The 72,089-nt window shown below is 34.6% G+C and overlaps 3 protein-coding genes across 3 annotated transcripts; all 3 read left to right on the top strand.

The window, feature by feature from the left end:
- The first annotated feature begins 18,165 nt into the window (after positions 1–18,165).
- LOC145034252 (serine/threonine protein phosphatase 2A 57 kDa regulatory subunit B' beta isoform-like) lies at positions 18,166–20,252 on the top strand. The gene is made up of 2 exons (XM_078982628.1): positions 18,166–19,722; positions 19,803–20,252. Exons 1-2 carry the CDS (start codon positions 18,541–18,543, stop codon positions 20,115–20,117), a joined length of 1,497 nt encoding a protein of 498 aa, XP_078838754.1. The 5' UTR covers positions 18,166–18,540; the 3' UTR covers positions 20,118–20,252.
- A 23,050-nt stretch (positions 20,253–43,302) lies between these two features.
- LOC145034240 (carbonic anhydrase Nec1-like) lies at positions 43,303–45,621 on the top strand. The gene is made up of 7 exons (XM_078982617.1): positions 43,303–43,561; positions 43,737–43,954; positions 44,356–44,462; positions 44,667–44,769; positions 45,023–45,190; positions 45,277–45,330; positions 45,421–45,621. The coding sequence occupies exons 1-7, from the start codon at positions 43,465–43,467 to the stop codon at positions 45,499–45,501; spliced, it is 828 nt and encodes a 275-aa protein (XP_078838743.1). The 5' UTR covers positions 43,303–43,464; the 3' UTR covers positions 45,502–45,621.
- Positions 45,622–60,307: 14,686 nt separating this feature from the next.
- On the top strand, positions 60,308–62,798 carry LOC145034231 (carbonic anhydrase Nec1-like). The gene is made up of 7 exons (XM_078982610.1): positions 60,308–60,481; positions 60,637–60,854; positions 61,401–61,507; positions 61,635–61,737; positions 61,879–62,046; positions 62,143–62,196; positions 62,320–62,798. Exons 1-7 carry the CDS (start codon positions 60,385–60,387, stop codon positions 62,398–62,400), a joined length of 828 nt encoding a protein of 275 aa, XP_078838736.1. The 5' UTR covers positions 60,308–60,384; the 3' UTR covers positions 62,401–62,798.
- Positions 62,799–72,089: the final 9,291 nt, after the last annotated feature.

Below are 72,089 nucleotides of genomic sequence, written 5' to 3'. Positions count from 1 at the left end.
TCTCATCCTAGGTTTGCCCTAGTGAAAATCTTTGACTCTACCCGATCTAGTCCTCAGCTGCTGAAAGCCTCCTTGTAATGCCAATTAGCCATCACCTGAATACCATCACATGCGGCGAGGCTCAGATAATCCTTCAAGTAAAAGACTCGTCCCTACAACGGTGAGACTCAAACAAGAGTTGCGCAATAGGGCCAAATCTAGCACTCTGAGATTATTCAACCCTGTTCACATGTGACATGACGTATTCACCTAATGGCTAACTCCCATCACTCAGAGTCCCACAAAGCACAAAGCAAACAACATTCAGACACAGGAGACTACTCAAGCAATTCTATCCTATTAACAAGAAACTGTATTGGCATACAATGTTAAGCTCGTATTATCAGGCATAACCTAAACAGGCTATCGTTCAGCTGTATACTCAAAACTAGCATGCAATTTCTCAAAAAGTTAAAGCACATATAGCAAGCACATAAGGCATCCTCCTAGATCCTTAGTCCTATTCTAGCATGATGTTCTACTGAAACTGAAATAGATAATCACACTATAACTTGTATGGTAATTTGGGAGTACTTACTTGAGCTCGGCTGATTGCATGCACCACACCCTTTTCCTTTTATAAAAACTCTTCTTCTTTCTAAGTTCTTTTTAGAAAATCTTTTTCAAAAACATTTTTCTTTTGAAAATCTTTACCATTTCCTTAGTTTGAGTTCAGACACACCCGGAAGTGTATCCGAATCCCTCAAACCAAGGCTCTGATACCAACTTGTAACATCCTAAAAATACGACCCAAAATTTTTTGTTTAATAATTACTAAAAACATCATGTCAATATCATAAAATAAAACTTATACATCAATATCTCAAAACCATAGCAAAGTATCGTGAGAAAACTGTATCGAGACTGTATCAAATCACATCTATGAAAAACTAAAACAACTCCCAGGACAAACTGAAGTTGTGGTGTGTGCGATGCCATCAACCCGAGCCCTTCCTTTTACTTGCGGAAGTACCTGAAACCAAAACTGAAACTGTAAGCACAAAGCTTAGTGAGCTCCCCCAAACTACCACATATCATACAACAACATATAACACATATTGGGCCTTGCCCACTGCAACAGACCGAAGTCTGGAAACTGCATCGGACCGAAGTCCGGAACTAACCAGGGCCTTTCCCTCTGCATCGGACCGAAGTCCGGGACTAACTGCATCGGACCGAAGTCCGGAACTAACTGGGACCTTGTCCCCTGCATCGGACCAAAGTCCGGAACTAACTGCATCGGATCGAAGTCCGGAAACGAACTAAGCATAACATAACATAGCATAAACATATCAAATAGCATGAACACATAAACTGCATACTGCATCGGGTCATAGCCTGGAACACATAACACATAAACACTGTCTGAGCCACGAAGGCATCAAACATACTAACTACTGCATCGGACCGAGGTCCGGAAACTACTACTAATTAAATGGGCCGACATTGTGGCCTTAGACCCGTTCCTACTGGAAGTAAACTCACCTCGTGATGTTGACTGCTGAACTCCTGAATGAGAAATCCCTGACTGCTGCTTCGGCTGCTTCCCAGCTATCATGGGAAATAAAATACTAAATCAGAATAGGGATTCCTGTATGGGTAAAATGACCATTTTACCCCTACTATGGTCTGGGACACAAATATGGCCCAAATCCTTAATTCCTTCTAAGTCCATCTATGGCCCCACTATAGGCCCACTAATGGCCCACTTTGCTATATTGGGCCTAGAACCCTTTTATTGGGCCTTACTCAAGCCTAATACTAACTCCTTGGTCCTTAGCAACTGAATTCTGATGGGCCATAAAGGCCCAAGGAACCTAAGCCTAAAACCCAGCCCACACCGAGGCCCAATACTCGAAGCCCAAACTGATAGCGTACACCAAGGTACGCTGAGCGTACCGGCTGCTGGCTTGTACGCGGCGCGTACTTCCTTGTACGCCCAGCGTACAACTCTGTTAAGCCAACATCTCATTAAGTGCTTAATAATCCGATCCAGAAGCTACAAATCCAGATCCTAAGCTTATTCCATGACTTAAGCCATAAAGTTGCTTACTTGATGGCTTACAAGTCTCATAGAGGCTCAAACTTCCACAAATAACATCCTACTTCCATAAAACTAACTAGATCTCATGCATGGTTCCATATAATCCACAAAGATCGAAACTTTACTGCTATGGGGACTCTTGAACTTCAAGGATAGCAATCCCAAGCTCCAAAAATGAAGTTGCAAGATAAAGGTCCTTCCTTTGGACCAAAAAGGTCCAAACTTCCAAAAACTCCTAGATCTAAACTTACAAGAGGAAAGTTGGAAGCTTTATACCTCTTTTGAATGCCAAATGAAGGAATGATCCCAGATCAATGAACTCAAGGTGCTCAAGTTCTTCTTCTTCTACTTCTCTTCTTCTCCTTCTTCACAAAAATAAGCTCAAAGATCAAACACACAAACCATGATCAAAGGGGACGAACTAGGGTTTCTCTGGAGTGAATGATAAGTGAGGAGGCCAAATGGGAGGCTATAATGGGGTTTAAATACGCCTCAACCCCTAAAATTAGGGTTTGCTACCTGGTCGCGTACGTTGGGCGTACCATAATGTACGTTGCGCGTATGCTCAGCCTCCCTGCGTTTCATTTAATCAATACGCCCAACGTACAGGGGGGGGGGGGTTACGCCCCACGTACGGCTTATGGGCTGCTTACACTTCGGCCCAAAAAGAGGTTCACTCTCAATAGCAATTCAATTATAGCCTAATAAATAAACTGAAAAATTAAATAAATTTATACATCGGAAACGATCGTTATATATATATATGTACACACATAAGATTTATCAAGTAAAAAAGAAAACCATTAAGTTTTTTTATAAAGTCTTTTACATTATCTTATCTCAAATAAAGCACAAACGAACACAATAGATTCCTTATAACCATAACACTTAAGTTGAAGTTCATATTATTATATTATCTTAAATGTTGTCATTATTGTATTATCCAAATGTTACCATGGTGAGTTGTTTCTAATAAATACAATCTTCTTTGTTAAGGCATTATTATCTTATGCTATTTGAAATTTGTCCTTTTAAATTATTTTATTTTAATTTGAAGTATAATATTATGTAATTCGTAAAACAACTAAAAAGTAGTCATATCTTTAGAAGTCATGAAAATGGAAAAAAGTGTTTCCTTTTATATCAAAGAAAATCTATGTTTTAATTTAATAAATGAGGAAGGATATACTTTATAATCCATGATTTTTCCAATAAATGCATGGTTTGTATACGAATGAAATGAAGCGTCATCCAAATTTTTGTTTATAAAATGGAACATATTTCTATAACATGATTATAACTTTTTAATATATGTGAATAATACATAATGACTACCAATGAAAAAACATTAACATGACTTGCAATAATATGAGAAAGACTATTATAATGATACATGTTCTAACTATATAATATAATTTTAAAATATGTAATACAATTAATATTTATTGTGAACTATTTATCACGTGGTTTTTAAGAACCATTTGGGTAGAAATTATTCAACCAAATAAAACTAATCACACCCATTGCTAAAAATAACATTATTTGTACCCCGTTGAAAGAAAACCAATTGTCACCTAAAAACTAAAACTGTTCGTTTTATGTGCATTAAAAAATCTAAGTCAAAACACCATCAATCGACTAGAATATTACTTACGAAAATGTTATGGTTTTTATAATAGTTTAACTTTTTGGATAAAATAATTTAAATGAGATAAGTCACTCTTCCTTTTTAATATAGCTTTTGAATTGACATTAATCTAAATAAGATTATCATATAATAGAGATATGATCAAACGATTTGTTTATACAACGATATTTCATATTATTACAATTTTTGCAAGATGCTTAGTTTTTTTTTTTTATGTAGTTACATAATCATGTTCCATTTTAGGATCAAAATATAGGGATGTTAAAAAATCCCGTGAGACCCCGTTCCCATGGGGACCCCATCCCGTTCGGGAGATTTTTTTTAAAAAAAATCGGGGGCGGGGGCAAGGTTAACCCCCGTTTTAATTTCGGGGGCGGGGGCGGGGGTAGGAAATCCCGTCCCGAAATCCTCATGGGGACCCCGTTAATAAATTACACATATATTTACGTATATTAATTATTATATAAATATAATAAACACTAACATGATTTTGAGTTTCCAAAATTCATCAAAAAACATGTTTTTAAGTTGTTAGTATAATTTTTGAAAATGCCATAACTTTTTTATTTTTAATATATAAAATTCTACTATAAATAATTATTTGTTACCTAAAAAATAGCTTATTTTAGCCTAAATAACAATTTCTTTTAGTCCAAAATGAATCGGGGGCGGGGGGTAATAAAGGGGATTCGGAAACGGGGGCGGGGGTAGGGACATTAAACATTCCGGGGGTGGGAGCGGGGGCGGAGGAACAGGGAAATTTCGGGGGCGGAGACGGGAGATGCACTCCCCGTCCCGTTTGCCCCTGTTGACATCCCTATCAGAATATGCTATAAAAATCATTAGGAGGTGACCGGTGTACATGTTCGATTCAATAGTTTTATTCCATAATCCATTATCTAAAAAAGTTCCTTCATACCATTTTACAATTGTTACTCATAACATATTTTTATTTTCATCGAAAACAACATGCCGAAATAAAACTAATTGTTTCCTAAAAAATATTCGTTGAAATGTATTATTCATCACCTCATCCTCTAAAAATACTAAACATTTCAATATAATCAATAATACAAAATCTCTTTATGTTACATTATCTTATTTTTTTATTTTGTTGGTTTTTTATAACTTTATGTATATTTTTTATATGTTCCCCGCGTTTTACGCGGGTCATAATCTAGTACATTTTAAAAAGATATTTAACCTAACAAATACATTTTAAATAATAGGTAACTAATTAAATTAAATAGTAAATTTTTATATATAATGATAAAACCATGAGATCGTAATATTAAATGGTTAGAAAAGGAATGATATCGAATTAATTAGTAAAACGATATAGATATCTTTTATTTCAATTAACACTATAATTAAGTAATTATTTTTATATTAAATCTATTTGATAAAAAAACTAAAAATAAAAAGGTATTGAGTATATTTGCTTGGCCTTGGAAGAATCTTTTTTTGAACTCGGAACCATGTTGAATCAAGACGGTTCATATGAATACCAACATTTAGGCAGGGCGGCTTCTGTTACACCCACCCATGTCTCTCTCCCCACAAACCAAAAGAAACAACACACTGAAATAAGTAAAATTAAGGCCTAATTAGAGAAAATAATTATCTAACTACCTATAATATGATCTTCTTTTTAATGTACAATACTCACTTAGATTTTATTTAAGAGGTTCCATATTCGAGTCATGTGTTATTTAACGCTTATAGAATTTTGTCTATTGATGGAAAGATCCAAAGTGTCTCTTATAATCTGAAATGAACACTTTACCTGTATGTGCTGCATAATAGTGCTAAATATGCAGAGTCAAAGAATTTCATTCCAACTTGTCTACGGATCCATGTGTGATGTTTATTTCATATGTTTCGGACAATTTTTGGCATTTCATTTTTTTTAAACAACTACCAATATATTCATAATTCTAGCAAATTGCTAGAGTTGAAAAAAAAAATACAAAGGGTTCATTAGCAAAGCATTCCAAAGCCCATCGTGTTTGGAAGTTAAATATTTTAACCGATAAAAAAACTTTAAAACAATACTGTTATATAATCAATTTTAAAATCTCCAAATCATCGAGCCATCAACCACCAAGTGACAACAATCGCTTCTAATAGTATTCTCTTAGCCGAAATCAAAATTTGATCACTCACCCAAGATAACCATTTTTTGATTGAAGATGACAGCAGGAGTGTCCCCCCAAATCGGCCGTAAGGTTATGCATAAGAAAGGTGGGTCCTAGGATCCATTTAATTTTTTTAATTTATCTAAAAGTTCTATAGAAATTTTTTAAGGATCTACCTTAAAAAAATTATAACTTACCTTACCTATAAAAATCTTTGAATTTGTTCAGTAATATATATATATATATATATATATATATATATATATATATATATATATATATATATATATATATAAATTAGTGAACCATGTGGTTTCTGTTCTCGACTCGCCACTTACCGCGAGGCAACTAATGACCAAACTGCCATTGCTAATTTTACACTTGAAAAAATATATGATCAGTTGATTCACCCCATACACCATAAGTTAGACAAAAAAATAGATTGCTAACTCTAAACTTTTTTAGAAAGATCCAACATTAGTCTCCACACAAATATGTTTAGCTGCTTAGCAAATACCTTAAATCCCTCGTCGAATCCAAAGCCCATCAAAACTGATATGGCGACTCCGTTACCACCACCCCTTGTAGCACTTCAACCCTACCTTAATTACACATTTCATTTAGCGAAACATGGCTCAAAAAATTGATAGCATCTACCATATATCAAACTATCATATACCAATTATTATGTAACATTCACAAAATGGCCAGAGAGTTTTGCCATTTTTAGATAAATTAAATTTTAAAAAAATAATAATAAAACAATATAAAAAAAGTAACTAAAAATTATATATAAAATATATGATGATAGAAATAAACCGAAAGTTTTGTGGCTATAGGATACCGTCAAAAGGAGACTCAAACTTCTTTGACACCTACTCACCTATTATAATATCAACATTAATAGAAACATCGATAATGATATTAGCCATTTATAATTTGGAAATACACCAAATGGATGTGAAAGCTTTATTCTTGAGTGTAGGCTTGTCAATTTAGGCAGTCGTTTCGTGTATATGCATAACACAACACGATGCAAACTGTTTTTGCATAACCGGAACAGGACACGACACGACATTGTGTTTTTTTTCCTAACACGAACACTATCAAATTAAAAAACCGACAAACACGACTTACACGACAACATGACAAAAGTAACATAAATTTCTTTTGTTAAAGGTACCATTCCGGTGCCGACGCACACATACTCCCGTTTTTCTCCCCACCGGCAACCCTCTTCCGATCCCGCTCCTGACCTCCGCTGCTGACGCCGGCTGCTACCTCCATTTCCAAGCTGGTGGTGCTCCAAGGTTTCTGAATCGCCGGAAGTTTCTGAATTTCTTTGTGAATCGCCGAAAGTTGAAGTTTCAGTCGTATGAAATTGGTTTCTGAATATGAATATGTGTTTAAATTTTAACTATTGGGATACAAATCAACATTGACTGATTATGATCTTGCAATGACCTATGAAATCGGCATCTGTTCTAAAGAAACATGAGTGGTTCTCGGCCAATTAAATCAAGCATAATTAACTAATCAAACTTTACAAATCAAGGCTGCTGATAATAAACCATTTTGGTTATACAAATGATAGCTTTCAAGCAAGCATCCTATAAGTTGAAATCAAATGCCAACTTAACTGCCCACCATGTGTTCGATAAAATGTCAAAGTGAAATTTTCAAATACTACAACCATATTTTTAACTCTATTCAAGTTGTTTTATTTCACGTCTCGCGCAAAACCATGACTTTTATTATACAAAGTTCCTTAAGGATATTTATCCCCCGATTTGGAATCAAGATCGACTCTGAGCCCATCACACTTGCTTTCAAGGATATGTAACGTTTCTTCCCAGTGATTTCTTCATTTGGTGCACGCCAACTTTTGTTTGCGGTGTTTCCATCATAGGTTTTCGGCGTTTTCTTCAGGGCTTCAGTTCGAGGCTTACTTTGTTTACCTTTTCTTTTCATGGCTGCTTCTTCTACTTCTTCGATTGGCACTTAGCCATATCCTTTTTGCGGGTTTCATTGTTGTCGGGATGGCCAGGTGGGGTCTAAGGGGATTTCTCGTTTGATATCTCATAGTAAGAGGTTACACCTTGCTTCTGATGAACATAAAAATGTGTTGCGGGAGGCTATCTCTGGGGACCATGGATTGTATACGGATGTAGAAGAAAATTTAAAGACATTTGGTCAATGGATATGTGTTAATTGTATGAATATTCATGCATTGAGTCGCTATTGCCACCACCCTAATGGCCTCATACAATTTACTGGTGGGGTCAACGACATGAGTGGACACATTTTTGGCATTTCAAAGCCAGCTTCCATAGGGCATGAAACTGTAGTACTTGAAGGGATGTTGTGTTTCTTGATCGTGTTTTCAAAGAACCTATCACGACCGTCAAAAGTATCCCTCATAGTTGTCGTATGGTTTTCTCCCAAGCGTTGCAAACAACTTTTAACAAGGTGGTCGCTCACCCCGAATTTGTTGAATCATAGGTTAGGCTATTGTTGCTCCCCCGATGTACTTTGTAGTTGTTTAGGCCAACGAACAGACAAGAACGTAGGTCTGGGAACAGGAAATCATCCCAAAATCGTTGTATATTGAATTCTTTAGCTACATGGGGGAAAGAGGGTGGTATTGTCACATTAAATGAAAATATGTTCGACAATGCAAGTCTTGGCTCATCGGGCGAAAGCGCTGATCACTTTCGGGATGGCAGAACGAAGGACAACACCAACGTTAGACAACGTCTCCATAAGGTTGCTGATGGGCATTTTACAACAGCAGTGAAAGTGTTGTACTCCTTGGGTGTTGCTTCACATGACATGGAAACTATCAAGGCATTAGAGGCTAAGCATCCATACAAGCCACCCCTATCCATGTCGAACACCATTTATTCTGAGCCTCCCCTTATAGAAGATATTGATAATGTCCTTGGTTGTATTAAATTGTTTCCTAAAGGAAATTCTTGTGGGAGAGACGGCTTGAGAGCTCAACATATTTTGGATGCTCTATGTGGGGAAAGGTATGCTATAGCCACATATCTCCTACATGACATCACCATAGTGGTTAACCTGTGGCTAAGGGGAAGATGTTTGTCATATCTAGCAGAATTTGTGGCGTCTGCACCTCTTACTCCGCTCCTAAAACCTAACAATGGAATTTGTCCTATTGTCGTGGGCACTATATGGAGGCGTTTGGTCTCAAAGGTTGCTATGAAAGGAGTTGGTAAAGAAATGGCGCAATACCTTAATGACTTTTAATTGGAGTAGGTGTGTCGGGTGGTGCTGAAGCTGTACTTCATAGTGTTAATAGGGTGTTGAGTGCACAACATGATTAGGGATCTCTTGCAATGCTTACTGTGGATTTCTCAAATGCCTTCAATTTAGTGGATAGATATGCCTTACTTCACGAGGTCATGATGAGGTTCCCTTTCATTTCCTTATGGGTCGAATTCTTATATGGTCATGCAACAAGGTTGTACTTGGGAGATAAGCACATTTGGTCTACTATTGGCGTCCAGCAAGGTGACCCTTTGGGACCACTTCTTTTTACTCTTGTACTGCACTCACTTATACATAAAATTAGAGACAATTGTAAGCTTCTTCTTCATGCTTGGTACCTTGATGATGGGATAGTCATTGGAGATTTAGAGGAGGTGGCTAGACTATTGGACATCATTAGGGTGGCAGGCCCAGGATTGGGGCTTGAGCTGAATATCAAGAAAACTGAGCTATTTTGGCCTTCAGGCGATGGTAGGAAGCTTCGTTTAGGTTTATTCCCTGCGGACATTGGCCGACCGTCACTGGGGGTGAAGTTTCTTGGGGGGGGGGGGGGGGCTGTTAGTAGAGATGCGATTTTTATTAGCGGGTTATCCATGAAGAGGGCTGACAAGGCTATTGATTTGATGTGCCTTCTACCACAGTTACATGACCCCCAAAGTGAGCTCCTTTTGCTTCGATCTTTCATGGGCATCACCCAACTTTTCTTTGGTCTGAGAATGTGCCAACCCGCTCACATGGAAGAGGCTGCTTTGTGTTTTGATAAAGGGTTACGTTAGGGATGAGCAAAAGGACCGAACCGGCCCGAACCGGACCGGAACCAGGAACCGGCTTCGGCCAAAATCAAGAACCGAATCGGCCCGGCGGTTCTATCGGTCCGGTTCTACCGGTTCCCGGTTCCTATCGGTTCTTGTCGTGTCTTCAAATGTTGGAACCGGTCATTGAAAAATAGCATCATACGGTTCCGGTTTTTGCCGGTTCTACCGGTTCCGGTTATATCGGTTCCGGTTCCTACCGGTTCCCGGTTCCAAAAATCTACAAAAATAACGTCCCGGTCCCGGTCCGACCGGTTCCATCGGGTTCCAGTTCCGGTGCCGGTTCCGGTTCCGGTACCGGTTCCGGCCGGTTCCCCGGTCCATTTGCTCATCCCTAGGTTATGTGATTCGATTGAAGATATTGTGGTTTGTGGGGGCCCGTTCTTTGGGACCTTCAATGGCGACTGGCTTCGTTACCAATTAAGTTTGGTGGTTTGGGGTTGTACTCAGCAGTAGAGGCTTCCTCGCTTTTGTTGCCTCGCAGGCTCAATCGTGGGTGTTACAAGACCACATAATAGTGACATATGTGGTATGGATTCAGATTATGTTTGTGCTTTGGACTGTCTTCATGATACGATTCCGGGCTTTGACTTCAGCGGTTTCACTAATAAGGACACCGCCCCTCCAAAAGCCCAACATTCATTGGCGAGTTCCCTTTTTAGTAAAATTGTCCAAGACATGGAAGTTCACTTAGACATGACGATTAGGCAGAAAGCTATTTTTGAGTGTTTAAGGGCCCCACATGCTCAGGATTTTCTTATGACTATTCCTATTGACGGTGTTGGCCAGCATATGTCTCCAGTGGAGTATCGTGCCATCATCAAGTATCGCCTTATGATCCCTTTATTTCTGGCTAGCGAGACTTGCCCTGTTTGTCGTAAGGCATGTTTGGACTCGTTTGAGGATCATGCAGTTCATTGTAACGAGCTCCTAGGTTTCAACTACCGACATGATCTGGTTAGGGATGTTCTTTTTGACATATTTAGATACGCTGGGGTTGCTGCCAAGATAGAGGCACCTGTGAACTTTCTGACTGACCCATTGGAAGGAAGATCAACACTTAGACCAATCGATGTTTTAGTATTTGGATGGGTTGGAGGAAAACTTGCATGCGTGGATCTAACAGGGTTTTCCCCTCTTGTGGGCTTGGGGAGTGGAGTTTTCACGGTGGGGCAAGCTACTTTAAAATCTGCATCAAGCAAAGTGGCAAAACATGAGAAAATGTGCATGGAAAATCAACACACGTTATACCCTTTGCATTTGATACTTTCAGTTTCCTTGCGCCAGAAGCTATGGAGCTACTCAATAGAGTCCAACGGATCATGCATTGTAATGTTATGAATCCAAGATCTATAGATGTTGTTTTTAAAAGAGTTAGTTTTGCCATCCAAAAAGGGGTTGCGGCACAGCTTGTTGTTCGTTTACCCGCTATGTCTATGTAAAAAAAATCTATAAAACAATAATCTTTTACGAAAAAAAAATCATGCTTAAAAATCGAAAAACACAACAAAATAACAAAAAATCCCAATGTCCTCAAATTAATTCATGCTTACAAATGACAAACGCGACGAAAAAAATCATAAAATGATACTAAATGTCCTCAAATTTATAAGATAAAATGGAAATGCATTCATCTACTCGTGTATATCGTTGCTATCCATTTTCATGCTATCATCGGTAAATTTTTCTAAAGATAACTCTTCATCACCTACAAAACAAAAGACATAATATAAACTTAATAAAAAATTTAATGCATCAAATTCAAATGTTCGGCAAATAAAAAAACAAATACCTTTAATTCCAAGCAACCAATCTTTAGTACAAATTATATCCTCAACAATGTTGTGCTTCAAAGACTTCGATATTGATTAAGAACACGACCACCATTGCTAAAGGTCGATGTGGATGCTACAGTGGAGACCGATATGCTTAAAATATCTCGAGCCATAGAACCAAGCTCCGGATAACGATATTGATAATCCTCATCCATGTCACTTCTTGGTTCATCTAAGTACATCTTCAACTGTGACTTTTGAGACAAAGCAAACTTTGTACTCTCATAAGCCATTAACTTCTATGAAAAAAAAAAAGTTATTAAGAGTAAAAAAATTATACATTCAATTAAGAATTGCAATAACAGATGTAAATAGTAAACAAATAGAATCAAGAAAGCAGATGGAATAATGGTTGATATCGATTTCCGTCTAATGATTTGTTTTTGAACCTTCACGATTTCTGTCTGATATCGACAAAACAGATTGAATCATGGTTGATTCCTTGTACTAATGATTAGAGATAATAATAGGAGGTGAACTAGGGTTTGATACTTGTTTGATGGCAATCAAAGTTAAGCAGTAAATAAAAAACTATAGATATATGACCGATTAGCCAAAATCAAAACGAACACATAGCATGGAACTTCGAAATTATACATAATCTTATGTGTATGCAGTGTAAAAAAAAACCATAAACAAAATCTTATAATCATACATGATACATACACATTACATACTGCAATAAGAAATTTTATTTCAAGAAAAAAAACACATAGCAGGGACTTTCGAAAAATATACAGAATTTTATGTGTGTAGCATGTGAAAATCATACAAAGTATTACTTGACCCTAGTGATTGATGAGGAATCAAAGAAATTGTCAGCATAGCTATGATGAAGAATAGAATAAATGGCAAGTTGTTGTGTTCTGAAGAGCCAAGTCGATGTATTCTTACTCGAGGTCGATTTTAATTGATGATACATAAGATTGAAGTATGAAGAGATGATAAAGATGAGTAACGAGACTAGAGAGAAACCATAATTTACTCAAATATAAATAACCGGGATGGAGATTGGATAGACGATACAATATGAACTGAAGAGCAAAGAGGTGTGAATGGTTTAATCAATTTTCCAGTGCGGTTTTGATGCAGAGCAGTCATGTGATAGCTTATGCTTTGAAGAATTTGAAGCTTCATGAGGCGGATTATCTCACCCATTATTTGGAGTTAGGGGTGGTGGTTTTTTTCCTTAATATTTGGCGTCATTACTTGTATGGGGTTCGTTGTATCATCTACACGGACCACAAAAGTCTGAAGTATTTGATGGATCAACCAAATCTGTAACATCCTAAAAATATAGTCAAAAGATTTCATTTTAAATCATTAAAGAAGAATCCATAACTCATAAAATAAGATAATAAAATCACATGTCGTGTATCTCAAACATCATATCAAAATATTGTATCAAATCCATGTATCAGATATCATAGTCTAAAATATTACAAACTGAAAACGGTGGTGTGTGTCATAAATATATAGATATGTACCAAGGATCTGGGCATTACAATTCACTCCCACTTGTCTTAGACTTCGTCCTCGAAGTCTACTGTCTCGAATAACTTTGGGTAGTGCTCCACCATTTCCTCCTCGGGCTCCCAAGTCCACTCAGAGCCCTTGCAGTGCTATCACTACACATTTACTAGCTCAACCCTCTTGTGCCTCAGCTCCTTCATGTTTTTATCAAGAATAGCTACTGGTCTCTCGATGTAATTCAGGTTGTCATCAACCTGAATGTCCTCTAGCGGCACAACCACTGAGTCATACACTAAAAACTTCCGTAACTGGGAAACATGGAAAGTGTTGTGGATTTGGATGAGCTCTGCTGGAAGATCCAAGCGGTACGCCACCTTACTCACCCGGGCTATGACTCTGAAGGGGCCGATATACCTGGGGCCCAGCTTGCCCCACTTCTGGAACTGGATGACACCTTTACAAGGTGACACCTTTAGGAGGACCATGTCGCCCACCTGAAACTCCAAATTTGAATGCCGCTTGTTGGCGCAGCTCTTCTGCTGACTCTCAATAGTCTAGAGCCTGCTGGATCCGTTTTGTGGTCTTAAGTACTGCCTCAGTACTCCCCATGACCCTCTGACCGGCCTCACCCCAACATATTGGGTCCTACACTTCCTCCCGTAGAGCATCTCTAAGTGAGGTCGGTCTATGTTGGCGTGGTAGCTGTTGTTATACGGAAATTCTGCTAATGGAAGATACGTATCCCAACTGCCACCAAAATCCAAAACACATGCACGAAGCATGTCCTCAAGAGTCTGAATCATCCTCTCGCTCTGTCCGTCTGTATGGGGGTAAAAAGCGGTGTTGAAGTGGATACGAGTACCCATATCTTTGTGGAACCGCTTCCAGAATCGAGAAGTGAAAGGGGCATCCCAGTCTGATACCACCGAGACAAGCACTCCATGTCGTGCCACGACCTCTCGCACATACATCTCTGCCAGCTTCTCGGCCGATATGCTCTCCTGGATTGGGATAAAGTGAGCACTCTTGATCAACCAATCCACGATGACCCATATCGAATCAACTCCCCATGCGGTCCTGGGAAGCTTAGTAATGAAATCCATGGTAATATCCTTCCACTTCCACACATGAATATCTAACGGTTGTGTCTTGTCGTGAGGCCTCTAGTGCTCTGCATTGACCTTCCTGCATCTCAGGCATCTCTCAACATACCAAGATACATCCCACTTCATGCAGGGCTACCAGTAATCAGGGTGAAGATCTCTATACATCTTTGTTGTGTCGTGGCATGTTTTGACATGCATACTTGAATGTTGCATTAGATAAATAGACATATATGAATCAGTCTGAAGGTTTGTGGTGAAATGTCAAGAAAATAAAGTCTATAAATTAGTCAAGTCACTTTATGGACTAAAACAAGCTCCAAAACAATGACATGAAAAGTTTGACAATACACTACTATCTACTAAATTTAGAATAGATGAGTATGATAAATGTGTTATGTCAAACATTACAAGAATGACTATGTCATCATATGCTTGTGCATAGATGATATGATTTTAATGGGTATTAGTTTAGATACTTTAAATCGACCCAAGAAAAATGCTATTGTCATGAAGGACATAGGACTATATAATGAATTTCTTTGTGTAAGAGTTCAAAAAAGTCCAGAAGGATACACTCTTACATAGTCCAATTATATTGAAAGCATATTTAAGAAGTTTGGACACTATAATGACAAGCCGATTTGATCATTCTAGTCATCCTAAGAAGAATGTAGGTGACAATGTTGGTCAACTATAATATACTCAAGTTTTTGGAAACTTGATGTATATTACGAATTGTACTAGATCGAAATTGGCATGTAGTAAGTAGATTGAGTAGTTACTTTCATAATTTTGGGAAAGATCATTGGTATGCATTATTTAGAATGCTTAAATATTTTAAACATAAAATAAATTATGAGTTGGATTACATGAGATATCTCATTTTTAAAGGATATTGTGATGCAAATTAGATTACTAATACCTCTGAAGGTAAATCCATAAATGGTTTTGTATTTACACTTGGTGGAGCTGCTATATCTTGGAAATTATCTAAAAATAACTATAAATACACATTCTACAGTGGAAATCATCTAAGAAAACTCTAAATATACATTATACAATGGAAACATAATTTTTACCTTTAGATAAAGCCTTTAAATAAGTTGAGTAGCTTAAAAGCTTTTCAAAAGGGATTCCTTTGTGGCCTTTACATGTTATTGCTATTTGTATACATTGTGATAGCATGACTACTTTTACTATAACATAAAATCAAATACACAATGGCAAGTCGAGACTTATTACAATAAGAGACTTGCTGAGAATGGAATCATTTCCATTAGTTACATAAAATCAAAGAAAAATATATATGATCCTTTAAAAATGCCTTAGTACAGAGCAAGTTCTCTTCACATCGCTGAATAGGCTTAAAGCCAACACAATGAGTCACCAACTGTTAGAAACCTAACTTAGAAACATTTTAGATCCCATGGTTTAGGCTCAATAAGAAAACTAGTTGGTGAATAATCAACGAAAAACAAACACAAATGTATGCTCACTCCTATATTTATTTTGCATTTTCTGTTGATGATTTGAGGTCATATCTTTGGGTGCTGATACGACTAAGCTCTCTAAAAGTCTCATGAAGAAATGATTGTGCATGACCGAAATAAACACCACAATACGAATCAACCTATGTTTACATATGATATATGTGATGCGTCTTGTTTGTTCTACTACAAAAGTGTTCAAGACTTTAGTTTCTACTCATTAAGTAGATCTGATTAGTATTCATTATGAAAATTTTAAGTTTTATAAGACCTTTTCAAATTCATATCATTTTTAGCCTTCCTAATTTAAATATCAAAGTTATCTTATTTTCTACTTAAAATGTAGGGTATCATTGGTGTTTGAATAGAAAATATAGGTATTGTTGGAACTCTGTTTTGGTAAAATGACTTGTGAAACTCATCCTATATGGATAGAAGATGTCTTCGATACTTTTGCCTTTTCAGTTAATTAAAACTAAATGGATCAAGTCGAGGAATAACAAAATTTGGTCTTAAAGAATGACATTTGGCTAGTCAAATTGGGCTTGTATTAGACGACTGGCAAATCCAACGGATCTAGAAAAGATTTCAACTAAAGTCCGATATTTTAAATGAAAATAATATGTAGTTGTATTTAGGCTTTGTAACCATCTTTTTAATAATGAAATGGTTTTAGATAATTTATAATAGTTAAAACTTTGATTGGTTTAAGGTAAGATGTTGTTTTTTTTTTAATGAGGTGTGTAAAGGTAAAATATATGCTTTTTTTTTTAACTACATAAATTATGGGGAAAATGTCCAAGTTAAGTGGGGGCATGTACCCACTTGGTACATAGTAGATCCGCCATGTACTAGACTAAAATATAATGTAGACTAAATTAAATCTTGATTGATTGTTTTATTGTTAGAAATAATGTCTATTTCCTTACAATCTTAATAACAAAAAAAAACATTTTTATTAAAATATTTTTATATAGTATCATAGTTAACTATGTTAATAAAAGATTTAAAGTTTTTACTTGGGGACTAAAGTTGATATTTTTGGAACTTGACAGTAAAGGTTGAGGGGCTGCCGGGTATTATTGTGAAAGTAGAGATGCAACTTTATAAGGATTATATATGGGAACTTGGATGCTAGTATGTGTGGAGCTTTAAATGGATGCACTAAAGGTTTTGGAACGTGTATTATGACAAGTGTATCCTCTTAATTCTTAAATGATACGATTGTATTCATACATGTATAGTGATGAGTACTGTATTCTTATACGCTATATATAGACGGAAAAAGACTTAGGTTTTCATTTTTAATCTCACAATATACTTTCCAGATTATCTATCCGATGCTCTTTCTATTAGAACTCTTAGTTTGGGTTTCGTTTTCTTGATCTTTGTTAGGACAGAACAATATTGAGGGAATAATGTAGCGTAGGATTTGTGTAGCGAGGATCTTGTAAATAGATTCGTTTTTAATGAGAAGTTGATAGTTTTATATTTTTTGACATTTATCTTCTAGATAAATCCCTATTAATGCAATTTCTGTCTTAGGAAACTGCAATCACAATTCTCAATCGTTTGATTTCGTGTTTGTAATATGTTATATACATCTACAATCAAATACATTTTTCTTATTCATTGCGGAGCTATTTACATGAACAAGTTTCACAAAGCCTAATCTTGAAATCGTTCATATGAATAGTTTCACAATGAATGATTTTTCTGAAACAAGAATCATTAATTATAATTTAAAACACTATATGTTTCCAATATTATTCCTATGATTTACCAAAAAAACAAAAAACAAAGCTAGAGAGGAAATGTAAAGCAAAACCCCACCATTTCACACCAGAACATGAATAGTCAAAAACTAAAAATGTGATATCAGAAAAACATTTCAAATGAACTATAGTATCCTAGAAGTTTCAAGATCCTTAAGGTTGAAAGAGATTTCAAACTGTTTTTCTTATAATATGAAATGATATTTACAACCACTTAAATAGCGACATTTCTCATTGGACCACAATACAAAATTGATTGCCTTTATGTACAAAATTCAGCAAAACATCATTTTGTTAAAAATCTTTTTTCTATTCTCATACTCTTATGATTTCCTCTTTTTCTTTTAATATCAAAGGAAATTGAAGTAGGAATTATGATGCTTATTGAGTTGTTACAATAACCATAGTTGGAAAGTTGAAAATAGATAAAAATAAATGGCCATGAAATGATTTAATATAATTAAAGGAGTCAACTTTATTAGGAAAGTGTGAGCCTTCAATATGTGTGTCCCTTTCAAGCTCCAATCGCCCCCTTCACCACATTTCAAATTATATCAACTTTGGTCTCTCTCACTCTCACTCTAATCTATCTTTTCTCTCTCCATTCTTTAATTTGATCGCCACAAATCACCTCCGCCTGCCGCCGATCGCCACCATCACTCCACCGCTGCATTTCCCCCACCACCACCAATCAACTCCGGGTTCAGATAATGGTATAACAGACCCCTTCTACTCCGTGTTCGTTTTTTAATTGCTAAAAGACTGATTTAGGGTTTTTATTTCTTTTGACTGAATAACAAATTTTCTGTTCGGAACTGGAAGAAATTAGGATTAGTGATTTGTTGCTGAATTGATTTGGTTGGATTATAGTTTATACATACACCATAGAAATATGTTGAACAAATTTATGAAACGAGGGCAACGGAAGCCCTCGAAATCTGATACTGATACTTACGGGTTTACTCCTCCTGGAAACCGGAATTCCGAGTCTGTTTCTACTTCCAATGTTGTCGTAAATCACGCCTCTCGTGGTGGTGCTCCTCCTGTCGCGAACAGTATAGGTCAACAACAACAGACGCCAAGTGGAACATCGATTCCTCCTCCTCCAACTGGAACTATTGAACCCTTGCCGATGTTTAGAGATGTTCCAGTATCGGAACGACAACACTTGTTTCTCCGAAAGTGTCAGGTTTGCCGTTTCCAATTTGATTTCACAGACACGTTAAAAATGGTTCGGGAGAAGGAGATTAAAAGGCTGAATCTTGTTGAGCTTGTGGATTATGTCCAATCCGGTTCTGGTAAAGTCACCGAGATCAATCAAGACGAGATGATTCAAATGATTTCATCAAACATCTTCAGGTGTTTACCACCGAGTTCCCATGAACATACAGGAACCGAAAACATTGAAACAGAAGAAGAAGAACCTTATCTCGATCCATCATGGTCACATCTCCAACTCGTTTACGAGCTTCTTTTAAGGTATGTCGTATCATCCGACACTGACGCCAAAGTTGCAAAGCGTTACATCAATCATTCCTTTGTTTTAAAGCTACTAGACATGTTTGATTCCGAAGATCCACGTGAACGTGAGTATCTGAAAACAATCCTACACCGAATCTATGGCAAGTTTATGGTTCATCGCCCGTTTATCAGAAAAGCAATCAACAACATCTTTTACAGATTCATCTATGAAACACAAAGGCATAACGGAATTGGTGAGTTATTGGAAATACTCGGGAGTATAATCAATGGATTTGCATTACCAATGAAAGAGGAACACAAGTTGTTTCTTGTTAGGGCTCTTATTCCACTCCATAAGCCTAAGTCAATTGCTATGTATCATCAACAACTTTCCTACTGTATTACTCAGTTTGTAGAAAAGGATAATAAGTTAGCAGATACTGTTATAAGGGGTTTGCTTAAATATTGGCCTATTACTAATTGTCAAAAGGAGACTCTTTTTCTTGGAGAACTTGAAGAGGTTTTGGAAGCTACACAAGCTGCTGAGTTTCAGAGATGTATGATTCCTCTTTTTAGACAAATAGCTCGGTGTCTTAATAGCCCTCATTTTCAGGTTTGAGAATTCCGTTATCTTTTTTAATGTGTCATAAATGTGTACATTTGTATTAATTTATGATTTTTATATTTTTTTAGACAGCAGAGAGAGCTTTGTTTCTGTGGAACAATGAGCATATTGTGAGCTTAATTGCTCAAAACAGAAACATAATCTTACCAATTGTGTTTGAAGCTTTGGAAAACAATATTCAATCTCATTGGAATCAAGCTGTTCATGGATTAACAGTGAATGTGCGTAAAATGTTTCAAGAAATGGATTTCAAATTGTTTGAAGAATGCCAAAAACAGTTTGTTGAAAAACAGGCGAATTCTCAACAAGCAGAAGAACAGCGTCAGATGACATGGCAAAAGATAGTTGATGCTGCTGCTGGTGGGACCCACCAAATACACTAACAAGATAGTTGATGATGTGTTTGTTTGTTTGTTTGTTTGTTCTACGGATTATGTGGTTAAACATCAAAAGATTATTTTCCTAAAGGAATGGTGTAATTCTAGACAGCATATTATTAATATATACTTTTTTTTTTCTTTGTGGAATCTCATAAATATGTATTTGTTTGATTATTGGTTTTTGATTTCTTCATCAAGTAAAAAAATCAAATCGTTTAATTTTAAAGTTCTTAGATAATTAGGATGAAACATGATTCTAGAACTATTTCTAGTCTACCTTCTTATTCAACTTTCAAACTATCTCAGCATTATTAATTCGACCGAATAATACTAGAATATAACATACATTGGTTCATTTTTGAATAAATATGTACAAGTTGTGTCGTTATATATTTAATAATATTAATTAATAATACAATAATAAATTTGTAAAGTGAAAGTTGAAAAAAACACGACTATGAGTTGAAAAGAACGACTTTAAATAAAAGTTGATAAGTGTATGTATCCCTAAAAAGAAAAAATTCATTAAGATTGCGTATCGACGACTACATTTTTATTGACAATTTTGGTGTGAATTGATAAGTTACATTATTGAACATCTAATAACTTGTTTATATTCTTATTCTAGCATTGAATTTAAGTTCATTATAAAAGTTGACCTTGTGAATGATGAGGCTGCGTGAATAGCCTTTTCGTTCCTCGTTTTTTTTCGTAATTGTGTTCTAGAACAAAATCAACAATTTAACACGAAAAATGGCCGAAAGTTTATTAATATTAATAATAGTTTTCTTATCATTACATATTTAGTTTTAGTTACCAAATTACCCTCCATTTCCCGATTAATTTATCACCATTTTATTACTAACTTATAGTATCCCAACAATTGTGTAACTACAACATTAGTCACCATCAAGGTCATTGCCACGAAGCCCTCTCGGGTTTGGTAGTCTTATTGCCAACATGGACTAAAAAAGTTTTGTAAAATAGCATTTATTAGGGTTTTAAACATCATATGGCATATTTTTGATTATTTAAATATCATATGACTATGTGTCTATGTGTAAAGTAAATTTAACGGAATTTACAAAACTTCAGCATTGTTCTTATATATTTATATTTTGATGTACTTCAATATTACTTTATTCATTGCACATATTTTATTTCAAAGTTGATGTTTTGAATAAGAAAGTTGACTTGATGCATTGGGCCCGTCCAACTACTATTCACATTTATACAACCATTCGTCCATTCCCATTATCCCATATATGCATATTATTCTATTTGTTTTGGGCCTACTCGTTTTCTGAATGTTTATTATTTTTATTTTAAACATGATTAAGGTTTTTAATCGTATGAATCCTTGGGTCACTTGGCGTATTTGGTCTCTAATTTGTTTTTCTTTATATTTTGTTTTTATTGCTTCTTTGATCTCTAATCTATTAATGATCTTTCTATACTTATCTACTTATTTATTTTTTTTAATCATTTTTTTAATATTTATATAACCTTCTGAAATCAAATAGCTCAAGACTCTGAAATTAAAGAACTCAAGACTTGTGTTCTTTGTCAAGAACTTTGAAAACCAAAGCAACCATCTGATTTCCCTTCAATAAATTCGGTGCCATTGCCACGATCTTTTGGAATGGGATTCTTGTTGAAACTTTTGGTGCCATTGCTGGTTATTTTTATGAATAAATTGCATATTTTTTTTTTTTTTATTTTTTTTTTTATTATTATTATTTTTTTTCATAGATTGCATCTGGCTGTTTTAACTTGAAACTATAAATTAAAAAAAAAAAAAAACTTCACTTCAGAATAAAGTAAAAAAACGGGTGTTATGGTTTTGAAGCAACTAGTACTAAACTAATAATCGATTTTGAAAAATATAGAAAGCAGCCAACGATTTTGACGCTGAGAAGACTTCGATGCAGAACTGGTTGGCTCTTCAAAATATTAATTTTGTTCAACAACTTTCAACTACTTTAATGGAGGTTTGGAATGAGAACTATAGCAACAAACCAAAAGAAACATGGTTGGTTAATTCGAGCTCAAGTTTGATCAATAACCTTAGAGTAAATTACACAAATGGTCCCTATGATTTCATGTAATTTGCACGTTTGGTCAATAACTTATTTTTTTAACTCGGAAGGTCCATACTGTTTGTTTTTGTTGCGCGCTTGGTCTCTGACTTATCTAAAAAACTTATTTTGCCCTTGATTTTTTTAATTTATTTAAATAAACACACCTCCAATCTCATTTCCACTTCACTTTACCTTACCTTACCTGCCTCACTTTACTTACATAGATTAAAAAAATCAAGAGCAAAATAATATTCTTAGGTAAGACAGGAACTAAGCACGCAATAAAAACAAACAGTAAGGACCTTTTAAATTAAAAAAATAAGTTAGGACCAAATTACTTCAAACCATAGGAAGCATTCGTATTACATTATGTTAAGCTAAAACTCAGTTTTATTACTCAATGATTCTTGATGATGCAGACTCAAGTTCAGCTTGAGAAAAGTTCTAGTTTAATTCGGGCGAACAAATATCCATTAGAACTATGCTTTGAGCCTAAATATGACAAACTTGAATTATAATTTGGAAGAGCTTCAATATATCTATTATTATGTTTGATAAAACAAGTTCAGTTCAATATTGAACAAGAAATATAAAACTTTGTGTGATTATCTACCCTAATAAATAAATAAGAATGATTTTGTCACACGTCCTTTTTTCATTTTGACACTAGTTTATATATATATATATATATATATATATATATATATATATATATATATATATATATATATATATATATATATATATATATATATATAGAATTATTTTATATCCACTTGTTATTTTTATAGTTTTATTTATTTATTCAAATTTCACCTATTAAATTCCACCTCATATTAATTAACTAGGTATGAGACCTATGTATTATATGAGTTTATTTAAAAGAAAAAACTAAATATAAAATTCTAAACATTTGAAAAGTTTGAATTTATAAGAAAAATATTGAATTATAAAAATTAAAATGTTTTTTTCTTTAAATTTAAACAAATGGTTTAATTAAATAAATAAAGGAAATTATTGAAGCTTTAATTTTGTAATTTTAAAATTAAAACGAAAGTTCACTAAGAAAATTAATATGCATTTATTATTACATTTAAATATTGTGTAGAATTTAATAAAATAGAAAAACCATAAAATAACATGTAGAATAAAATTAATTCAAAATAACCATAAAATGATATTTAACAATTTGACAATTTGAATGAAAGTATGACAAGTGACAAAAAAAACATTTATTTATTAGAGTAAGATTTTAATAATATATTAATTAACTAGTTTATAACCTGTGGAAACCACAGTTCAAAAAACTAATTAAATCTTCTTAGTAAAAAATGATAATTATTAATGAACTATGTTAAATAAATAATTTTTAAAAAAATAACTAATTAAGAGATACTTTTTTACTTATGTAAAATTATAATTGTTGATTAAAATAAATATATGAAATTTAAAAAGTTATTTAATTAGCTATATGACATCTTTTTTATGTAATTATATATATATATATATATATATATATATATATATATATATATATATATATATAATAATAATAATAATAATTTTTTTAATTATAGTAATGTTTTAATTTAATGTAATTATTTAATTAGTGTGTTTTAAATACAAAGAAAGTATCAGATTTCATAAATTTAGTAGATTTATCTGTATTGTTAAAGTGTTTAGTGTATATGTGACAATTTTTAAAATAAAAAAGCAATAGAGTGACATGTGGTATATCATTAATTAGGAGCTCTAAAAGCATGACACATGACAAACCAAAACTACTCTTTTATTAGTATAGGATGTACATAATAACTTTCTATTTGTGAATTCTTCTTTCTATTTATTTATTAATTAATGCACATGTATATTAATGTAGATAGTACATTTGTGAATTCATGTTAATTAATTCTATTAGTATATATTAATTATGACCAAATTACATAAATGGTCTATATGGTTTACCAAATGTCATAAATTCAGTTGTTATTTATTTTTGATGAACATGGTCCTTGTAGTTACCAAAACTTACACTAATGATCTTTTTTTGCTCACATCGTTACTTTTGGTCTTTTTAATAAACACATGTAATACACGAGTCTTACACTTAGTAAGTGAATATATCTTATTAACATATGAAGTTAATTTGAAAAGTATTATCCCAAACTACCGGGAATAGGTAATCCAAACATTACACCTGAGGCAAAAAATGCTTTCAAAAAGATATAGAAATTTAATTATAGAAAGATTTTTAACAATAAATTTTATTAATGGAAATTGAACACTAGACATTTATGTAAGACACATTTTCAAGCAACCAATAAAAAATTAACTTTAAATTTGTAAATTATTACTTTCTTATAAACGGATTGTGTTAAAATAAAATAAAAACAATTAGAGTATACACAAAAACATAACAGACAAATGTTACCACCGTCATTTGTTTAGATCAAGAATCGATAAACACACAATACATGACAATTTAAAATGCAAAGAAAATAAAGACAAAAAGAACTAACGTGCTTCACACAATCAACTACTCTACATTTATATACTAGAGAGAGATTATGGGAATCATAGTCGGCACACACATATTCAGATTACAATTATAAATGTACAAAGAGATATATTTATAATAACAACTTGATCTAAAACTACTTGTGTGCCAAACCCAAAACGTCATCAATTAGTATAGCCCTAATGTTCGAACACCACAAAACTGCTCGTTAAGGACCACAAACATTGTTAATAAGAACCACAAAGCTTGTATCGAGCATTAAAATTGTCGCCACAAACATTGAGGAAAGAAAAATTAATCCTGGGGCATTGCCCTTACACCCTGGGGCGTCTCCCCCTTGACCTATTTGCTTTTTCGAGAGTGAGACCCCCATTGCCAAGTTTTAGTAACAACAATGACATCAAAAGGAATATCAGGCTCCATATTTCAACATTATTAAGTGAACTTAATAAGATGTACAATCATGGAAATAATGAACAATTGATGATATGATTTTGATATGACACCTTATAAATGTTATATGGAAACAATCAATACTAGATCAGACTAAGCCACTTTGAGGTGTATGCTCCACATAATACCCTTGGCCCAAGCTTGTCACTAAACCCTAATCTCCAATATATAAGTGATATTCTATATTTATGTGCTTGATTCCACGTTTATAGGTTTTAGAGAAAAAATAGACATTCGTGCCACTTAACACCTAGATAAACCCATATATTCTCTCGTAACTTAGGCCCCGTTTGATAGTTGTCGATAGAAAAAATGCTGATCGGAAAAAGTCTGTATGAGTAAGAAATTCCAACTCAGTAAGAAACCATGTTGTTTGATTATACATCTGAATGAATGTACTGATTGATGCAAAATGACCATTTTACCCTGATGCTCTCTATGTTTCTATGCAAAATAACAACAACAACAACAACAACGATGACAACGCCAACAAAAACGACAACAATATTAATATTAATATTAATCAGTGTCATACATTATATAAAACGTTTGAGCAAATGTAACTCAAAAAAAGTTCTAGCATAGTGGTAATGATGTTGCCTTGTGAGTATGAAATGTGTAAAGAATGGAAAGTAATGATAAGAAACGGAAGTAATAACAAGAAATGGAAAGTCAAGAAAGAATGAACGTTGCCCGGGCCATGATGCCTCATAAGAGGTCTATAGGAATCTACTTAGGTGATGTCTCTCCTTCGTGAAGTAGATGTCCTAATTAGCACGATGCCTTGGTGGATTGATTTTTTCTTTCTACCTTGGTCTAGACTTGGGGGTACCCTAAGTATAAAAATTGGCAAATGTTTAAGACCAGAATTAGCCGTTGATAAAAGCGAAAGAAATGTAGAAAGGTGTATTTTGAATTGAAATGCAAAGAAATGAAATGATTTAATGACGTATATGAAAAAGATTTTCCATTGAAAATGCTTGAAAATGTTTTATAGTCTAAAACTATGTTTTGCAAAGAGGAAATGTTTTTGGTGAAAATGTGATAAATGTTTTGGGTCACAAACCCACGTAGCTCACGATACATTATTGTCTTACATATATCTTTTAATTCCATGTATCTCAGGTTGCAGTTAAGGACAGAGGATGATAAATAAAATTTAGAAGTCAAGAGATAGAGAATGGTGTGGAACTTCTTAAGTTCCTTATTTGTTGTGTTGATGTCGTTCTTATTTGCTTGCTATGGTTTGTATGATGCTTAATGATAACACCTAATGGTTGTAAATGATTTTGTAGGGCCGGTTTTTGTTAAATGAGTTAATACCCAAAAAGATTTTAAATCCATAGCATTTTAAAGTTTGAAAAAAAATTGGCGAGTTACATTATTGAGGCCCATCGACATTAAAGAGACGAAGATTAGAAGCTTTCGGATCAGAGTTCTATTTGTGTAAATCCTAGCTTTCACTAGAAACTCTCTTTAAGTTAGGCTACACTTACTATGCTTTAAGTGTAACTTGTATTTATGTTCATAGTCGTTGTTATGAGTATATATATATATATATATATATATATATATATATATATATATATATATATATATATATATATATATATATAAGATTTATCAGTAATTCCAGTCGTGATACTAACTGATCTACTTACGGGAGAGGTGTCTAGAATGGTCACGTTGGCTTGGGTGTTGGATTTCAGAAAAGTTATATGCCGAAATGATCATACCTCCAAACTGTCATGCTTGACCGATCCTTATTTGATAGAGCTATCAGTATTCATTGGGATTAGTGATAGGTATAGCCTACAGATTTCCATAGGAACCAATTAATCGTAACATTATAGGTTGTTCTTGTTGAGTATGTTACATGTTAGAGGAATCATCAGTAGATTGCTGTCAGTCAACCGAGATATTAACTAGGAGACTTCATTTCACTATATTATGTATTCCGCTATATGTCCATGTATGTTAGGATATAGGATCCAGTAGAGTAGAGCCCAAGGTGTAGTTTCTATGTACCTGTAAAGCCGAATGTGTAGTATCAATATGCATGATTGTTGGTATGCTTAAAAGTTAGTGATTGTTGATGGTGGAACAAACAAATTACGGGAGCCTATAGAATCGTTTTTGTGTAGTTAGGGTTGATGGTAGAACAAACAAAGAAAGAGAGCCTATAGACCCATGTAGATTTAGTTAATGATGGAACGATAAAAGTACATGAGTGGTGGTTGTCGAGGCCAACACAAATAATAACCCTAAATATTACACACTAAAATAGTGTATAGTGGTAAAGGGATCGAATCCACGGAGATTGGTTCAATTTATAACTCTATGAAAAATCTCTTTGTAAAAATACTTGTGAAATAACAATAAAAATAAATTGGGGGGGGGGGGGTTGATGTTTTGAAATACTTGAAACAAACTAGAATTAACTGTGATTTAAATAGACAATTGCAACAAAAATAAGAATTTGATGTAAAATCAATAAGGGAAAGATGGTTGACTTAAAGTTTTCTCACTTTGACTTTTGATGAACATATCATTAGAATCCAATAGTGCAATACTTTGATTTAAATCCTTAATTTGGTTATAGTAATCCAAGGAGCTTGAGATTACCTAGACTTTTCTTAATTGTTGAAATGGCTAGAGAAGCTCATAACAATTTCCTTAGTCAAAGTCACTAATTCCAAATAGCATGTAATTAGTGAAAGTCAACTAGCATTAAGAACCAAAAAATCACCAAATCCAAGAGGAGTCAATTGCTTTCACCACCATGTTGGAGGAAATGTTTTTATGATTGTGTGAAGCAAAAACAACACAAAAATCACTTGTTGCTTGCTAATTTGAGGATCATTTACTTAATCAAGAAATTAGCCAACTAATCACCACAAACATATTTAAACTCATGAATAAAAACATACTAGTAGTGATAATATGATGAAACACAAAACATTTCCATAAAGATTCAAGAACAAGTTCATAGATTCTTCAACATCCAACAAAAGTTCAAAGGATTCAACAAAAAGTCAACCAAGATTTGTTTAGCCAAGCATGGCTAAACTCAAATGAACAAAGTTAGATAAGATTGTACCAAACATTTGACAAGATTCAAGAGGTGAAAAGAAGATGTTCTTCAAGTGTTCTTGGCCTCCAAAAGTGCTCCAAACTCCAGAGAGAAAAGCTCAAAATCGGACCTCCAAGATTATCCTAAAGAGGCACACCAACCTTCCCAATATAGAGCTCTAAGCAAAATCCCGAAATTGCCCTTGTCAGGAATCCACGCGGGCCGCGGGTAATCTTACGCGGGCCGCAGGTACTGACGGGAATTTTTGGGCTTCTTCAAGTCTTGGGCCCCCACAGCTAATCCATTGGTCCAGTTCGAGTCCAATCAGGTTCTAGCCCATTTTTCTTCAATGTTTCTCCAATTTGAGCCCAATTTGTCTTTCCACATCACTCAAAACTTCCGCAAACTCCCAAATATTGATCTTGCATACTCAAGAATTCTCCCGCATCTTTCAAATTTAAAGCTCAATTCTTCCAAGCCTTCAAGCAATTGACAAGTCCACCCCATGAATCACCTTCATAGCCATCAAGCATGAAATCTCCAATTCCCTTCAAGCCCAATTGCCTCCCAAGAGTGCCGCCCCGCTAGTTTCCAAGAAAAATCTGCAATAATGCTCAAGAAACTAGAAAGTACCCCGAAATGGTCATAAAAATAACAAAAAGGGAAAATATGCATGGAAGTTAACTAAAATGCGAATGAAATGTACTAAAATAAACTATAAAAAGAAGTAAATAAAATGAAGACTTTTCCCGTCAGGAACACTATTCCTGAAATATGAAGTGGCCGTCATGCTCTAAGTCTCAGCAGTACACAAACTTTTTTTTAATGTGATACCGTCAGGAACACTATTCCCAGTGGTTTGGTATCAAGACTTTTCCCTCATTTGGACAACATGTATCTCGATATCCTTGGTTTTCTATCATTACATAGTTTAGTTAATATATTTTTCTTTGGTAATTGTACATCTTTTTTTAGTTGACCAGGTGAAAAAGGTGTTTAATTAGTGGCTAATATGACGGTTATATGAAATAAATAGACTATTGCTAAGGATGGGAGGTTAAAAATGAGGAGGATGGTGAAATCAAAATTTGAATAAAAAATAAAACATGATTTTGATTGTATCACCGATCAATCAAATTCATATATATTTTCTATCGAGAATTTCCATCTTATGGACATTCAAACCCTAAGGTCGGAGGGTGTGAGTGCGGTAAAGGATGTCATTTTCACCTCAGCCTTGACAAACATTGCGCCTAGCCTATGGTATCTCTTCAGCTACAAAGTGTTGCACTTCCTCCTCCTCCCTCCATCTCTCTCTCTCTCTCTCTCACACACACACACACACACACACCTTCTTCTGTTCTTTTTCTATTCTTGGTACATCACTCCTAGTATGTGGAAAATATGGTGTTAAAGTAAGGCGGATAGTCTTTGCCTACGAACCATGACATGACACCCTCTATCCTAAAAGAAAATATGATGCATGGAATCTCAAAAACAATTTGAAGATTTTTTAAAGTTTATTATATTATAAGTTTATTTTATTAAGATCTATCTTTATTAGGAATTATCTTCTAATTTGATAAAATCTTTTGAATTTATATGGTTTTTAAAATTAGATGATTCATATCCTAATTAGGAGTCATATTAGGGTTTCTAGATTAAATAAATAATATAGTTGTCATAAAATTATGTAGATTTTGATAATTTAATAAGGTTTATGAAAGAATTTGTGAAAATTATTAAGAACATCGATTGTTCTTATTGTTCTTTGTTACCGTTGAGTTCAATCATTTCCGATCCCTATTAATTTGCATCATTTGGTATCAAAGCCAATCGAGATGACCAGTCGTAGAAGATCTCGTGTAGCAGTCGGCTGTAGTGACACACAAAATATACATATAGAGCAAAAAACATTATGATCGAATACTTGTGACGACGAGTGCAAGAACTCGAGTTGCTATGAAAGCAAGAAACAATCTATGCGGACAAGGTTTGAAAACTCAAACCTTGAGTTAGCTTAAGATCAATGTCTGCTGCTAATGAAGATCTAGTCAAGTCTGGTAAGCCAGTCTTGTCTTGGAATAGAGATTTTCAACAAAGTATTCAAGATATAAATGATTAATAAGTATGAACAATGTAAAGTGATTTAGGAACAACAAGAATGTAAAAGAGAGTGATTTGACTGAATGATTATTGGTATTGATATGATAGAGAATGTTGCACTTATATGTATGTATACAATCAAGCTTACATCTCCTTAACTAGACAAGGAGTGTGACAAATAATACAAATCCCATAAAGTGCATCGACTAGAGGACAAATGAAGATCAACAGATTGTCCAATCCACATCTGTTGATCTTGTCCCATGTACTATACAGTAAAACAACTACTAAAGGGAAAACTAGTACTAGGAACATTTACTTCACAATACAAACTCAGATAACAAGCTAACAAAAGGACGTGTCTCTGACAGATCTACACTTCGAAACTGGTATAATCTCAGAACTCTTATACCTTTGGAATTGGCTTCACTTAGGATTTCTAAGGGATCACTTTTCATGTATCAACAATCTCCCCTAAGTGACCTTAGCAATGATTTGACTCATTACTTCGCTTCATTAAACACAAATACATAAGCACTTTGAAGCCAAGTTCGGACCTCAATGTATAATCTAGTATGTTTAATAAATCTAATTTTCACATGTTCCAAAAAATCAATCTTGGCCGCATTAGAGATGAAGTTTTGAAGGATCTTGGTAAGAACAAGATGTTTCTCTAGCACTCAGAAAAATTACTTTTGATTGGTTTTCTTCTCTTCTTGAGGTAGATGTAACCAAGTTCTGGTTCTTCGATGGGTACTTCAACTAACATATGAGCTTCAGGCAGTTCGGTAGTGATTTTGTCTAAGAGTTTTTCTGTTCCAAAGAGATATTGATAAAATTCAACGATGTAGTCCTTTAAGTAGCAGCTAGTTGAGTTGCAGCATCTGATGCTTAAATCATTTGATTGACGATCTTGGAGGTGAGCAACAATAATAAGAATTTCATTTGGATTTACCGAAGGAAAAGTCTGCATCTATGATTGTGATTGTAGATTCTTTTTTCCGAGAAATGTAGTATCTATACAGGAGACAATCAACATCAAACTAGCCATGGACTTTTCTACCATGACCAACTATCTTTGTCATTCTTTTTCAAGACCACACTTCCTTTTTTGGTCGTGCGTTGGTAGAATAAAAAGTGTACAATCTCTCAAGTTCAGTTCGAATGATAGTTTGAGGATCATCATTTGGGTGCAGAGGTGCAAACTTGATGTAGTAGCACCCATGTTGAGAGATAGCAAGTGCAGTTGATCAGCATCTGAAGTTGGAGGATCAAAATACATAAATGTCACAAAATGTATATCATGAATGATCCCTTCTCGGGAAAGAGGAGAAATGCTTAACATTGGATTTGGGTTGTCTTTAAGCGCTTGAATCTGAATGCTTTCTTCCAATGCTTGATCAATTTGTTTCTTTGACCAGCCCTTGGACTTTCAAAACGTCTTCACCGAGCTGTCCGAATCCATAGCAATCTTTTTGCCTTTGTCTTGGGGATTGTCACCTTTGTCAAAAATGGAGGAGATGATTTGACGACCAGATCCAGTGATGAATATTACGAATATTGGAGGAATCAGAGGCTCTTCAAGGATATCATCCAGTTTTCGGGTGGGAGAACCTTCATCAATTTGAGCAATCCTTGGAGCATGACTTAGAGGAAGCATGGACTGAGTGGCTCAAAAGGCGCAATCGTAAGCTTAGTTTTGAGCTTATCCATTTCTTGATTATGCTTGAACACATTTGCTACAGATGATGTCGAAGAAACCAAGGAACATTTCATCTTATCTACTTCCGAAAGAACTTTGACAAGTTGTAACTTGATGGCTTGAAAATCACATATTAAACCAAATCTTAATCTTCTTCAACCTCTTTAGTTTCAATAACTTCCATTTCAACAACTTCCTCATCAGAAGATTCATCTCAGAGCACAAAATCTAAGATGGGTTTCCATTGTATCTTTCTTCTATCCCCTTTTCACTCTCTTGCATGGGACGACCCTGCCTCCAATGCAAATACAGACTTAGACTTGAGTGCCTCCAATCATTCAAAAACTCATTGAAAACTTGTATTAAGTTGCTTAGTGAGTGCATCATATGCCTTGGCTGTAAGAGTTTGAACTTTGAGGTGGGAAAATGTTTCATCAAGAATAACAAGCATCTCATAAAATTTCTTGTTCGGAACATCCATAATATTCTTAGTTGAGCAAATAAGCTTGATGAAGAACATGAGTATGATTGATAAGTTTGTTGATATCAATAATCATATCTTCATGGATTTGAAACATGCTGGTGGTGATGGACATATGATGTTCGAGACTGTCATTGTATTTTTGCTCGACATCTTCGGCAGTATGCTTGAGCTGAAGTGACATGAGCTGGTCTAAATGATTGGCTCGATCAAGTTTTAAGGGTCCAACGACTTGGATCTCGGAAAGTGATTTGAGGATAAGATTGAGCTTGAAGTCAAGACCTGTAGATTTCTGATCAAGTTTTGAATCAAGGCCTACAAATTTCTGATCAAGTTTATTGAATTTGGAGTTGGCTGAGGCAATATTGTCTCAAAGCTCCAACAGGGCGAAAGGATCTACAATGTTCTCATCTGAGGATCCTGTATCCAAGGTGGAAACTTCATATTTCTTATCACCTTCATTTTCATCATTATTTGGCTCTGTAGGCTTGGAATCATCAATTGGAGTATCTTGAGCTTCATTATCTTGATCACCTTTCAAGGTGCTCTTAGGAGGAGGTCAGGAGTGCTTGTTTCCTTCAATAGTTTCTACCTCTTCAGATTCATCGGAGGATGACAAAAGACCAAAATCATAATGAGGTTTCGAGGAAGATGGCTTCTGTAGAAGATTGAAGGTGGTGGGGATCAGAGGAGCACCAACTAAAGTGTTATCATATTTAAACATGATATCATTAGAAAGATCATCTTCCGAATTATGATCATGAACTTTTTCACTTGTAAACATTGTAGGATCATCTCCAATTTTTCCAGGAATGGGAACCTCGATACTTGGAGTCTTCTCTATGGAGTGGATGAATGGTTGAAGCTCCTAGTCTCTTTCTTCATTTGATGGGAAGGTGAAATGAAGACGAATTCGGAGAGCTCATTGATGCATAGAAATGAACATATATTCAACTTATTCTATGGTGAGTTCTGAATGTCTTGAATGAGCCCTATCTACAAAATCTTACCAATCGGTGTCAAAAATACCTGATCATCCTTTATGTAAATCAGGTATCAGACTGGTTATGGCTTGCAAAGTAGGAGGCACAACTCCTGCTTTAGTAATCTTGGAATCAGAGGCATGGAAATCTGATTGTGTAAGTGTAGCAATGAGAGGGATTTCTGAAATGACTCGTGAGTATGTCCCAGGGGGCTTCAAGGGACTTTGTTCAATACCTGCACCATCTTTTTGAGAAGATAGGGGTGGATTATGAGCAAACTCCCCTACGTGTGTGTGCAAGTGATTTTGCAGCTCCGAAGGGTACTTCGGAAGAGTGGCCAGATTGGGTAGGCGGAGATCCAGAGTCATATCAAATGCCGATTTGTGAATCATTTTGAGAGGCTTCACCGACTTTGGTTCTCTTTTTGGCTCAGACTTTAGAAGTGAAGGGTTTTGATCATTCTAACACTCCTATGGTGTAGATGAAAACCTATAAACCTTGGATATATGTTTTCACTATTACACATGCAAATATTCAATATTCCAAGGATTTATCCTAACTAGCATACTATGAAGCAACTATAATACAAGAATCTAGTAGAATGACATACCTTTTGATGGTGCTTGAAGTCTTGAACCTTTAAGAGCTGAGTGCCTTAAGTTTTGCACCTCAAACGGTTCACACAACACCAAGAACCCTTGGAATAACTAGAGAATAAGGATACTTAGGTTCATACTCATGAAATCGGCTTGTCCTCTTTTTGTATACACACACTAGTACCAATTTCATGAAACAAGGACCTATTTATATAGTGTGGAGGATTAGGGTTACATTCATGTAAACCCTAATACCCATGACCTTTCATTTCCATAGGATCGATGGGTTAAAACACTCTATGGACTATCCATGAAAGCGTAGCCCAACCTAAATGAACTTGGCCCACAACATATATATGTAAGAGTCCATCTTTAAGTAGTTCCTTTTTTATCACTAAATTAATTCTTGATCAATACCAATTAAATAATATGATTTCATATTAATATATTAGAACTTATAATATATTAATATAAATAGTATCCTTTCTCTCATTTTGTCTATCCAATTGTTCCGATGCCATGCAACCCAAATGGACCATGCCAAGTAGGTTCGAATACATACCAATAATAGTAATGGGCTTATACACTAATCTAACAAGAAGGAGATGTTTATTACTTGACAATCTTTTTTATGCATCCTCTGGAGGTGGTGAATTTATTATAATCCGAGATCGGGGTCAGATGTGTTGGGTTGAACACAACCAAGATCTCGAGATGATGTTTGAGATGTGGTGAGTTGGATGAAATAATGGACAACATATGCTCATGTAGATGTCTAATAGGTCCAAAAGTATATTGACTCGATAACCTATAAGTCTTAATAGTTTTGAAAGTGCAGTATACCTCTTGGATGTAAGAATTGAGAGGAATGGAGTCATGCCTCTCGGGGTATAGCTGTTGTAGCGCCAGAGCACAAAATCTCAGACTCAAAAGTTCGTTTGGCTTCCTCTTGACTGCGAACTTCTGAAAATCTTTCCATAGCACCTCTGGTAGGTCGACGGTGTTAGCTCTTCTAGTGAAGATGTTGTATACCATGTATAGCTAGTCTTTGCTCATGGTGTCTGTACCATCATGTTTTCTGGATAAACCTTGAAGAACCAGGTGCATCAAAATGGTCCATAAGCCAGAAACAACTGATTTCTTAAATTCCTTTGCCTTCAACTCCCCATTGCAACCGATTTGGTTTAAAAACGATTGAAACTCTTCATATGTTGGTTCCTGTACTCGAAAACCTTTGGGGTTTTTTATAATTCACATAGCCTTGAGGAAGGTAGGTTTGTGAACCAGTACAAAATAAATTGCTCTAAGAAGACGATAGCCAAAGTGAAAAGTGGGAACATTTAGATTCAAAAACCTTATATATGTTGAATGTTTTGGGTCGGGTCGAAGAATGAAATGATGACACCCAAAAAATCGAAACAGGTTGCATTTAATGTATATCCCAAAAGGGCTTCATAAATGACTGTTAAGAACAAAAGATGGGATGTTTGTTTGTTCAAAAAGGGTAACCGTCTATTCAGTTCAGAAAACACTCAGTACTTTATTGAAACATATGCCAAATCGAGTTTATTGAGAATTAAGAGGATAAGCGTAAAGAAAATTACTGTTAATATATTCATGAAAAATGTTTTGGAATAAAAACTTTAATGATATCCTTAAAATTCATTTATTGTTGATAATCACGGAATAATCAGATTCCGAGATGGAATGTCATAAGATACTTCGGAAAAAATATGAACACTTCATTAGTGCATGATATAGAATTCAAGATAACACAATCTCAAATTGAATATCAGAGGTACAAATGCATAAAGATCTTGGAGGACAAGTTTTGAAAAAGAGTTGAAATTTTGAGAGATGAAGGAACAAAACTCGGAATGGGATAAGTAACGAAATCACATTACCATTTCGGATTTGAATTCCGAGGTGTACTTCAGAGATATCTTTCCGAGGTGAAATATTTCAGGATATATGTTATAACTATATCAGACTAAGCTTCACATGATGAGGAGGGCTGAAAAACTTAAGACTAAAGGAAAGGTTAGATGAAAATACATATAATGATCCTTTATTTCTGAGAAGAAACAATTCGTAGGAGAAAAAGTTTTAATTCAGAATTATTGAACTTTCTAATGTTTCCATTAGAGAGTGAAAACTTCTTGGAAGAATTGAGGATTGGGCATCATTATTTCCATTTTGTTCAGAAACCCATTAAATTTGTTTTAGTTCAAAATTATTGAACTTTCTAATGTTTCCATTAGAGAGTGCAAACTTCTTGGAAGAATTAAGGATTGGACATCATCATTTCCATTTTGTTTAGAAACCCATTAAATTTGGTTTTGTCTAATGCCTTAATAAATACATCAACAATTTCATCATCGGATGGAACAAAAATGAGCTTAATGTTACCTTTTAGAACTTGATCATTAATAAAATGGTACCGAATATCAATGTGCTTGCTCATGGAGTGCTGAATTGGATTGTGAGAGATAATAATTACCCTTTGAGAGTCATAATAGATAAGAATAAGTTGAAATCGATATCCATAGTCCAAAAGCTGAGATTTCATCCATAGAACTTGCGAGGTACAACTTGCAGCAGCATTGTATTCCGCTTCAGCTGTTGAAAGAGCAATACAATTCTGTTTCTTGGATGGCTAGCTAACCAATCTTCCAACCAAAAATTAACAGCCACCAGAAGTGATTTTTCTATCAAGTTAAAGTCCTCCATAGTTTGAGTCGGAATAGGCTTGAAAAGGGAAACTTTCATTTGCAGGGTGCTAAATTCCAAGGTGCTTAGTTCCTTTGAGATATCAGAAGATTTTCTTGACGAACAGAAGATGAGACATATTCAGATTAACCTGGAATCTAGCAGACAGACATGAAGAGAACATGATTCCCGGACGACTTGTAGTGAGGTAGAGTAGCGATCCAATCATTCACCTATACTTATTTTGATCAATAACAACACCTGATGGGTGAGAATATCTTGTGTCTTAAACCCATTGAAAACTTTGCAAAGGCACATGTGTCCATAGAATATTTCTTCAGAAGTTCAAAAATGTATTTCTCTTGATGAATAAAGATTCCTATTATTGGTCTATTTAACTTGCAGTCCGAGGAAGAAGCTTAATTCATGATTCATACTCATATTAAATCGACTAACCATTAGCTTTGCAAAATCAGCAACCATCGTTGGATCAGTTGATCCAAAAATGATGTCATCGATATATATTTAAACTAACATGAGATGGTTTCCATTCTATCTTTGGAATAATGTAGGATCAAGAATTCCTCTTTGAAAACTAGAACACTTCAGAAAATCAGTGAGTGTCTCATTCAGTGGAGCTTGCTTGAGGGCATAAACAACTTTTTGAAGTTTGTAACAGTAGTTCAGATATGAGAGATTTACAAACCTATGAGGCTGTTGAAGATACACTTCAGTGTCGAGTTCACCATTGAAAAAATCACTTTTTATGTCCATTTGGTAAATTTTGAAGCCTGTGTGAGCAACATAATCAAGCAAGATTCGGATAGCTTCAAGATGAGCCACATGAGCAAAGATCTCATCATAGTCGAGTCCTTCAATCTGAGTAAATCCTTTGGCTACCAATCTTGCTTTGTGTCTAGTTATGATTCCAACGTCATCGAGTTTGTTTCAGAAGACCCATCTTGTACCAACAATAGAGTAATCCTGAGGAGGAGGGACAAGAGTTCACACTTGATTTCTATTAGATTTTGCTCGCTCTTCTTACATAACTATAATCCAATCAAAGTGTTTTAAGGATTCTATGATGGATTTATGTTCCACCATTGATATGAATGCCAAGAAATGACACTCATTTAGAATGTTAGCAGCAGATCGAGTTTGAATTCCAACGTTAAGATTTCCAATAACTTGATTCGGAGGATGTTCCTTTGTCGAGATATGAAATCTCGGAAGTTCTTGTGTAGAGGATGATCCGATATCAATAATGAGGTTATGTTCCTCCACCTGAACAATTTGAATTTGAGGATGATGATCCCCCTAAACTTCTGAACCGGATATATCAACGTCGTTATCGTTTGGAAAATCAGAGAAGTTGGCATCATTTTCATTGTGGTTTGACATAGGATCAAATTCAACGAAATAATAAATTGCATCTTGAAATCCGTCAACATTTGATTCGAGGATTGGATGGCTATTCTCCCCATCAACCTGAAAAGGTTGAAATGGATCGGAATCAAATGGAGGAAAGCTTGGGGTCAGCCCAGAGACATTTTGAGAAACTGGAGCGTCATTTGAGGAAGATCTTGCTTGAGATTATGAATCAAGAGCAGTCTCTTTTGGTTCGAACAGACTTTCAAAATCAACTTCATAGATAATTTGATGATTTGAAGACCCAGGAGGTGGAGCATTAGACTCCATGATATGTGTTGTAACATGAGTAGGATCTAAGTTCTAAACAAAATTATCATCAAAAGTAATGTCAAAACTATCTTCAATTACACGAGTTTTATGATTCAAAACCCTGTAAGATTTAAACTTGGTTGAGTATCCCAAAAAGATGGATTCACCAGATTGTGGTTGAAACTTGGTGAGTTGATCACAGTTGTGTTTGATAAAGCATCTACATATAAAAACATGTAAGAACGAGATACTCGACTTTCGACCATTCATTTCTTCATACGGGGTCATGTTGAGACGACGATTGATGATGCTTCAATTTTGAGTGAAGCAGGTAGTAGAGATGGATTTGACCCAAAGATATAGAGGAAGGTTTGCGAAATTCAATATCGATCGAGTGACTTCAACAATAGTTCGATTTCGTCTTTCAACCACACCATTTTGCTGAAGGGTGTAGGGGGCACAGAAATTATGATCGATGCCTTTGTCTATGAGTAACTTTTCAATGGTGGTATTTATAAACTCGGATCCGTTGTCACTTTGGAATCTTAGAACATGAAGTTTGACAAGAACTTCAATTCCTTTGATGAAATTTATGAGTTTAGAGGCCATTTCGTACTTTAGCCTTAGCTAGAAGGCCCAAGTGAACCTTTGTGCAGTCATCAACAATCACAACAATATACTTTTCATGATGTAGACTTTCTACGGTAGATGGTCCACAAAGATCGATATGAAGAAGTTCCAGCGGTTCCGAAATAGACTTTTCAATGATCACAAGATGACCTTTCTTTGATTGCTTCCTACATTAACACGTAGCGCAAAGATGATCCATCTAAAATTTGAGGAGTGGCATACCTCGAAACATTTCACCAAAAAGCAGACCATTCATGTATCGAAAGTTGAGATGAGCGAACCTCCGATGCCATAGCCAACTTACATCTGGAACGACCTTTAAAAGATGACAAAGTTGAGGCTTTCCAATGATCATGTTGATCTCTAAAGGATACATATTTTTGATGTGATCTGATTTGACGAGGCATTCTTTCCAGTCTTCTGTCATAATGTAGGTATGCTTCTTGCAGACTTTAACTCTTCGGTTTTGCATCATTGAGTTGAGCAACACTAATTAGATTATGCTTGAGATCATCTACATATGCCACATTTGATACAGAGAAAATTTCATTGGTCAAGCCACCATAACTTCAAATTTGAGAACTCGAATTGTTGCCATAAGTATCATAACCAACATTAGGAGTAAGCTTCAGATCACACATAAAATCTTTCTGCCCAGTTATATGCATGGAACAAGCACTATCAATATACCATATTGTATCTTGTCCCGAAGCACAAAAGCCTGAAAAATCAGTGAGTTTTGGAGTTTTTAGGCTCCGAGTTAGATTTAGGGACTTTAGCATGAGCTTTGGACTTGATTTGTGATTTCTTAGCATGGTAACAAAAGCCTTTTCATTTTCAGTGAGTTCTTGTGCTTTACGAGCATAGTAGGCATAAACTTTCACCTTTGGTTTATGAGGAATTTCATCCAAACAGTCTTTTGCAAAGTGGTTTTTAATACCACATTTGTAACACATAATCTTGGGTTTGATTGATTTCGGAACTTCTTGAGGTTCCGACGGGTGAATTGGAATGTTGGGTTGATATGCAGGTGGATTTTCATTAGGTTTGGAGTAAGGTTGAGGGTTGTTGCAATGAGGAGCTTGAAATCGATTCTAAGGTGGTTTTTGATTGGGATTCCATGAATGTCTGTACTTCATAGATAGAAGTGCAAACTCTTGCTGGAAAAGAAGTTCAGAATCACCAGATTCTGGATCAAGTTCTACATAGTTCGGAATAGGAGGAATAGGTTCAACAGGTTGTGTGGGTCGATTAGGTTGATTAGGTGGAACATGTGGGATGGCTCCAAAAGGATCCGAAATAGATGGATTCAAAATTAATGGATTGACAGAGCTTACTAAAGCGAGAGGACCTCCTGAGAGTTCTGTCAACATTTGATCAATGTTGCATTCATGACCTTGTAGTTCGTTAAAAAGCTAATAGAGCTTCAGTTTCTTTAGAGATCAATTACTTTTAAGACATGATTTAACATTTCCCCATCCCCTTCTAAGGTTGTTAATGAACTTGATATTATACTCGATTGGAGTTCGTACTACAGTATGTGTTGTCATGTCGTTCACAATGATTATGTTCAGTTTTGTTGTAGAGGTTACAAATTCACTAGGAGTTGTAGTGAAGGTATCATAGTCATTTAAAACTATGTCAAATGCTTATCTTTCATGTTCCCAGACCCTTCGAAATAGTCTTGAAGTGTATCCCAAATCTCTTTGGCAGATTTGCAAAATTTTATGTGCTCAAAGAGAGAAGGAGGAACACAAACCACCATCTCTGAGAAAGCAAGCCGATATGCATGAAACTTTTCAATGTCAGACGCGATTAGTGGTGATGAACGAAGTTCTTCTTGAGCCATGAGTATAGCAGCAACATCTCTGACCATTTTTCTTACGAGAACATAATGACCTTCTTTTATTGCTCTCCATATCTCTTCGCCTTTTTCTTTATCAAACAAAAACCTCTCCATTCCAACTATCCAATGATTATACTCTTCAACAACTAGTAATGGGGCATGCGTTGGGCGACCCACACTATTTGCTATTTGCATTGAATACATTTGTTGAGTTTGATTAGAAGGAGCCATTGAAGTTAAGATATTAGAGCTGAAGTGGTATATAGAAGAACTTTTATCTTGAACATAGAAATGATTAAGATACCAAGGTAATCTTCAATCAACTATAATATGTTCTTGTGGATTTAACGGACAACCACTTAGTCTCTAATACCAATTGTGAAAGCAAGAAATGATCTGTACGGACAAGGTTTGAAAACTCAATCCTTGAATTAACTTAAGGTCAATGTATGCTGCTAATGAAGTTCTAGTCAAGTCTGTTAAACCAGTCTTGTCTCGGAATAGATATGTTCAACAAAGTACTCAAGATATAAGTAATCGAGAAGTATGAACAATGTAAAGTGATTTAAGAATAATAAGAATGTAAAAATTAGTGATTTGACTGAATGATTCTTGGTATTGATATGATAGAGAATGTTGCACACATACATGTGTAAGCAATCAAACTTACATTTTCTTAAATAGACAATGGGTGAGACAAATAAGACAAATCTCATAAAGTACATGGACTAGAAGAAAACTGAAGATAAACGGACTGTCAAAGCCGCATCTGTTGATCTTGTCCAATATACTGTACAATAAAGCAACTACTAAAGGACAAACTAATATAGGAACATTTAATGCACAATACAGACTCAGACAACAAGCTAACAAAAGGATGTGTCTCGGATAGATCTTCACTTCGAATCTGGTATCATCTCGGAACTCTTTTACCTTCAGAGTTGGCTTCACTTCGGATTGCTACGGTATCACTTTTCATGTATCAACAATTGTTCTATCAAGACTTATTCGGAGAAGAGACTAAATCAGATTCAAGCTTCTGGGACGATGTCTACGAGAAGATCGATCATTTTTCTAGGCCAAGACAAGATCGCCACGAAGGAGGATATTGCGATGATTCGTTTAGGAACATTGATGTGAAGATCAAGAACCCTGAATTCGTGGGATTAGAAGTATACCTCTTGAGTTTGTCTGAATCTGACCAAATCTTTTGGGACGGGAATGATGAAAACGAGAGTGGTTATTTTTTTTTTTTTGTGACATTGATTCTGTTTATTATATGAAAAAATGTATAGGACACGAAAGATGAAGGTGAAACGTTTAAAGAAGAAGTTGGTGTTCAAAATCAAGTATCATCATCAAAGCTTGTGATTAGAGAGGCCGGTGGCTATAATCTCCACAAAGTGTTTTCAGGTTTTTACATTCTTTATAAACGTAATCTTCTTCCTATGGCTACTCAAAAAATAATTGAAGCAATTAATAATTATACGAGAAACATCTTCACATTTATGTTCATTTTAAAGCTTGGAAGTTGTTTGCCTTTTGACAAGAGGAATTAGAGACCAAGACTCGAGGATAAATGTTTTTCAAAAGGGAGAGAATGATATGGGGAATGTCAAAAATAATTTAAAATTTTATTTTTATAAGTTTATTTTATTATAGGGTATTTTTTTGTTAAAAGTTATCTTTATTGGGAGTTATCTCCTAATTTGATAAAATCATTTGAATTTATATATATATATATATATATATATATATATATATATATATATATATATATATATATATATATATATATATTTTAAAATTAGCTATTCTTCCTAATTAAGAGTCATATTATGGTTTCTATTAAGAATCATATTATGGTTTCTAGATTATTATAAATATGATATTAGTCCTATAATTATATAGTTTTTGATATCTAATAAAATTTATGAAAAATTTTGTAAAATTTTTTAAGAACATTAATTATTCTTATTGTTATTTGTTATCGTTAAGTCCGGTAATTTCTGATGAATCCAATTATTTCTGATCGAAATCAATTTTGCATCAAAATATATAAGATTTTGGTAAAACTTCGGACTCGGAGACACATGACACGTCCACACGTTTTTCTCTTTGTAAAAAACAATAGACATTCAAAATATTCATTTTCATTCACACCTTATTAGCTGTGTTTCATTCATAACTTTGCATACTCGAAATTACCCATTTGTCCTTGCACTAGACCATAGAAGAACGTTCCACGTCGTTTCACTTACATGAAGGTCTTCTTTGTGCGTATTATATATATGATCCTCCTTATATATATACTCATAAGTCATATCAGAAGCCACATATAACATATTCGTCTCTCGTTTCTCTCGCTCTCTTTCACAAACACTATCTATCAATTCTCTACTCTCTCTCTTTAACTTCTATATATACCTGATCTTTGTACTCTCTCTCTCTCTCACACTCTCTCTCTAGATCTCTCTCTGAGCGGTGAAAACATGAAAACTATGAAATCAAAAACCATTTTGGCACTTGGTTTTGTTTTGTTTATGCTTATATTGTCTCATCCATCACCAACCGAAGCTCAAGAAGTTGGTAATGCCCTAAACTTCGTTATGACGTTATATACTGGTTTTAACTTTGATGATCATATATATCTAGCTATCAGAGAGAGCCATGGGTTGAAACTCGAAAAACCACATGATAACTAACATGGTTTCTCCATTTTTTTTGGTTTTTAAAGTTAATGATCTTGTGTGTATAAATGTAGAGGATGAAAGAGAATTTGACTACGCAAGAGATGGGCATATGGGGCCGGAGAAATGGGGGGAGATAAAGAAAGAATGGTCGGCGTGCAGCAACGGGACGATGCAGTCTCCGATTGATATGTCGAGTCAGAGGGTGAAGATGATGGCCAGTTCTAACAAGCTGTTCACAAACTACAAGGCTCGTAATGCTACCATCAAGAATAGAGGTCATGACATTATGGTAAGAACAAAATACACCTTGGATATTACTTAATATTATTAATTAATTATAATTCTTTGGCCACCTTTGATTAGATGCCCACTATCTTTCGATAATTTAATTATTTTTATAAAAAGTTGGTTTTGAGATTTGAATGAATAAATAATTAATATAATCTATTTTGCTTATGAGTTTGGTTTCATGGATTTTCGTCAAACATCATTTTAGTTAACATGATAAAGTATATGTTGGTAACTTTAGTATTTTAAAAAAGAAAATTTACATGGAACACTTCATGATTGTCATCTTGGTGGTTTTGACTTTTTATAGAATTTTATTATTTGGCGTGCTGGCGTGTTTTAGGTTATTAGGTATTATTGATGATTTTAATTTTATTAACGAATTTAAATTTAATGTTGCAGCTAGAATGGGAAGGAGATGCGGGGTCAATTCGCATAAATGGCACCGAGTATGCTTTGAAACAAGCTCATTGGCACTCGCCTTCGGAGCATTCCATCAATGGCAGAAGGTATATATATATACATTGTGCATTTCACATATAAAAAATATATCTATCTATCTATCTATGATGATTCACAAACATTCAAAAAAGTAAGTTTATCTATTTAATTTAATAACAAACATTTTTTTTTATAAAATCAAATATTTATTATCAATATAATTACCTTAGTTGTTGAGCAATTTCCTTGACTATATGATTACATATGAACAGATATGCCATGGAACTACATCTTGTCCACCTCAGCACCGATGGCAAAATAGCTGTCATTGCTGTTCTTTATAATATTGGCAAACTTGACCATTTTCTGTCAAAGGTAACCTTTTACTACCCTTAACTTTTTTATTCTTTTATTTTCACCCTCTAATTCTCTTTCAATAAAATGGCAACTTATTTTTCATTGCTTTTACTTGTGTTTTCATTATACTTCCAACATCCCAGGTTAATATTATTGGTTTTTTTTTTTAAAAAAAAGCATTTTTAAATGGTATTTTTTACACATTCGATGACAATGATTTCCTTGAACATAGTTTTCAAATGAATTTACATATTTAAACAACCATTTGCAGTTGATGGTAAATATATCAGCCATGATAGACCAAAAGGGTGAGCATGGACACAGTGGGGTTATAAATCCCAAAGAGATTCAAATGAGTAATAGAAGATACTACAGATACATCGGCTCACTTACTGTTCCTCCTTGCACTGAAGGAGTTGTTTGGACCATAAGCAAAAAGGTAAATTAATCATTACGTTTGTAATCAACACAACAAAGAGCCATAATGTTTTGTAAGTTGACTAAAGATTTTAATTTCTTATACAGATAAGAACTGTTTCGATAGATCAAGTTAAATTGCTTCGAGAGGCTGTGCACGATGTAAGTGTCAATTGAGCAGATGAATGTCAATTTTCTTGTTTTTTTTTTTTTAAAATCCCAAGTAAGTTGAAATTGATATTTGTATTGCAGTATGCAGAAAATAATGCAAGACCAATACAACCGGTGAATCAACGCGACCTTCAAGTTTATGGTCCAGCTTCGACACAATAGATATATTAGATGTATGGGTCGTTATAGACACTTAAATATTGTGTAGTACATGATATCTATCTTGGTTCCGTATCAGTGATTTATATTGATTTTTTATTTATACATTAATACTCTTTTTTATTCTTTTAGTCCCATTATAAATAACACTCAACAATCTCCATCCCTCATGTGCATTATGTGTGTATATGTATGTAAGATGTTTGAATTCAAATTTCATATAAACATATGAAATCTAACGCAAAACAAAAGCAAAGAGCAAATGATTGTTCAAAGGGATGAGTATTATTGATCAAAAAGTGTAGTGTATGTGAAAGGCTTACAAAATCCTTTGGGAACTAAATTTGGTATGTATGCCAAATTTTCGAAATATTGAAACTGGCAATACAGTCCTCTAATTAACCTTCCAAATAAATATGGGAAAAATGAAAATTAAGTAAATCAAATATCAAGTATTAAAACAAAATAAAATAAAGTGATTGTATTGTTCCATGCTTATTCAATAGTTAAGCTAAACCCTAAAGTGATTGTATTGTTCCATGCTTATTCAATAAATATACAAAGGCTTTGATAAGAGTACTTGCGATTTACAATTTGATTCATGTTCGATGTTCTTAATTATGTGTGTCATTTCATAATAGAATCTATAAATGACATCAAAGCTTAATATCGAAGATCTAAATGATTATTTCAAGTCACGATAAAAAATGATGATTTTATCTCATGAACCTTACTTCGTTCTTCAAGATTTGTAACTTGTAACATATAACCCATGTATGAGTTTATACTTTGGATATTAAGTTAAAAAGGGTTAGGTTTTGGGTTTTTTACCAGCCCAATACTTGGTGATTGGCTTAGCACAACGTGGTGATTGGCTTACGACAACATGGTAATGCCTCGTCAGCATGGTGTGGCATTTATATGGACCATGTCGCGATGCTGTTTTGGGCCTCAAAACCATAGAACTTGGATCATGAGCCTTATTTAATGGATGTTGGGGATAGGGTTTCCCCCCAACACCAACGTCCACATCTCTAGAAAGAGTCTATTTAAAACCCTAGCCTCTTTTTGATGTTCTAAGCCTCTTTGTCTGTATTATGGTATTCTTGAAGGATGAGAATCACTCCTTTGGAGTTTGAGAGTGTTTCTTAAGGAGATCCAACACCTTGTGCATCTCTTGGACATTTGTAAGTGTCCAAGTTCCAATCTTGATGGTTTAAACTTCATAGATCTAGCATTTTATGGCATTTTGAGTCCCTTTTATGGTTTGAGATGGAGTTTAGGAAAGAAACCAGATAAAGCTTGTAACTTTATCAACCTGGAGTGTACTGGAGTGCTTTATGTTTTATATCCAGAGCCAAAGTGGGGTTTAGGACAATGCAAAGTATTAAGGTCACATTTTTACCATTTTTATCTAATTTGATGTATGACATGCATTGGACATGCGTGTCTATAAAGTTAGGATTTTTATAGACCATTTAGGCGACATGAAGCATTCCGAGAAGTTTGAGAAAATGACTTATCTGATTAAGAACTTAATGAGAAATGAGTATTCTAGATAGATTGCAGTGTGGCTAGGGGTTGACCATGGCTTAGTAGGTGAAAGACTCATGTACGATCTGTTTCTTGTTACCATGGTATGGCGAATAATAGGCCATGAAGTGGTGACATGTTATAACGGGAGTATACTGTCTTTTAGCTACCACAACGTGGCCATGGTGTTTGCCACGACACGATAACTCAACTATTGACTTTGATCGTTGGCTTTTGACTAATTTTTGACTTTTTTTGGGAGAGAGGCCAAATCCCCGGCAAAGAGACTAATTTTGACTTTAGGTCAAACTGTAGGGTTTTAAGTCATAGGCTGGGGTTTGGCCTTTGAATATATATTTAGGTGGTTGTTGTGCTTGCCTTTGCGTATCGTTAGCTGTAGAGGCTTCTGCTCTGTCTATGAGATGAGTTTTTTCACTGTATTACTTTTATCATATGTTGTATGTGAGTTGTTGATAGCTCAGGGTTGCTGATAACCCAAATGACTTTATGTGAGATGCTAACAGCTTAGGGTTGCTGATAACCCAAATGACTATATGTGAGTTATTGACAGCTTGGGGTTGCTGATAACCCATATTTGTTTTTATATATTTAGTTGTGATGTGTTGTATGTGATACTTTGGGAAACTTCATAGTTGTGAATTTAAATGTTTCAGGTTCTTCTAAGGATCAAGGCAAAACGAAGGTGTGACAATATACACTATCTAGTAGACTTCATGATTTTGAGAGATGTTATATTTTGATACTTTGATTTTGGCTCTATACTTGTGAAATAGTTATTCCGGTGGTGTTTGACTTTATGAAAATGGATTTTATTCCTTCTTAAAATTAAAATACATTTACCACAGTTTTAGGGCGTTACACTATTTTGGAAGGTAATTTTGTTGCATAAATGAAAAATTCATTCCATATTTGAAGATTTTGTTCAGGGTTATTCTTATAAACTCATATTCGTTTTAGATTCGTTCTTGAGTTATGTTTTTGTAGAATAGTTAAAGAAGATATTTGTATTTTATTCATTAATTCGTTCCAAGTTAGTTTTTCTCTCACTAAAATTCGTTTCATATATACTTTCTCTCTTCCTAGGAATCTCTCTAGACCTAATTTCTCGCTCCTGGAATACTCAAGATATATTGATTGTTTTGTTGTTTTATCTAAAAAAGAAAGAAAAACTTAATGAACGATGGTATTTAATGATTGGAGGTGATCATTATAGCCTTGATTTCGAAAGTATTATTTATTATTTGGTTTATGAGTTCATCACTGTAACATCTTATTTTGGGGGCTAGAAGTTTTGAGGGTTTTGGTAAAAATCAACATCTTCTATAAGCTATATTGCAAAGATTTTAGGAGGAGGGACCTAAAGTGTCAAATTGGCCAAAGATTTGTGCACATGTTGTGCCTATGGAAAGCGTGTCATGCTTTTGGCACCGACCGATTATAAACAACAATTTTCAACTTATTGCAAAGATTTTAGGAGGAGGGACCAAAAGTGTCAAGTTGGCCAAAGATATGTGCACGTGTCGCGCTATAGAAAGTGTGTCGTGCTTTCGGCACCGACCGATTATAAACATCAATTTTCAGCTTCCTTTCTCATTTTTTACCCCTTTTTTACCCTACTCATTTCCAACAATTTCTTCTCAAATAAACTCGATTTTCCTTCCAAATTCCGTTGTTGTTTGAAATTTCAAGTCCTTGGGTGAAACCTTGCTCAATCCTCATCATCATCTTTCTTGAAAGGTAAAATTATTCTTATTTTCCCAAAATTTGAATTAGGCTTTTGTTGGATTAAAAATCCGAATTGCATGCTATATAGGTGTTGATTATATGAAAGTTATGTTGTAATTTCACTCCTTGATTCATTTTCAAACTCTAAAAATAGTTGTGAGGTTTGTATGATTAGATAATGTTTAATGTGTGAACCCTATATCTTTAAATCTGAATGTTACGTTCTTGATTAGTTCTAAGTTTGATCTTGTATTTAGATTATGCATTAAACTTTAATTGTAGGATCTATTTGTCAACCTTTTACTTGTGGTTAGAATTCTTATTGATTAGGTTAAAGTTAAAGCTTCCATGATAATGATTATTGTAATTTAGGAGTTATAGTTTCAATGCATGGTTCCAAGCAATGTATGAGCATGAATTTGTGATTAGATGTTTTAGGTTCTTTCAAATCCATGACCCATTTGTTAATTAATGACTAATGGTGAGATTTTTAAAGTTTGATTTAAGTTTACCTTTCATATGATGATTTGGGTATTTTCAATCCTAGGGTTCATTGATTCAAATTATTAATTCCAATCAATGACATGATGTAACGACCCAATTTTCACGTCCAAAAATTTCGTTTTTAAAACATTACTTTGGAAAACGTTAATAAATAAAAACATTGTTTGATCAAACTACATCACAACATAAACCATGTTCAAAAGTCAAGTCATACAACCAATCGAAACATCAGAGTATAAATCTCAGAGAAATCTAATAAATGCGGAAACCCGTGTGTGTGCATGATGTGCCACTACCGTGCCAACTCCTTCCCCTTCGATGAAGAGGTACCTGAAACCAAAACTGTAAACTGTAAGCACAAAGCTTAGTGAGTTCCCCCATTGTACCACATACTATACAATCACATAACATACATAAGTTGTCGGGTATATCTGGGTGCCCGACCTACCCCTTCGGTCCTCTCGACCGGATACTGCCTAGCATATCTGGGTGCTGGCCTCCCTTTCGGTCCTCTCGAATGGATACTGCCTAGCATATCTGGGTGCTGCCCCCCCCCCCTTCGGTCCTCTCGACCGGGTACCAGGGACTATTTCACCCCTACTACTACCACGTAACATATATATCACATAGTCTATCTAGCATGGCTGGGCATGGCTGCCCCTTCGGCCCTATCGACCGGCAACCTGGGGACTATCTCCCCTACTATCACTAGCACATAACATCATATCATACAAACGCATAAACATAACACAGGTAGTAGCAACCCTAGATGAATATCACAGAGACAATCATCTAATCATACATCTCCTACTGGTGAGCCAGCATTGTGGCCTTAGACCCACCGCTACTGGAAGGTAACTCACCTCGTAGTAGCTACTGATCTGTGTGGGAATAGTTTGACCGCTGCTGCTGCTCCAGAAATCCTCTGGGTGTAATCTCCACCAAACACTTAGTCAAAAACTGCTAACTAACCTTTAGGTAAAATGACCATTTTACCCTAACCATGCCCTAAGTCAAAGTCAGAGTCAACTTCTAGTTGACCCGACTCGCCGAGTTGACTCGCCAACTCGCCGAGTCCATGTCCAAACGAATGACCTGAATTTTGTTTCTACTCGTCGAGTTAGGCGTCGACTCAACGAGTTCTCCTTCCAAACTGATGTTCAAGTCCTTCATCCTACTCGCTGAGTTGTATGAACAACTCGCCGAGTTCATCTTCATCCGATGAACAAATTATACTGTGACTCGCTGAGTTGTATGAACAACTCGTCGAGTCTGATCTTGATCTAAGGAGATTGCCTTGAACTCGCCGAGTCTGGGCATCGACTCGTCGAGTTCCATTATGGGTGAGTTTTGGCTTCCAACTCACCGAGTCCATCCTGGGCTCACTACACGACTCGACATAGCAAAAAGGGGACAAACTCGGAGACTCACGACTAGACTCGCCGAGTAAGATGAGCGACTCGCCGAGTCCGCTCCATGCAAGAGCCACAAATGCGATTTTGCTCGAATCCAGTCCATGCCATTCGTAGATCCGGGCTCCTAGAGCATGAATAACACGTAAAGTTTCCAACTTTACGTGTAAATATCCATCTATGGGGTTTTTAGGGTTCAAAATGCACCAAAAGAGTAGATCTAAGGTTTTTATGTAATATGGGTTCATAAAGGTAGTAGATCTTAGCTTCTAGAGCTCAACCATGCTTAGATCTAGAGGCCAATCAACTTATTTCGAAATATGATGCACATACAAGCTTTGAAATGAGTCATGAAGGACTTTAATGGGGCCATAAGCATGGAGACAAGGGGGAAAACGAGCCATACCTTAGAGATCACTCTGAAATTGCTCACAAGTGCTTGACCTCCTCTTCTTCTTCTTGATCTCCTTCCCTACTCACTCCAATCTTCAAGAGGTTACACCAAATGGCTTCAAATCCACAAAACAAGGCTTAGAACGAGGTATATGGCTCTTAGGGTGAATGGGGACTGGCTTGGGGGCGGAAAGGGGGATTAAATAGGGTGCAAACCCCTGAAACTTAGGGTTTCATCCAACAGCGGTGACTCGCCGAGTCCAGGATATGGGCTTCGAGTTTGGGTCATTCCATTAGGCTTAGATGCTTGGGGTCTTATTGGGCCATCTGGATGCATGCATTTTAGACTACGAGAATTGGTGGGCTTTAAGGTAAGGACCATGTAAGGTGTTAGGCATAATTTAGAAGATTGGGCCATGTTTAGGCCCTTGAATGATGAGTTGATTGTTGGGCCTTTTAGATTGTAAGTTTGGGCATTAGTCTTGGACCAAACTAGGTAAGCGGTAAAATGGTTTTTTTTACCCTAAGTATGGATTGATGGTTGTAGAATGGAATCCAAATGTAAAACTGGATGCCATTTGGTTTTGATAGCTTGTGGATTCGTCAGACATCAACTAGAGATTCAGTTATGTGATTTAACAGTCGAGGTGAGTTTCCTCATTGTGCTTAGCAGGTCTAAGGCATCAATGTTAACCCTTGTTACTTATGTTAGTATGTTAGGATTTTCTGTGGCCCTTACATGTAATATGCGCTTCAATGTATACCGGACAGGGCTCGATGTCAGGCGAGGCCTGATAACTGTATCGTATGCTATTGTTTTATGATTGTTGTATGTGTTAGTATGATTATGTGATATATGATTATATATATAGCAAGCGGGGCCTGGTGTCAAGCGGGTCCTAAGAATAACATATATGTATACCGAGCGAAGCTCGACATCGGGCGGGGCCCAAAGCCGTGTAGGACTCGATACTAGGCGGGTCCCGATGGAGGTCGAGGGCCCAATATGTGATTTATTATGTTTGGTATGTGGTATCTTGAGGAACTTACTAAGCTTTGTGCTTACAGTTTTCTGTTTGTGTTTCGGTACTTCTAATTTCAATTGAAAGGGCTTGGGATGATTGCATAGCACACACCACCTCGTTCCACATTTTCTTGATTTACATTGATGAGAAATGATTATTGATACATTTGTTTTCTTTGGGAAATATATAATGATGTTTTGGCAATACTGGTTTTATTGATTTAAAAATGAAACTTTGGGTCTTATTTTTGGGACGTTACAAACACGATGCAGGAACAAACAAACCCTTTTTCCTCCGTTGACATTGTTCTCCATTCGTTGTTGTATCGTGTCAGAATAGGAGATTCCGATGTTTTCATGGAAGTATTCATTTTGTGGGAGGTAGGTATGTTTGTTAATCTCTGACATATTGGTTGTGCCCTGAAGGAAGTATAGGGTTGAGTGGTGGTAAGTTTTGACGTCAGAGGTGAAGAGCCTTGGGCAGTGGTGGATGACTAGCCGAAGGTGGAGGCTCTGGACGTGGACTTATCGAAGTAGGAAAGTTATGGTAGAGATGATGGATGCGAGTGGGATTGTAAGGATTTCATGGAAGATGGAGATGGGGTGGTAGAGGGCAGGTGGGGAAAAGTGTTAGATAATTATGGGACCACTTCATATATATGTAATGTTATCATGAAATCAATTTATTATGGTAAGAATATAAATTGTTGATGGACCGATTTATAGAATATTTACTTACCATGTGGGTTGAGTTCCCGGTCTAACTCGAGATCCTCAAGATCCCTTCCATCTCTCACATTAGGGTTTATATCCATCTATAAATACATGTGATGAGGAGCAAATCAAGACACACGAAATACACCAAGAAATTCGTATGGTTCATTGCTGGGGGATTTTAGAGAGAGCTCTTGAGATCAACTGGAAAGCTCTTCCTAATCTCTAGATCCGAAAATCTCAATGGAACAAGGTATCTAATCATTCTTTCATGTTTAAGTTTTCTTTTAATCAGATTCGAGATTAAAGATCCAAAATTATGCTTCCGCGTTTATGTTTTTGGTTATCTAAATAACCAACAATTGGTATCAGAGCTTACTTGAATCTGTTACTAGAAAATTTTGATTGGATTATAAACCATTAAAATTGTGGGATATTTTTAAACCTGTTAACATTTGATCTATAACATACTTGTATACGTAACTTTGTCTTCTTGTTCTTTTTGGTCATTTTTTTCTTGCTTGAAAGGAAGATGGTACCGATTATGATGCTTAAGTGTTACGGTGTAGAATGATATAAAATACAAGCCAATGTTTAATTGACTGCTTTACTTGTGGATGTCCAGTAATAATATCAAAGCTTTATTGTTTTAATTGATTAAAAGATTTTATAATTATTAAAGTCTAATAAAGAAATCAAAGATAACAGTGACCATGAGGGGTTTTATCATGTATCTAAACTTTTAGATACATACGGTATATTTAAAGAATATATGTATATATAATTTGTGGACTATAAATTTTTTCTTTTGGATTAATATATTGTTTAATATTATTTTGTATATCTTTGATTCGATTAAACCTTTTAACTAGTATGGATCCCATGTCTTTTCCAACTTTTAGTAAAACTGCAGACATTAGGAGTAAGTAGCAACATCCTTTGCTATTTACAATTTGGTTTCATTTTTTAATTATTAATTTTTGTGGCTACATACAATTGTGTATGCTAGCGTGACTTTGTTCCAGATTTTAAGCAGCAAATGTTCACAAGTTGACATGTGTGTAAGAATTAACCTTACAATGAACTAGCATTTTTTTTACCATAAATTTATATATTTAAATTATGAAATTATGGTACGAATAAGTTTTTAAAATTACGGTGTATGAAATTTCTAGCTATTTTAATATGTTCAACTTGTATGGTTAATTTTGGTATGTAATATTTAATTATTGCAAGTTTAATCTTATGAATAAATATTTAAATTATGGTGCGATTAAATATTTAAAATTATTGAAAAAAGTTGTACAAAAACATGCGATACGTTTATGGAAATTTATAAACATGTTTTTGGTTATTGATAAATTTCATTTATGACATATTAATTTGCAAAGAATTTAAATTTTATGGTTTGTGTTTATTAATGCGGATATTAATCGACCCAAAGGTAGGTTAATCTTTGGCCGGATAAACACATGTTTGATGATGAATATATGACAATTTTTTAGGTTACATGTTGTTAATAAGTCAATCCAAAGGGGGGCTTATTAATTGACATGATATATTGTCAATTCTTATTATCAAAATTTATAGTTTATGCGTTTATTAATGCGGGTATTAGCCGACCCAAAGGTAGACTGATATTTGGCCGAATAAACATATATGTAGTGATAAACATGTGCTGATTTTTTTGATTCCATGTGATTAATAAGTCAATCCAAAGAGGGACTTGTTAATTGATATGATTTATTGTCAATGTTTATCTCTAAAACAAGGATATCTCTTGCAAGTTAGTATTACTGTCCAAAGACTTGATATTAATGTTGTGTTGATACCTTGTAACGATGTCATAAATTGAATATATTGATTACGGTTTATGGATTAATGAGCATAAAAATAGATTTGCCTATATTCTCAAAACAGAAATTTGAATTATGGTATTATACCTGTTAACATTTATCACATTTATGATTCTTACTCAATGAGATTAACTTTAAGGAATGCAATGAGGACATTATGTTAGTTCTCAATTGCGTCGATATTGACCATTCATTTTGGATAGAGCAACATTCTTTGAGGATGTTGAGTTTGGGGGAGAAACAAGGTTAAAACATTTTCCTTAAGGAGGAATCAATCTTGATTCCTATTATTGCTTTTGATAGTATGCAAATTATGAATAAGTGATCGAGAATGTTTTTCAATCTCCTATTTTGAATACACAAACTCAACAACCTCAACTTTGGATATCCTATGCGTGGTACCACATTTTTCATCAATTTATTATCTCTATTGGTTTAGGGGTAAATATAGTAAATGATATTGTGTATCACATATTAAGTGGGAGTAAATTTATCTTTCTGGTTTTGGGTCGATATCTATGCAACCCAAGTTTGGATCATAAGAAAGTAGCCAAATGAATTTTGAGATATCTATATATGACAAAAGGCTATATGCTCAACTATAGGAAATCAGATGTTTTGAAGATCATTTTTATTAAAAATCTGATTTTATTAGATGCCAAATGGTTACCGATCCATATCGAGATACTTTTACATTTTAGCATGATGAGCCACTTCATGGAATAGAATTCGGTAGCATCTTCCATAATGGCATCATAATTTATAACATGGAATATGGTTGCGAAAATTTGTCACGAGGCTACACATTATTGGTATTGAAAGACCATTAAAGTTGTGATAATAAATCAGCAATGTTATATTCCAATAACAGAAGTTCTATTAAGTCAAAGCATATTGACATCAAGTTTCCTTTTGTTAACACAATAGTGCAAATGGAAATATATATAGCACATATGAACAAACTCCATAAAAGCGGATCCGCTCATAAAGGGATTACCTCCCTAGGTCTTTCATGAGCATACTACACACATTGGTGTGATATTTGGTTTTAGTGGGAGTTTTATGGTGCGTTATGTCTTGTTTAAGAATATGTTTTTCTGTACAGAATTAAGAATTCGGTTACCTCCATTATTAGTTGCACTTATTTGAAGTTTAATCTTACTTCAAGTTAAAAAGGAACTCGTTGGAAATCTATTCATATTTTAAAACCACACTTCATGTTTAATCTATGTCATTAGTTATATATGTATATGTGACCATTGATAGGTTTAGTTACGTAAATTGTAACGAAGACCTCTTTGATCCTATACTATTATGATTAGTGGACGAGATTGTTTAAGGGTACCAATATTATGATAACATTCATTAAAGCGCTTATACGGTTATATGTACATTTATATATTTGTGGTCCAGTGGGAGATTGTTAGATAATTATGGGACCACTTCATATATATGTAATGTTATCATGAAATCAATTTATTATGGTAAGAATATAAATTGTTGATGGACCGATTTATAGAATATTTACTTACTATGTGGGTTGAGTTCCCGGTCTGACTCAAGATCCTCAAGATTCCTTCCATCTCTCACATTAGGGTTTATATCCATCTATAAATACATGTGATGAGGAGCAAATCAAGACACACGAAATACACTAAGAAATTCGTATGGTTCATTGTTGGGGGATTTTAGAGAGAGCTCTTGAGATCAACTGGAAAGCTCTTCCTAATCTCTAGATCCGAAAATCTCAATGGAACAAGGTATCTAATCATTCTTTCATGTTTAAGTTTTCTTTTAATCAGATTCGAGATTAAAGATCCAAAATTATGCTTCCGTGTTTATGTTTTTGGTTATCTAAATAACCAACAAAAAGGACATGGTGGTCTAGAAAGGAAGGAGTTGGTGGATTTTTTTTGTAGGAATCCTTTGTTCCTAAACTCCTTTAAAAGAATCTATCATTTTCATTGCAAACAAATAAACTCATTGTTCATACTTCCACATATTTCATATCTATATGAAATTATAGACATTTTTAGAGAGAAAACAACAATCTATGTTTTGAATTAATGAAAGAGATACCATTCGACATCGATTGTCATTTAGTATTAGTTGAAATCATATGTCGCTTAATGGTTGATTCTACTCAAATTCAAATTCATAAACTCAACCGTGGTTTATGATAAACTTCACTAAGTGTTGCAACAAGCAAAATTTGAGTTATATATAAATTATCGATTATATAGATTTAACCTTATCCCAAAATGAAACATTTTTTATTTGAAATTGGAAGTAATACATTTTTCTAAAATAAAAAATAGATGAGGTGGAAGATGAATAACAAGAGGGAAAAAAGTGACAAAATTGATGAATTACAAAGGGGCGGAGCATGATTTTATAATAGATGATGCTTTAATAAAATATTATAATATACTTATATTTGAATACATAAACAGATGTATTAATTTGAAAGAGAAATTAACAAGACAAAATCATCTAAAGAAAACCCATATCAATATTTGCAAAAATTTATTTTCGAAAATACCATAAACACTATTGAAAAATTTTGTTGGGTTATTTACAGAAAAGATCCAAATTTTTTTCAAAAGTTTCAATAAAATTCAAAAAGTTTTTTTTAAACAGAAAAGTCTCAAAATTTTGAAAAAAAACATATAATCTATCATTTCCTGTTCAAATATAAAAAATGATTTTTTCGTTAATTTAGCAAAAACATCAAAATATTGACATTTTTTTGTTAAAAAAACTTTTACAAATTTATTGAAACTTTTAAAAATTTTTTGGGATTTTTCTGTATATAACCTAAAATTTGCTACGTTTGTTTTCATTTGGAGTTATCATCTACGTTTTTTTGTTGCTTATGCTTATCTTATTATTATAAAAATATAAATTACCATTAATAATAATATTATCAGTTACAAATTACAAAAAATTTGAGTATATAATATGAATTTAGAGTTACCTTGGTTTTGGTATATTGATTCAAGAGAAAGTAGTAGCAGACTAGCAGCCAACCAAGCCTTCATAATTAGTTAAAAAAATGACGTTTACTTAATAAAGAAATATCTTTAGTTAATAAATAAAGAGCAGCCTTTATAATTAGTAGCAAAAAATGACGTTTACTACTAAATAAAAAATTATCTTTAGTTAATAAATAAAGAGCAGCCTTTATAATTAGTAGCAAAAAATGACGTTTACTACTAAATAAAGAATTATCTTTAGTTAATAAATAAAGAGCGTTGGATCTATTAGTTTACTGAACATTTAAAATGGGGGAGGCAAGGCATCCACATTTACAATGAAGGTTTGTCTTAGGGTGTGTATGTGAGGGTTTGGTTCGGTTATTGGTTAAAACCGAACCATAACCATTATGATTGTTTAATGAATTTTGATAGTCATTGGGTATGGTTAATATTGATTATGGTTAATGGTTTTTATCGGTTAACGGTTTGGTTAATGGTTAATATTGGTTAACCATAATATTCAAAATAATATAAATGGGGAACATATATTGGCATAAAAAATAAAAATAGAATATCAAAAAGTCCTTAACGCCAATGTTTGTAACCTAACTTATAGTAATATAATAAAATATATACCTTTAATACTTAAAGTGAGATAATACATAATCACATTAAAAATAAAAAACATTCAATAAAAATATAACACATTAAAAAAAATTTACATTAATAATTTCATATATTGATAGTTGATATTAATATTAAAATAAAGTCAAAAATCATACACGTTCAATGCGATTAAATCAAAAATTATCAAATAAAATAGCCAAACATTCATATTACGTGTTATCTAGATAAGAAAAAGCCAATCACTCATACATTTAATGTGATTAAGTTAAAAACAATAAATAAATAAAGCCAAAAAAATACATTCTTAATATCAAAGAGTCAAGAAGAACCAAAAACTTAACTTACATAGAAGTCTTTATTATCAAGTCAAAAAAATCATTCGAATAGGACAATAAAGTCAAAACAATCTTTGATTATGGTTAACGGTGTGAGAAGTTTTCGATTAGGATTATGAATGTGAAGATTAAACTAATTGTGAATAATGTTTACAAATTTTAGAATTATCCGATTAGGAATTACAACATTAATCAACAATCTAACTCATTGCATGATTGGAATATTGTATGTGTCTGCACGATCAGCCTTTGATGGTCTGATTGCTCGTTCGTCTCCTGATACGTGAGGATTAATGGATTGTATTTTGAAATTTTAATGGGTCTTAAATAATATTTACTATATTATTTTATATATAATTTATAATTTATAATTTATATATATTAAAATGGGCTTAGGGAATATGTGGTTGTCATGTACCTAAGCTTATATATAGAACCCTCCAAACACTATAATTTTGATCCATTTATATCCAAACTAATCATGATATCTCTTTTACTATTCTTCATTAATCACGTGACTTACTAAATCGATCAAATTTATGTTATTTTTCTTTATTGTGCCTAAAAACTTAAAACACTAAAAGTCGTGGTCATTTAATCAACCCTACTAAATTCTAAATAAAAACTAATAGATAAAAGATAAAATAACATGTCATAACTCAATCAAACTTTTCACAAAATCATCGGATATAGTTTTTCAATTGAAGGATAAAACGCTTGAGTTATATTCGTTAAAAAAATATTGGTTTTTATTTTCTTTATAAACTTCAATAATTATTTGCAATAAGAATATATATAATTCATCTTTTTCATTCAATAATTGAACTTAATTCAATGGTATTCTATTAAAACAAAACTAAGAGAAAATAAAATTGGATTTATTTTGTTTAAAATTATCTCATTTAAAAGGTTCTATACCCAAGCTTAGGTACATAACACCCACATATTCACTTTTCCCTATTAAAATATAAAGTTAGCGGTTCGGTTAAACTATAAAACCATAACCAAACCGTTAGTTATCGGTTAACAAAAATGAAAAACCGAACCAACGGTTTTTAAAATGGTTCGGTTATTATGGTTCGGTTATATCGGTTAATTCTGTTTTGATTTGGTTTTTCGGTTATTATGCTCACCCTTAGTTTGTCTATCCATTATTTTTTTTCAATGGATGCATAAAAAACTTTAGTGGAAATATAGGACCCTTTGAATATACCTCGTGGCTACATTGTTGGTTATCATAATAAAAACTTAAATCTAAAATAAATCCCGATTTTGACTACATCATGATCAATCAAATTCGGATCTTATTCCTAACTAGTATATTTCGGAGACAATTTCTAACTTTGTGAATTAAGGGTGTCCTTAACTTTTGGACATTGGAACTTTTGGAAGGAAAACAATCAAAACATGCTGCAGCTTTGACTTCCAAGATTTTGGTAAAACCCCGGAAACACGTGACACCACACGTTTCTCTCTTTGTTAAAAAAAAAAAAAAAACAATAATAAACATACAACGATATCATGGTCATTCACACTTGTATATTTTATTCATAACTTTACATCCACCAAAATTACCCGTTTGGTCCTTTTTCTAGAACCATACAAGAAAATTCCACGTCATTGCACACATATTAAGGCGTTCTTATATATGACCCTCCTTATATATAGACTCATAACAGAAGCCACATTTAACATATTCCTCTCTCTCTCTCTCTCTCTCTCTGGATCTCTCTCTAGATCTCTTCTCTCTGTGAGGTGCGAAACATGAAGACTATGAAATCAAACACAATTTTAGCACTTGGGTTTCTTTTGTTTATGCTTATATTGTCTCATCCATCACTAACCCAAGCTCAAGAAGTTGGTAATGCCCTAAACTTCGTTATATACTGGGTTTTTTTTTGACTTTAATAATATATAACAGAGAGCCATGGGTTGAACCTCGAAAACCCATCACTAACATGGTTTCTCCATCTTTTTGTTTTTTTAAAGTTAATCATCTTGTGTGTGAAAATGTAGAGGATGAAAGAGAATTTGATTATGCGAGAGATGGGCATATGGGGCCGGAGAAATGGGGGGAGATAAGGAAAGAATGGTCGGCCTGCAGCAACGGGACGATGCAATCTCCGATTGATATGTCGAGTCAGAGGGTGGAGATGGTGGTTACTTCTAACAAGCTGTTCAGAAACTATAAGGCTTCTAATGCTACAGTCAATAATAGAGGCCATGACATTATGGTAATTTCGTTAAATCTTTCATACACTCTTGATACGATTTCCCTTAAAAGCCTTATAGTTTCTGAACAGCTTGTAGCATTAGAAGCCTTATGGGGTGTTTTTTTAGTTTTATGGTGTGTTTTTTAAGCCAAGATTATTATTGGTTTAGAGATAAAGCCTAAAGACATTTATTCACCGTAGCAATAACTGGCATTACCTAATTATTTGACCGCTTTTGACTAGATTCCCACTATCTTTTAATTTATACATATTTATATATTTTATTAAAGCTGGGTTTTAAATTTTGAACGTTATAAACCTTTTTGAGTAGTATTTACTAGAACACAATGAATTAATATAAAAATATATAGATAAACCTTTTTGCTTATTGAGTGTCCTTTTCATAGATTAGTATAAAAGGTTTAAGAAAAGAAAAAGTGGATTTAAATGGAACACTTTATTGTCGCCGATCATCTTGGCTTTTCTATGTTACTTATTTTATGTTGTTTTGGTGTCTTTCAATTATTGACAATTTTCAATAACTCAAATTATTATTTAATGTTGCAGCTTGCATGGGAAGGAGATGCAGGGTCAATTCGCATAAATGGCACCGAGTATGCTTTGAAACAAGCTCATTGGCACTCGCCTTCAGAGCATTCCATCAATGGCAGAAGGTATATATTGTGAAATATGTACATGTATTGATAATCACCCTTCAAGACAATTAATTAACGTTGTTACTTTTCAGAATAATTTGTTACTTTTATAGTTGTTGAACAAATTCCTTGACAATATGAACAGGTATGACATGGAACTACATCTTGTCCACCTCAGCACCGACGACAAAATAGCTGTCATTGCTGTTCTTTACAATATTGGCGCGCCTGACCATTTTCTTTCAAAGGTAAGTATTTACCAGCATCATCATTTTCTATTTTCACCCCTAATTCTCTTTTCGTAGTTATATTGCATAAAAATGATAGGAAAATAATTCCTTTAACGATAGTTTTTAAAATTATTTACATTTTCATTGAACTACTTGCAGTTAACTGTAAACATAACGGCTATGATAGACCAAAAGGGTGAGCATGGACACAGTGGAGTTATAGATCCTAAAGAGATTCAAATGAGTAATAGAAGATACTATAGATACATCGGCTCACTCACTGTTCCTCCTTGTACTGAAGGAGTTGTTTGGACCATAAGCAAAAAGGTGAAATCACGATCCATGTTTGTAATTGTAATTGACACAAAAAGCCATTTATTCAGTATGTTTGACTAAAGATTTTTCTTTTTGTTAATTTTGTAGATAAGAACTGTTTCAAAAGATCAAGTTAAATTGCTTCGAGAGGCTGTACACGATGTAAGTATTGGTTGTGTTAAATATTGTAAATTGTATCTTATTTTCATGTCACTTTTCTTGTTCACTATTTTGATTAAGGTATATAAAATGGATGGTAATTGATGTTTGTAAATTATAATGCAGTATGCAGAAAATAATGCAAGACCAGTACAACCAGTTAACCATCGAGGCATTCGTTTTTATGGTCCAGCTTCAAGACAATGATATGAATCTATATAGATACTCAATTTTTTGTAGTGCCTGAAGAAATCCATTTTGAGTTAATATTAATTATATCTTGATTATTCATTTTCTATTTGTACAATTGTACGACCATTATATTCTAGAACAAATAAAAAATTGCTTCTTTACAAGTATGTATGTCCATTATGAATAACCTTTCAAAATAGTCTCTCTTAGACTGCACGGTACAGCTTGCTAAGGGCTCGCCTTGGATGCTCCATCCTCGCCAATGTTAGCGTAGCTTTATTAGTTTGTATATGCATCTGTTATGGCCGGCTCAAGTGTGATGTGACCCATTTTCTATAATAATGTATTCGGTGTATATATATTCACAATTACATGGTATCAAGCAACATAGCCTGATTACCCTTCAACCCTAAGCCAATTTTGTCCGACCAGTCAACTGTGGAATCTCTCATCACCATTCTTCTTATATCTGTCGTTTTTTCTTCTACCTCTTATCATGTCTCTCCCTATGAATGACAACTCTCATCTACAGTCAACTGTGGAATCTCTCATCACCATTCTTCGTATATCTGTCGTTTTTTCTTCTACCTCTTATCATGTCTCTCCCTATGAATGACAACTCTCATCTACAATTAGTATCAAGCATCCAATTGCTTTTTTCCTGGACTTGGATCAAATAATTATGATATATGGAGAGAGTTATTCGAAATTCACTACATATATGGAGAGAGTTATTCGAAATTCACTACATTGGGTATGGAGTGGATGGTCATCTCAAGCCTCTTGTTGCTATAACAAGCAACAAAGACAAAGAAAAAGCTACAGAAGACTCTGATGCTGCGAAGGCCACTTGGCTTCGTGTGGACTCTTGTGAAATTATTGTTATACAACACTCTCTCCATTTCTCTTGTCAACATGATTTTTAAGAAGTAGGCAATAACTTATAAAGTTTGGGAGAACCTTGAAAAGGTTTTTCGAGATAACAAAGCATCCAATGTTATTCAATTAGATCGAGAACTCGGTAACATCTCTCTTGGTAACTCTTCCATCACAGACTATTGTAATAAAATTAAATCTAATGTTGATCGATTAGAACACATGGATGCCAAAGTTTCTAAAACTAACCTTGTTGCAGACACGATTGATTGCTTGTCTCCAAAATTCTATTATATTGCAACTAACATCTGACGTCGAGATCTACCTCCATCTTTCTGGGATGCAAGATCCATTCTATTATGTGAAGAACAACAGATGATGCAAGATGAAAAACATGACTCCCTCATCACTCATGCTGACAATTCTTCGTCTCCCCATGCCCTTAATGTTCAGAATAATGGGTTTTTTAAGTTATAAAAAATTCATGTGCTGGAAAAACACTTAGACCCTTAAGTTTACATGCAATCTAGAAATGATCTATGTATCTATATTGATAACAATAACCGATGAGTTTTGAGCATAACAAACAAAATCCTATGTGTGCATGCAACCCTAGTTCTTGATATATGTTTTCTTTAATTGAACATACAACTTTGAACATCAAATAAGAAACCCTAGGACTACTAGTAGATTTTCTAAATTACTATCTAGGGTTAGGAAAGAGTACCTTGATTGTTATTGACAAATAACAAAGAATCCTTGTGTTGTTGAAGCCTTGCGAGCAAGAACCACAAATGTCTTGCCTCAAGTGGTTTACGCCCAACACTAGCAAGATGACGAGAGAGGAAAGAAGAGAAGGGAGCTAAGAATTTCGGCTATCTCTCTAAGGTTATGAGTGGCCAAAAATCATTAGGGGTAAGGGTCTATTTATAATCCAACAAGGAAGCACTGGATAATTCTAATATGAATATAATAATAATATTTCAAATTGGTAATTATCCAACTCCTTATATATCCACATGGGATAATCTAGAAACCCTAGATTATCCATACCCTAGGAATATTTTAGAGCCTCTTGTTCAACTATTGTACAATTACACTTTAGACCCTGCGCTTTTAATTAATTTTTTTAATCCCAAAATTATTTCCAATTAATTTATGATAAAATATTAATTAAATATTACTATTTCTTATTAATATATTATTATCATAATATATTAACAAATTATTAATTTCAATTTATTAATCAAATAATAAATTCAATTTCTCTCTCTCTAAAAATCATCTTGTCAAGTTGCTAGTTTTGAGGGCAACCTAAAAGGATTATGCAACTATCAATTCAAGTATATACTAATTATAGTTATGAGATTAGACACCTAATTCAACAGTCTCTCACTTAGATAAGTCTAATAACTATAGTTGCCAGTATAAATTCTAAACTGATCAAAAAATTATCACTCTCAAAAGTTATTGTCAAACTCTGACCTAGTCAGTATGTGACCTAAGATAAGTGATCATATAATCCTGAGTTTTGCAGGATATCATGTTGAAAAATGACATGGAACATAATCAATCTCATTGTCCAAAACTTTATTTCCTAATTTCTAATTTGTAATGAAATAGAACTTCAAATCGAACACATCAATCAAGTCTTGGTTGGGCCCGACACTATAAGTCAACAACAAATCATCGAGGGGCCCAAAGATATCGCTTTTTACCATTAAGGAAAAAAGGAACAAATAAAATTTGACTTATATGCTTGTACTATTTACCACCAAATCATGCACAACAATACGTTTTATAACATCATGTTATCGATGCCTTTACTTATCATCGATGTACAATTGATTTGTAAACCATGACTCATATATTCATTTAAAGATTATAAGATGTTATCATCTCAAAATTATTCATGATAAATTCCATGAAGTAGTTCTCTAAGCGTAGATTAATCCAATACTTAAAATCTTCATTTCAAAGTACTCATGAATATTACATCAACACTATTGCCATGTCTAAACTCTTTAGATAATTTACAATCCAATTCATGATAGTCTTCATTTACTACTTACTTCCAAAAGCACAATCGACTGTGGATATTTGAATAATCGAATTATTCGGGAAGTAAACATGCAAAATGAAACACAATAATAAAAAATTGACAAAAGATAGTAAAAATTACTCATAAACAATTCTCCATTATTTAATCATCAATAGTCAATTACATTTACTTTGTTACAAGTTTCTAAATAACTATCTAACTACTAAAACTAATATCATCCTTCAGACGAATGCTCATAGCATGCCGAACTTGGTTAATCCTACTTAGACCCTTTGTAAGGGGATCTGCAAGATTCTCTTATGATGATACCCTCTTCACGACGAGGTGTCCTTCTTCTATTCTATGTTTGATAAAATTGTATTTTCTGTCGACATGTTTTGATCTGACATGATCTCTCGGTTCCTTTGTCAAGGAAACCGCTGTAACTGCCCAAAATTTTATAGAAAATTTGAACTTTTATAATCATAAATACCAACCACAATTGTTTCTAGAAAATCTCATTACATGACCATTGTGTTTTAAAAGACTAGAGTATCAAAACTATATATAAAAACACTAGAGAATGCATGTCGTACCATCAAGCCGGGCCCTTGCCCTTAGAACTAGAAGTAATTGAAATATCTAACAAAATAGTAAGCACATGCTTAGTGAGTTTCCCAAAATATGCAAAACATATAATCATATAATGTCATGTACACATACATATAAGTTTGCCATGGACTCCTTGCATGGTCTTCATTTGGAATGCCGTGGGCTACACCCTTGGTCTTGTATCCCCAATCCTTGAGTTCCTCATATGGTCTTACCAAGTTCCATGGGCTTCTCCCATGGTCTTCATATAAGTTCACACATATATCAAATAGAAAACCATTACATACTCCACTATAATCATATCATATCAATTAATGGGTCGGCCTTGGTGCCTTTGAACCATGAGTGTAGTGAAAAGACTCACCTTGAATACTGAACGATAGCTGACTAGGTCCCGAATCTAAATATCAGCTCTACTCAACCCCTAAATATAAGCAATTCCTTAAATTTAATTCACTGGTTAACTCGTCGAGTTAGCCAAAAATCCAACAACTGAATGCATTGAGCTGTTTCCATTGAATCTAGGAGCTCCAAATCTCAGATCTCCTCCAAAATGATGTGTAGAAGGGTAAAGTTTCCAACTTTACCCTTAGGAACCACCAAAATGAGTCAAAATCGAACCCTAGACTCATTAGAGTGAGGCTTGACCCATTAAGCCCTTAAACTCCCAAGACATAGTCCCAAAATACAGATCTGACATCCAAATGCTGGAAAATCACATAAATTTTCCAACTTTACATCCATTCATGCTAAAAAGAAACCGTAGGGCTCAAGATGGGCTTAATAAAGGATTTATTGCATGAATAGGACCTAGAACTTAGTAAAGCTGGAAATTTTAAGCCAAATGAGGCCATAAAATGGTCAGATCTAACATAATAACCCCTGGAACACTCAACTTCTTGGACAACCCAACTATGAGCCCACAAATGAGATACAACCCCAAAATAAAAAGATGTAAATGATAACAAAGAAAGGTATAAACTTGATACCTCCAAGAGACTGCAATAAGTGGGGAGATTCTGGATCAAAGTCTTTCCTCCAAGATATATTCAACTTCAAAGCTTCTTCAAAAGAGTACAAAAGATCAACACTTAAGGCCCTCCACAAGCTCAGACACTCACAAGGAAGATGATACACAGTTTTAGGGTTTCTGGACAGAAGAGACTGGTAAGGAGGGCAACCAAGGGACTTAAGGCCATTAAATAGGATGCAACACCCTAAAATTTAAGGTTTCCTTCCCAACCTCCAACATGCCGAATGGAGACACATTGACTTGCTGTGTTGATTCATTAATTTCTGCGACCAACGTCATCTTAACACGTCGATTTGAAGCTTCCAACTCGCCGAGTTCCAAAAGAAATATAAACAATTTGGAGAATAAGCTCATATTGGAACCAAACATTACAATTCTCTGCCACTTGAATCAGACTTCATCCTCGAAGTACGCTGCCTCGAACAATCCTAGGTAATGCTTCCTCATCTCCTCCTCGGGCTCCCAAGTCCATTCCAACCCCTTAGGGTGATACCACTGCACCTTCCATAGCCCCACTACCTTGTTCCTCAAGGTTTTCGTCTTCCAATCTAATATTGCTACCGGTCTCTCAACATAATTTAGGCGGTCACCCAACTGAATATCCGCCAAAAGTAATAACTTCATTCTTATTTGATACACTCTACCGAAGCTAAGATACATGGAAGGAGTTATGGATCTGAAGGAGCTCAATTAGAAGATCCAACCTATAAACAACCCTGCCAACTCGGGCAGAAATCCTAAGTGTTCTAATGTATCGGGGTCCCAGCTTGCCCCTCTTCCGAAATCGTATGACACCCTTCCAAGGTGAAACTTTTAGCAACACTAAATCACCCACATGGAACTCAAGATCTAATCAATGCCGGTCATCATAGCTCTTCTGGCGGCTCTACGCATTTAACATCTTGTTTCGGATCGTCTGTGATTAGGGTTCATGGGCTGCAACTCGGGCATGAGGAAGCCTCGGTGCTGTGACGAGTTGCTAGAAGTGTAGGGCTTCTCGTCAACTTTCCATGGATATAAGGTTCATTGGAAATGGAGTTATATTGAGGAATCAATGGAAGTTTGATTTTTTTTCAAGATAGGCCCCTTAATTGAGAAAGGTGGCTGTTGAGTATGTTGGGCATACGTGTGAGTATGCTTAGCGTACTCATGTGCATAACTTTTAAGTGGACTCACCTAGTATGTTGGGCGTACCAGAGGGTATGCTGGGCGTACTAGGCCCAGAGTGGAAACCCTAATTTAGTGTGAGTCCCCTATATAAAGGATAATATGGCCTCATTCATGGCCACCATTCTCAGACAACAAACGCTCTTAAACCATTAACCTTCATTCATATAGATTGTGAGTGCATTTGTGTGTTCTTGGAGTGAAGAAGAAGCTTTGGAGAAGAAGGAGTGAGAGTCCAGGCCCTTGGATCTGAGCATATCTGAGTTGGGAGCTTCATATAGAGGTATAAAGCTTCAAGCTTACTCGCTCTTTTGATTTATGCATCATAGTAGATTATTTTAGGGTTTTATCCCAAAAGTTGGAGACTTTATGAGATATTGAGCTCCAGAGACTATGATCAACCCTTTGAGTCTATTCAGTGGTGTAGTGTCATAAAAATCAAGACTTGGACGTTGGAATCTAGCCATGCATGAGATATGAGCATTTTGAGTTAAGAGAGTGGGAGTTTTGTGTGTTTGTGACCTTATCAGCCATTCCAAGGATTAAAGTCACCGAATTTATGGAGTAAGAGCTATTAGGGAGTACAGATCTTTGATATGATCCAAGGTCTTAACTGATTAAGACCAAACGAGTAGAAATAAAGAAACTGTGATGTACGCCGGGCGTAATCCCAGTACGCGCAACGTACGCACTGCCATTGACTTTTGGTTGACTTTTAGGGTTTGGTCAATCTGTGGACTATTAAGGCCATGGAGGGGTAAAATGATCTTTTACCCTTCTATGAGTTTGTAGAAGTGTTAGTCTAGCTTCATTGAGAGCCGTTATTAATTAGGGATAATTATCGTATTATGTTTAGCGGAGGATAAACTGGTGATTCGAGTTTGAGATTACCCGATTCTTATGAGGTGAGTCTTTTCACTATACTTTACCATGAGTGGTATCTTTGTGTGACCGCAGGGTCTTATGTGCTTATTTGAGTTATGTGATATTATGTATTTTTTTTTGTATGATATATATGTTGTATTTTGTGTTTACTGAGATTGGACCGAAGGGTCCAACCCAAGTTGTGGGACCGGAGGGTTTCCACTGAGAAAGGACCGGAGGGTCCAAACGGAGCTGTGAAACTGGAGGGTCCTCACTGAGACACATGACCGGAGGGTCCATACCCAGACGCATGAGACCGGAGGGTCCATGCCGAGTTATAGCCATGAGAGGCTTATTATTTGTGTATGTGGTATTTTAGGGAAGTCACTAAGCTTCATTCTTACCGTGTTAAGTGTTATGTGTTTCAGGTACTTTTTCAGGATCGCGGGAAGGCCCCGACTTGATTGTACACACCCGCATTGGAGATATGTTTTTGAGGATCCTGGATTTGTGATAAACAATTTTTGAAATATGTGTTGATGATTGAAACTTGAGATTTTTGAGAAAATGTGACATGTGTTTCTTTATGTTTGAAAATGAAAAAACATTTGGTCGAAAATTTACGGTGTTACAAGTTGGTATCAGAGCTTTTGTTTGAGGGATTCGGATGCACCTTCGGGTATATCTGGACTCAAACTAAGGATTTGAGAAAAAAATTTCAAAAGAAATGATTTTTCTAAAACGAGCAAGAGTTTTTAAGAGAAAAACGAGAAAGAGCAGTGTGTATAATCAACCAGAGCCCGAACAACGATTTCCCAAAATACCCTTACTTATTTGTGTTATGAGTATTATTGAGATATTAGTGATGCATGATAGAAGATATTCATTTAAAGATTATAAGATGTTATCATCTCAAAATTATTCATGATAAATTCCATGAAGTAGTTCTCTAAGCGTAGATTAATCCAATACTTAAAATCTTCATTTCAAAGTACTCATGAATATTACATCAACACTATTGCCATGTCTAAACTCTTTAGATAATTTACAATCCAATTCATGACAGTCTTCATTTACTACTTACTTCCAAAAGCACAATCGATTGTGGATATTTGAATAATCGAATTATTCGGGAAGTAAACATGCAAAATGAAACACAATAATAAAAAATTGACAAAAGATAGTAAAAATTACTCATAAACAATTCTCCATTATTTAATCATCAATAGTCAATTACATTTACTTTGTTACAAGTTTCTAAATAACTATCTAACTACTAAAACTAATATCATCCTTCAGACGAATGCTCATAGCATGCCGAACTTGGTTAATCCTACTTAGAACCTTTGTAAGGGGATCTGCAAGATTCTCTTATGATGATACCCTCTTCACGATGAGGTGTCCTTCTTCTATTCTATGTTTGATAAAATTGTATTTTCTGTTGACATGTTTTGATCTGACATGATCTCTCGGTTCCTTTGTCAAGGAAACCGTTGTAACTACCCAAAATTTTATAGAAAATTTGAACTTTTATAATCATAAATACCAACCACAATTGTTTCTAGAAAATCTCATTACATGACCATTGTGTTTTAAAAGACTAGAGTATCAAAACTATATATAAAAACACTAGAGAATGCATGTTGTACCATCAAGCCGGGCCCTTGCCCTTAGAACTAGAAGTAATTGAAATATCTAACAAAATAGTAAGCACATGCTTAGTGAGTTTCCCAAAACATGCAAAACATATAATCATATAATGTCATGTACACATACATATAAGTTTGCCATGGACTCCTTCCATGGTCTTCATTTGGAATGCCGTGGGCTACACCCTTGGTCTTGTATCCCCAATCCTTGAGTTCCTCCTATGGTCTTACCAAGTTCCATGGGCTTCTCCCATGGTCTTCATATAAGTTCACACATATATCAAATAGAAAACCATTACATACTCCACTATAATCATATCATATCAATTAATGGGTCGGCCTTGGTGCCTTTGAACCATGAGTGTAGTGAAAAGACTCACCTTAAATACTGAACGATAGCTGACTAGGTCCCGAATCTAAATATCAGCTCTACTCAACCCCTAAATATAAGCAATTCCTTAAATTTAATTCACTGGTTAACTCGTCGAGTTAGCCAAAAATCCAACAACTGAATGCATTGAGCTGTTTCCATTGAATCTAGGAGCTCCAAATCTCAGATCTCCTCTAAAATGATGTGTAGAAGGGTAAAGTTTCCAACTTTACCCTTAGGAACCACCAAAATGAGTCAAAATCGAACCCTAGACTCATTAGAGTGAGGCTTGACCCATTAAGCCCTTAAACTCCCAAGACATAGTCCCAAAATACAGATCTGACATCCAAATGCTGGAAAATCACGTAAATTTTCCAACTTTACATCCATTCATGCTAAAAAGAAACCGTAGGGCTCAAGATGGGCTTAATAAAGGATTTATTGCATGAATAGGACCTAGAACTTAGTAAAGCTGGAAATTTTAAGCCAAATGAGGCCATAAAATGGTCAGATCTAACATAATAACCCCTGGAACACTCAACTTCTTGGACAACCCAACTATGAGCCCACAAATGAGATACAACCCCAAAATAAAGAGATGTAAATGATAACAAAGAAAGGTATAAACTTGATACCTCCAAGAGACTGCAATAAGTGGGGAGATTCTGGATCAAAGTCTTTCCTCCAAGATATATTCAACTTCAAAGCTTCTTCAAAAGAGTACAAAAGATCAACACTTAAGGCCCTCCACAAGCTCAGACACTCACAAGGAAGATGATACACAGTTTTAGGGTTTCTGGACAGAAGAGACTGGTAAGGAGGGCAACCAGTTATTCCACTGTGATTGATTAGACTAAGAACATATATGATAGAGTGTCGGGCCAGAGGTCCATGTCGAATGAGTTTCAATGGCGCATACCTTGGGAGGGAAATCGAGTTAGTTTCTGAGAGATTTTATAGGTGAGATGCCAGTTGGAGTCGCAAGACTCAGGGATGAGTAGAAGTGATGCTTCCTGGAGGATCGCAGTCTAATTTGAGCATTCGCAAGACTCAATTTGCTCGATCTGATCCTGGCAAACAAGCACAATCTCA

Source organism: Lactuca saligna, chromosome 1, assembly GCF_052625555.1.
Source record: "Lactuca saligna cultivar CGN05327 chromosome 1, ASM5262555v1, whole genome shotgun sequence".
NCBI lineage: Eukaryota > Viridiplantae > Streptophyta > Magnoliopsida > Asterales > Asteraceae > Lactuca > Lactuca saligna.
The sequence above is the reverse complement of the archived record's forward strand: the minus strand, read 5'-3'. Positions and strand labels throughout refer to the sequence as shown.

Coding starts and splice junctions, on each gene's coding strand:
- LOC145034231 (XM_078982610.1), top strand. CDS start 60,385: ATGAAGACTATGAAATCAAACACAATTTTAGCACTTGGGTTTCTTTTG. Junction 60,482..60,636: donor AACCCAAGCTCAAGAAGTTG/GTAATGCCCTAA, acceptor GTGAAAATGTAG/AGGATGAAAGAGAATTTGAT. Junction 61,738..61,878: donor CTGACCATTTTCTTTCAAAG/GTAAGTATTTAC, acceptor AACTACTTGCAG/TTAACTGTAAACATAACGGC.
- LOC145034240 (XM_078982617.1), top strand. CDS start 43,465: ATGAAAACTATGAAATCAAAAACCATTTTGGCACTTGGTTTTGTTTTG. Junction 43,562..43,736: donor AACCGAAGCTCAAGAAGTTG/GTAATGCCCTAA, acceptor GTATAAATGTAG/AGGATGAAAGAGAATTTGAC. Junction 45,331..45,420: donor TTCGAGAGGCTGTGCACGAT/GTAAGTGTCAAT, acceptor TTTGTATTGCAG/TATGCAGAAAATAATGCAAG.
- LOC145034252 (XM_078982628.1), top strand. CDS start 18,541: ATGTTGAACAAATTTATGAAACGAGGGCAACGGAAGCCCTCGAAATCT. Junction 19,723..19,802: donor TTAATAGCCCTCATTTTCAG/GTTTGAGAATTC, acceptor ATATTTTTTTAG/ACAGCAGAGAGAGCTTTGTT.